The sequence below is a fragment of the Triticum aestivum genome, chromosome 2A, assembly GCF_018294505.1.
Source record: "Triticum aestivum cultivar Chinese Spring chromosome 2A, IWGSC CS RefSeq v2.1, whole genome shotgun sequence".
NCBI lineage: Eukaryota > Viridiplantae > Streptophyta > Magnoliopsida > Poales > Poaceae > Triticum > Triticum aestivum.
Window position 1 is genome coordinate 758,412,941 of NC_057797.1, and position 71,086 is coordinate 758,484,026.

Here is a 71,086-nt window from a genome sequence, read left to right on the forward strand (position 1 = left end):
TCATACTCCTCTCCGCGTGGGCATCCACTGCCGCGTCTTCACCGGCTCCGCGTCATCCCCTTCCTAGGCCTCGCCGTCGTCCACCGCCCTGGTGCTCTCGGCGCGGCATGGTCAACGTGGAAGGAACGACTTCCATCGGACGTGGACTGTACGTGGAGAGGCTGACAGCTGGGTCCACGGCGGCAGCAAGGAAGTGCCTCCTTATTACGTGGAAAATAATGATTCCTCCACCTGACAACAGGGACCCACCGGATGGGCCACCAGTATTTTGCGAAAGAAATCGTTCCCCCTGACTGCTGGGACCCACCGGACGGGCCACCGTATTTCGCAAAAAAAACGTTCCCCCCGCTGTCAGCTCGGACCCACCGGAAGTGCCTCCTTATTACGCACAAAAAAATGAATACTCCCCCGGCTAGCTGGGACCCACCTTGCTGGGAGGCTGACTTGTGGGCCTACTAAGTTGACGGGTACGAAGGGCTTTGTCAACTTAGTCAATATGAACGATTCTAGCTCCAGTGACCGTACGATGTCCATCCAACGGCCGTAGTGCTTCTTCAACCTCTGGTCTTCTTGCTCCAGCCGCCCAAAGCAGCGTCGGTCATGCCGCATGCTCCTGCCTCCCGTGGCCGGCTGTGCTGCCACAGAGGCCTCACCGCCCCCTACTATTCCCACCGCTGGCCAGGCCCTGCGGCGATGGCAGCCTCACACCGCAGTCGAACCAGTGAACCCTCGTAGTCCTCTCCGCGCGGGCTTCCACTGCCGCGTTGTCCCCTTCCTAGGCCTCGTCGTCGTCCACCGCCGTGGTGCTCTCCGCGCGGCGTGGTCAACATGGTCAAGGAACGACTTCCATCGGAAGAGTACTGTACGTGGAGAGGCTGACAGCTGGGTCCACGGCCACAGCCCAGTTTTTTTGTGATTTGCCAAGTAAGTCGCTTTGTCAGGCCTATTGGGCTGCAAATCTTTCAAGACGAGGAGAGCTTTCATTCGGCTGGCCGAGAAAATGGCCCATCAGTAATGAGAAATGAGTTGTACATTTCTAAAACACATCAAACCGGCAATTAGTTTCAAATATCTTTTTTTCATTCCAAGATTTTAAATTACATTAATTATTATGCATGGAGAATTTGTTGGATTTTATATTGATATACATTTATTTTTAAAATCAGTTTGAATGTGAGTCGAAATTTTGGGATTAAAAACAGTTTAGATCGCACCGAAATATGCAAAATTTCGTATAATTTTTTAACCGTTGCCACAATATGGGTTGTAATGCTAACAAAAAGAATATGGGCTCCAAAAAACCTTAAGAATTAGCAAATGGGCTGTAAATTATTAGAAATAATGGCAGATGGGATGTATGTTGTTTTCCACAGATTTGAGGCTTTCCTAAAAAAAGGTTGACGCACAAGCACTGACTGTTGGATGTCCATCCAACGGCCGTCGTGCTTCTTCAATCTCTGCTCTTCCTGCTCCAGCCGCTCAAACAAGCGCCGGCGGGACTGCCTGCTCCCTCCTCCACACGGCTGGCTGTGCTGCCGCGCAGGCCTCACCGCCCGACCGTACTCCCATCGCTGGCCTAGCCATCCCTCTACTCACCCACACCTGCTGTTATTCTCCGGCAACGGCAGACGAACCAGTAAACCCTCGTACTGTTGTACTCCCCTCCGTGTGCGAAACAACTGCCGAGTCTTCCCTGCCTCTGTATCGTCCCCTTCCTAGGCCTCGCTGTCGTCCACCGCCCTGGTGCTCTCGGCGCAGCGTGGTCAACGTGGTCAAGGAACGACTTCCATCGGACGTGGACTGTACGTGGAGAGGCTGACAGCTGGGTCCACGGCCGCAGCAAGGAAGTGCCTCCTTATTACGCGGAAAATAATGATTTCTCCACCTGACAGCTGGGACCCACCGGACAGGCCACTGTATTTCGCGAAAAAAACATTTCCCCCTGACTGCTGGGACCCACCAGCTACATCTTCGCACGCAAGGAAGTGCATCCGGGCAAAAAAATGATTCGCCCCCTGACTGCTGGGACCCACCAGCTACATCTTCGCAGTCAAGGAAGTGCCTGACAGTCAGGAGCCACCTGGTCGAAGCGTACGTAGCGTTGTCATTCTGGTCGCGAACATGTACGTACATACTAGTCGATGAAGAGGCGCGCACGTGTCGTAGTAGAGGCGTGCACGTGTCGTATAGTGGCGCGCATGTAGCATGTACACGTACATACAGCGGCCAGGGTGCAAGAAAGAAAATACGGCCACGTATGTGTACATACGGGCGGGGTCTCGAAAGCCTACTCGTGCATACGTACGGCCAGGGCTCGTGTACATGGCTGGGTCGGAACGGAGAAATAGCGTCGTCGTCGTGTTCATGCGGAGGCAACAGAATGCGGCGTGTTCATGGGGAGGCAACGGAATGCGTCGTGTTCATGGGGAGGCAACGGAACGCGTGGGAGCCAACCGGCTAGGTCGGAACAGAATGCATGGTCGTGTTCATCAGGGAGGGCTTGGACGGAACAGGCGATGGAAACGAGGCCTGGCGTACCGCACAACGGAGGAAACAGACCTCCTACATTCGGAACGGGGTCCTATTGATCGGGAGGGGTCTGGCGTACCGCAAAACGGAGGAAACGGACCTCCTACGGTCGAAACGGGGGTCCTGTTCATCAGGAGGGGTGTGGCGTACCGCAAAACGGACGAAACGGACTTGTGTTGGAGCGCTATGGTCGAAACGGGGGTCCTGTTCATCAGGAGGGGTGTGGCGTACCGCAAAATGGGACTCCACGGGATACTATTCATCTCCACCGTCGACCCCCTCCAGCCTCCACAAGCTACTGTTCATCCACCGTCGACCTCCTCCAGCCTCCACATGCGACTGTTCATCCACGGGCTCCTGTTCATCCAGCCTCCACCGCGCGCTACTCCACCGGCTACTGTTCAACCAGCCCTCTCCACGGGCTCATGTTCAACCACCCCTCCATGGGCTACTGTTCATCCTGCCCTCCACCATCTACTGTTCATCCTGCCCTCCACGGGGTGGTCCTGTTCATCCAGCCCTCCACGGGGTCCTGTTCATCCAGCCCCAACCGGCTCGATCGATCGGGGTCCTGTTCATCCAGAGGCAACACCACGGGGTCCTGTTCATCCACCCCCACCGGGAACTGTTCATCCAACCCCCCCCCCCCGCCCGCCCGCAACGCTCACTGTTCATCCAGAGGCAGCATCAATCGGCTACAGTTAGCAGCAGTAGCGAAGGAATCGCTCGATCGGGTTCAGTTAACAGCCATCGATCGATCGCTCGGGTTCAGTAATGCGTAGCCTGCAGTGCAATCACTCGGGTTCAGTTAGAGCCCAACGCCTCGCTCGGGTTCAGTTAGATCCAATGCCTCGCCCACACGCGCGTACGTGTACGAGAGAAACGCGCATCGCTCGGCCCCCGACCTCCCACCGTAACCGGGAACTCCCCAAAATTTTCCTCGCCCTCGCTTCTACCACGGTTTTTTCTGTCATGGACGGCCCAAAGAATGTCATGCAGCTGCGTCTCCGGCCCACCCAGGACGAAAAGCCCATTTTCTGTCATGATTTTTTGTCATGGAAGTAGGAGCCCATCACATCTATGATGATACCGGGTTTTGTCACAATTATCGTCATAGAAGTGTCATATGTATGACAGAAAAAAATTCCTTCAGCCCAAAATGTCACGGATGTGTCTTTTTTTATATTGGGAGAATTCAAAAAGATAATAGGACTATCATGCATGGGTGCAATAGCAACAATTTCATGTTTAACATAAGGAACTATAGCAAGTTCATCTCCATAAGCATAATTCATATTGGCATCTTGGCCACAAGCATCATCAAAAAGGGATATTTCAAGAGAATCAACGGGATCATAACAATCATCATAGCAATCATCCTCCGGTAAGCACAAAGGGAAATTAAACAATGTATGAGTTGAAGAGTTACTCTCATTAGATGGTGGGCACGGGTAGCTAATCCGCTCTTCCTCCTTTTGTTCTTCGCTCTCCTCCTCATCTTTTTCATCCAATGAGCTCACAGTTTCTTCAATTTCTTCTTCCATAGACTCCTGAAAAATATTAGTCTCTTCTTGGACAGCGGAGTACTCCTCAATATATGGTTCAACATAGGCATTAGAAGCATAATTATCATAGCAATATTTAAGTATGTCAAAATTTCCAGATTTGTAAAGAGTAGCATCATACTTTTCAATCAAAGAAGAAATTTCATAAGCACCCTTAAAAGCAACAAATTCTTCAATTTTTTGAACATCATAGTAACTATAAACACCCTTAGCATAAGAGGATACGATTCCATTATCACTAAACAAACATTGGTAGGGAAGATGTTTCTTAGGGTCTTCAGAACAACAAGTATAATCATATGTTTCACATAAATTCCAAGCATAGCATTGCAAACGATGAATTTGATCCAGTAAAAGTTTCCCTTTTTCAGATATTCGGTGTCGCACATAACAAGCATGCTCATCTAAGGATTTGCCCTCAACTAAGCTAGTTGGGGTTTCAGCACGAGCACATATGGATCGAAGATGATCCAAGTAATAGGCTTCAGCAGTGTGATAGATTTTGAGTGGTTCTTCAACCATTGGTTCAGTAGGTACAACTAATTTTTTCGGTATTTTGCATTTCCTACCCATAACTAAAGATAGAAAACAACTAAGAACATCAAATAAAAATTACTTAGTGATAAAGCAAACAAGCACACACGAGAATATTCACCCCACACTATTGCTCCCCGGCAACGGCGCCAGAAAAAGGTCTTGATAACCCACAAGTATAGGGGTTCGCAACAGTTTTCGATAAGTAAGAGTGTCAAACCCAACGAGGAGCTAAAGGTAGAACAAATATTCCCTCAAGTTCTATCGACCACCGATACAACTCTACGCACACTTGACGTTCACTTTACCTAGAACAAGTATGAAACTAGAAGTACTTTGTAGGTGTTTTTGGATAGGTTTGCAAGATAATAAAGATTACGTAAATAAAAAGTAGGGGCTGTTGTAAGTAAAGAAGCAATAAAGTAAATATAGCGAGTGTGGAAAAGTGGTGGTAGGAATTGCGAAATTGTCCCTAAGCAATTGACTGCTTTACTAGACCTATAGCAAGTATTATGTGGGAGAGGCCACTGCTAGCATGTCATCCCTGACTTGGAATTCTATGCACTTATGATTGGAACTATTAGCAAGCATCCGAACTACTAACGTTCATTAAGGTAAAACCCAACCACAGCATTAAGATATATTGGTCCCCCTTCAATCCCGTATGCATCAATTTCTATGCTAGGTTGAAGCTTCTGTCACTCTTGCCCTCCAATACATAGTCCTATCAACATACACCTAACCCTAGGGTGTGATCCACGCACGCAATCATATGATGGGCACCAAAGGACAGCAACATAACCACAAGCAGATTAAATCAATCATAGCAATTCATCAACCACCGATAGGACAACGAAAATCTACTCAGACATCATAGGACGGCAACACATCATTGGATAATAATATGAAGCATAAAGCACCATGTTCAAGTATAGGGTACAGCGGGTTGAGGGAGAGTGGACCGCTGTAGATAGAGGGGGGAAGGTGATGGAGATGTTGGTGAAGATGGCGGAGGTGTTGGTGTAGATCGCGGTGATGATGATGGCCCCCGGTGGCACTCCGGTGCCACCGGAAGTGAGAGGGAGAGAGCCCCCCTCCTTATTCTTCTTCCTTGACCTCCTCCCTAGATGGGAGAAGGGTTTCCACTCTGGTCCATGGCCTCCATGGCAAGGGAGGGGCGAGAGCCCCTCCGAGATTGGATCTGTCTCTCTTTCTCTCTCTCTGTTTCTGCGTTCCCAGATTCTACCCTTTCACCGTTTCTTATATTCCGGAGATCCGTAACTCCGATTGGGATGAAATTTTAACACGATCTCTATCCGGATATTAGCTTTCTTGCGGCGAAAGAAGGGCATCAACCGCCTTACGGGTGGCCCACGAGGGTCAGGGGCACGCCCATGGGGGCAGGCGCGCCCCCTGCCTCGTGGCCACCTCGGGCACCGTCTCGCGTGGATTTTTCTTCACAAAAATCATATATATTGCAAAAAAATCTCCGTCAGTTTTTATCCCATTTGGACTCCGTTTGATATGGATATTCTATGAAACAAAAAACATGCAACAAACAGGAACTGGCACTGGGTACTGCATCAATATATTAGTCCCAAAAATAGTATAAAAAGTTGCCAAAAGTATATGAAAGTTGTAGAATATTGGCATGGAACAATCAAAAATTATAGATACGACGGAGATGTATCAACTACCCACACATCGTCGGAGAGGCTATGGTGTTGATGTAGAAGCCCTCCGTGATCGATTCCCCCTCCGGCGAAGCTCCGGAAAAGGCCCCAAGATGGGATATCTTGGGTACAAAAGGTTGCGGTGGTGGAAATGGGGTTTCGTGGTGCTCCTGGATGTTTTCGGGGTATATGGATATATATATAGGAGGAAGAAGTAGGCCGGTGGAGCTGCGAGGGGCCCATGAGGGTAGGGGGCGTGCCCAGGAGGGCAGGCGCGTCTCCCTACCTCGTGGCCTCCCCGCTTCTTTCCTGACGTCCACTCCAAGTCCCCTGGATCAAGTTTGTTCCAAAAAAACTCTCCCGAAGGTTTCATTCCGTTTGGATTCCGTTTGATATTCCTTTTCTGCGAAACACTGAAATAGGCAAAAAAAACAGCAATTTGCACTAGGCCTTGGGTTAGTAGGTTAGTCACAAAAATAATATAAAAGTGTATAATAAAGCCCATTAAACATCCAAAACAGATAATATAATAGCATGGAACAATAAAAAATTATAGATACGTTGGAGACGTATCAAGCATCCCCAAGCTTAATTCCTGCTCGTCCTCGAGTAGGTAAATGATAAAAACAGAATTTTTGATGTGGAATGCTACCTAGCATAATTCTCAATGTAATTTTTCTTTATTGTGGCATGAATGTTCAGATCCGAAAGATTCAAGACAAAAGTTTAATATTGACATAAAAATAATAATACTTCAAGCATACTAACTAAGCAATCATGTCTTCTCAAAATAACATGGCCAAAGAAAGTTCATCCCTACAAAATCATATAGTTTGGTCATGCTCCATTTTCCTCACACAAGAATGCTCTCATCATGCACAACCCCGATGACAAGCCAAGCAATTGTTTCATACTTTAGTAATCTCAAACTTTTTTCAACTTTCACGCAATACATGAGCGTTAGCCATGGATATAGCACTATGGGTGGAATAGAATATAATGATGGGGGTTATGTGGAGAAGACAAAAAGGGAGAAAGTCTCACATTGATGTGGCTAATCAATGGGCTAGGGAGATGCCCATCAATCGATGTCAATGCAAGGAGTAGGGATTGCCATGCAACGGATGCACCAGAGCTATAAATGTATGAAAGCTCAACAAAAGAAACTAAGTGGGTGTGCATCCAACTTGCTTGCTCACGAAGACCTAGGGCATTTGAGGAAGCCCATTGTTGGAATATACAAGCCAAGTTCTATAATGAAAAATTCCCGCTAGTATATGAAAGTGACAAAACAAGAGACTCTCTATCATAAAGTTCATGGTGCTACTTTGAAGCACAAGTGTGGAAAAAGGATAGTGGCATTGTCCCCTTTTTATTTATTTATTTTCTTTTTTGGGGCCTTCCTTTTTTGGCCTTTTTGGGACAATGCTCTATTAATGATGATCATCACACTTCTATTTATTTACAACTCAATGATTACAACTCGATATTAGAACACAATATGACTCTATATGAATGCCTCCGGCGGTGTACCGGGAAGGGCAATGAATCAAGAGTGACATGTATGATAAATTATGCTTGGTGGCTTTGCCACAAATACGATGTTAACTACATGATCATGCAAGGCAATATGACAATGATGAAACGTGTCATAAATGAAACGGTGGAAAGTTGCATGGTAATATATCTCGGAATGGCTATGGAAATGCCATAATAGGTAGGTATGGTGGCTGTTTTGAGGAAGATATAAGGAGGTTTATGTGTGACAGAGCGTATCATATCATGGGGTTTGGATGCACCGGCGAAGTTCGCACCAACTCTCAAGGTGAGAAAGGGCAATGCGCGGTACCGAAAAGGCTAGCAATGGTGGAAAGGTGAGAGTGCGTATAATCCATGGACTCAACATTAGTCATAAAGAACTCACATACTTATTGCAAAAATCTACAAGTCATCAAAAACCAAGCATTACGTGCATGCTCCTAGGGGGATAGATTGGTAGGAAAATACCATCGCTCGTCCCCGACCGCCACTCATAAGGAAGACAATCAAAGAACACCTCATGTTTCAAATTTGTTACACAACAGTTACCATACGTGCATGCTACGGGACTTGCAATCTTCAACACAAGTATTTCTCAAATTCACAACTACTCAACTAGCACAACTCTACTATCACCATCTTTATATCTCAAAACAATTATCAAGCATCAAACTTCTCCTGGTATTCAATGCACTTTTTATGAAAGTTTTTATTATACCGATTTTGGATGCCTATCATATTAGGAATAGTTTCATAACCAAAGCAAATTACCATGCTATTCTAAAGGACTCTCAAAATAATATAAGTGAAGCATGAGAGATCAATAATTTCTATAAAATAAAATCACCATCGTGCTCTAAAAAGATATAAGTGAAGCACTAGAGCAAAATTATCTAGCTCAAAAGATATAAGTGAAGCACATAGAGTATTCTAATAAACTCCGATTCATGTGTGTCTCTCCCAAAAGGTGTTTACAGCAAGGATGATTGTAGCAAACTAAAAATCAAAGGCTCAAATCATACAAGACGCTCCAGGCAAAACACATATCATGTGGTGAATAAAAATATAGCCTCAAGTAAAGTTACCGATAGACAAAGACGGAAGAGGGGATGCCTTCCGGGGCATCCCCAAGCTTTGGATTTTGGTTGTCCTTGAATTTTACCTTAGGGTGCCTTGGTCATCCCCAAGCTTAGGCTCTTGCCACTCCTTATTCCATAATCCATCAAATCTTTACACAAAACTTGAAACTTCACAACACAAAACTCAACAGAAAATCTCATGAGCTCCGTTAGTATAAGAAAACAAACCAACACAAAACTCATTCTTTATTTATATTGGTGTTAAACCTACTGTGTTCCAACTTCTCTATGGTTCATACCCTCCGATACTAGGCATAGATTCATCAAAATAAGCAACACATGAAAAACAGAATCTGTCAAAAACAGAATAGTCTGTAGTAATCTGTAGGTTTCGAATACTTCTGTAACCCCAAAAATTCTAAAATAAATTGCTGGACATGAGGAATTTATCTATTAATCATGTTCAAAAAGAATCAACCTAATCGCACTCTCCAGTAAAAAAGGCAGCAAATCTCGTGAGCGCTAAACTTTCTGTTTTTACAGCAAGATCGCAAAGACTTCTCCCAAGTCTTTCCAAAGGTTCTACTTGGCACAAACACTAATTAAAAGCATAAAACCACATCTAAACAGAGGCTAGATGAATTATTTATTAATAAACAGAACCAAAAAGCAAGAAACAAAAATAAAATTGGGTTGCCTCCCAACAAGCGCTATCGTTTAACGCCCCTAGCTAGGCATAAAAGCAAGAATAGATCTAGGTATTATCATCTTTGGCATGCAATCCATAAGTGGCTCTATAATAGATTCATAAGGTAATTTAATTTTCTTTCTAGGAAAATGTTACATGCCTTTCCTTAACGGAAATTGGAATCTAATATTCCCTTCTTTCATATCAATAATTGCATCAATCGTTCTAAGGAAAGGTCTACCAAGAATAATGGGACATGTAGGATTGCAATCAATATCAAGAACAATGAAATCTACGGGCACATAATTCCTATTTGCAACAATAAGAACATCATTAATTCTCCCCATAGGTTTCTTAATAGTGGAATCCGCGAGGTGCAAATTTAAAGAACAATCATCAAATTCACGGAAACCTAACTCATCACACAAAGTTTTTGGAATCATGGAACACTAGCACCCAAATCACATAAAGCATAGAATTCATGATCTTTAATTTTAATAGTAGGCTCCCATTCATCATGAAGTTTTCTAGGGATAGAAACTTCTAATTCAAGCTTTTCCTCATAAGATTGCATTAAAGCATCAACGATAAGTTTGGTAAAAGCTTTATTTTGATTATAAGCATGCGGAGAATTTAGCACGAATTGCAACAAGGAAATACAATCTATCAAAGAGAAATTATCATAATTAAATTCCTTGAAAGCCAAAATAGTGGGTTCATTGCTATGTAAAGTTTTGACCTCTCCAATCCCACTTTTATTAATTTTTGCATCAAGATCTCAAAACTCCGAATCATTGGGACGCATTTTAACTAAAGTTGATCATCTCCAGTCCCATCATTATCAAGATTCATATTGCAAAACAAAGATTTAATAGGAGACACATCAATCACTTTTAGATCTTCATCCTTATTGTCATCAAAACTAGAAGAACATGCTTTTATAAAGCAATCTTTTTTTGCACGCATCCTAGTGGTACTTTCCTTGCACTCATCAATGGAAATTCTCATGGCTTTGAGAGACTCATTGATATCATGCTTAGGTGGAATAGATCTAAGTTTCAAACAATCAACATCAAGATAAATTATATCCACATTCCTAGCCAACTCATCAATCTTAGACATTTTTTTCTTCAATCAAAGCATTGAAACTCTTTTGCAAACTAATAAATTAATACTAGATTCAAAATCAGAGGGCATCTTATTATAATTTCCATAGGAATTGATGTAGGAATTACAATAATTATTAGAGGAATTACTAGGAAAAGGCCTAGGACTAAAATTACCTCTCTATATGCGTTGTTACCAAAATTGTTCCTACCAACAAAATTCACATCCATAGATTCATTATTATTCTCAATCAAGGTAGACAAAGGCATATCATTAGGATCAGAAGAAACACTCTTATTAGCAAACAATTTCATAAGTTCATCCATCTTTCCACTCAAAACATTAATTTCTTCTATAGCATGAACCTTTTTACTAGTAGATCTTTCGGTGTGCCATTGAGAATAATTAACCATAATATTATCTAGGAGTTTGGTAGCTTCTCCTAAAGTGATTTCCATAAAAGTGCCTCCCGCGGCTGAATCTAAAAGATGTCTAGAAGCAAAATTCAATCTAGCATAAAAAAATTGTATGATCATCCATAAATTCAAACCATGAGTAGGGCAATTGTGAATCATTAATTTCATCCTCTCCCAAGATTGCGCAACATGCTCATGATCTAGTTGCTTAAAGTTCATAATATCGTTTCTAAGAGAAATGATCTTAGCGGGAGGAAAATAGTTAGAGATAAAAGCATCTTTGCACTTATTCCGAGAATCAATACTATTTTTAGGCAAAGAAGAAAACCAAGTTTTAGCATGATCTCTAAGCGAAAACGGGAATAGATTCGATTTAACAATATCATTATCCACATCTTTCTTCTTTTGCATATCACACAAATCAACAAAGATGTTTAGATGGGTAGCGGCATCTTCACTAGGAAGGCCAGAAAACGGATCTTTCATGACAAGATTCAGCAAAGCAGTATTAATTTCACAAGATTCAGCATCAGTAAGGGGAGCAATCGGAGTGCTAACAAAATCATTATTGTTGGTATTGGAAAAGTCACACAATTTAGTATTATCTTGAGCCATCATGACAAACAATCCAACACACAAGCACACAAGAAGCAAGCAAAAAAGAGGAGAACGGAAAAGAGGGCGAATAAAACGGCAAGGGTGAAGTAGGGGAGAGGAAAACGAGAGGCAAATGGCAAATAATGTAATGCGAGGGATAAGAGTTTGTGATAGGTACTTGGTATGTCTTGACTTGTGCGTAGATCTCCCTGGCAACGGTGCCGGAAATCTTTCTTGCTACCTCTTGAGCATTGCATTGGTTTTCCCTTGAAGAGGAGAAAGGGTGATGCAGCAAAGTAGTGTAAGTATTTCCCTCAGTTTTTGAGAACCAAGGTATCAATCCAGTAGGAGACTACTGATACGTCTCCGTCGTATCTACTTTTCCAAACACTTTTGCCCTTGTTTTGGACTCTAACTTGCATGATTTGAATGGAACTAACCCGGACTGATGTTGTTTTCAGCAGAATTGTCATGGTGTTATTTATGTGTAGAAACAAAAGTTCTCGGAATGACCTAAAACTTCAGGGAACGTCTTTTTGGAAATAATAAAAAATACTTGCAAAAGATGAAGACCAGGGGGCCCACACCCTAGCCACGAGGGTGGGGGCGCGCCTGCACCCCTGGGTGCGCCCCCCTACCTCGTGGGCCCCTGGAGCTCCTCCGACCTCAACTCCAACTCTATATATTTGCTTTCGGGGAGAAAAAATAGAGGAGAAGGATTCATCGCGTTTTACGATACAGAGCCGCGCCAAGCCCTAAAACCTCTCGGGGGGCTGATCTGGAGTCTGTTCGGGGCTCTGGAGAGGGGAATCCGTCCCCATCGTCATCATCAACCTTTCTCCATCACCAATTTCATGATGCTCACCGTCGTGCGTGAGTAATTCCATCTTAGGCTTGCTGGATGGTGATGGGTTGGATGAGATTTATCATGTAATCGAGTTAGTTTTGTTAGGGTTTGATCCCTGGTATCCACTATGTTCTGAGATTGATGTTGCTATGACTTTGTTATGCTTAATGCTTGTCACTAGGGCCTGAGTGCCATGATTTCAGATCTGAACCTATTATGTTTTCATCAATATATGAGAGTTCTTGATCCTATCTTGCAAGTCTATAGTCACTTACTATGTGTTATGATCCGGAAACCCCGAAGTGACAATAATCGGGACTACTCCGGTGATGACCGTAGTTTGAGGAGTTCATGTATTCACTATGTGTTAATGATTTGGTCCGGTACTCTATTAAAAGTAGGCCTTAATATCCCTTAGTTTCCGCTAGGACCCCGCTGCCACGGGAGGGTAGGATAAAAGATATCATGCAAGTTCTTTTCCATAAGCATGTATGACTATATTCAGAATACATGCCTACATTACATTGATGAATTGGAGCTAGTTCTGTGTCACCCTAGGTTATGACTGTTAAAAGAAAGATACCGGAAGCTGAAATTTCCACCATGCTTGCTAATTATACTTTTAAAGGTGGAATACCAAAGAAACATGGATATCCAGGAGTACCCACTATACCATGCTCCATTAAAAGAAACTATGTTAAAACTGCTTTATGTGATCTTGGAGTCGGTGTTAGTGTTACGCCTCTCTCTTTATATCGTAGACTTGATTTGAATAAGTTGACACCTACTAAAATATCTTTGCAAATGGCTGATAAATCAAGTGCTATACCTGTCGGTATTTGTGAGGATGTGCCTGTTGTGGTTGCAAACGTTACTATTTTAACGGACTTTGTTATTCTTGATATTCCCGAGGACGATAGTATGTCTATTATTCTTGGAAGACCCTTTTTGAATACTGCAGGGGCTGTTATTGATTGCAACAAAGGCAATGTCACTTTTCATGTTAATGGTAATGAGCATACGGTACACTTTCTGAGGAAACAACCTCAAGTCCACAGTATTAACTCCATTGGAAAATTTTCATCGATTATTTTTGGAGGTTTTGAATTTCCTCTTCCTACTGTCAAGAAGAAATATGATATTCTTATTGTTGGGGATGTGCATATCCCCATTGAGATAACCTAGTGTTATTCGAAGATTCTCCTGTTCCATGTTATTCGGAATGAGTTTGTTAACAAGACTTGATCAACCTTGTTAATGGATTCCTTTTGATGATCATGAGATGGATGAATTTAGAAAACACAACTATCTATACCCTCCTTTTACTTTCTGTTATTTATATTAAATAAAATAAAAATAGTATTTTCTGTCTGTTATCTGAATTATCCGTGCAATATAAAAATACCCCGAAAATAAAAGTTCTCCAAATGCCCTGAAATGTAAATATGGTTTTTTCTGGAATATTTGAGAATATTTGGCACTGAGAACACAGCAGGGGGGCATCCACCTGGCCATGAGGGTGGAGGGCGCACTCCCTGCCTCGTGGGCCCACGGTGGCCCTCCTCCACTTATTCCTGCACCCACACACTCCTTCTTCCTCCCACAAACACCATTATCCAGCTCAAGCACGAGTTCTAGCTCATTTTTCTACGATTTTCGATCTCCTTGCTCAAAGCACCTCGCACAAAACTGCTTTGGGGGATTGTTCCTTGGTATGTGACTCCTCCAATGGTCCAATTAGTTTTTGTTCTAGTGCTTTATTCACTGCATATTTTTGCTGCTTAGGTGACTGCTACCTCTTGAGCACTGCGTTGGTTTTCCTCGAAGAGGAAGGGATGATGCAGCAAAGTAGCGTAAGTATTTCCCTCAGTTTTTGAGAACCAAGGTATCAATCCAGTAGGAGGCTACGCGCGAATCCCTCGTACCTGCACAAAACAAATAAATCCTCGCAACCAACGCGAATAGGGGTTGTCAATCCCTACACAGCCACTTATGAGAGTGAGATCTGATAGATATGATAAGATAATATTTTTGGTATTTTTGTGATAAAGATGCAAAGTAAAATAAAGGCAAAGTAAAAAACAAAGGAAATAACTAAGTAGTAGGAGATTAATATGATAAAGATAGACCCGGGGGCCATAGGTTTCACTAGTGGCTTCTCTCGAGAGCATAAGTATTCTACGGTGGCTGAACAAATTATTCTTGAGCAATTGACAGAATTGAGCATAGTTATGAGAATATCTAGGTATGATCATGTATATAGGCATCATGTCCGAGACAAGTAGACGGACTCCTGCCTGCATCTACTACTATTACTCCACTCATCGACCGCTATCCAGCATGCATCTAGAGTATTAAGTTAAAAATAGAGTAATGCCTTAAGCAAGATGACATGATGTAGAGGGATAGACTCATGCAATATGATGAAAACCCCATCTTGTTATCCTCGATGGTAACAATACAATACGTGCCTATCTGCCCCTACTGTCACTGGGAAAGGACACCGCAAGATTGAACCCAAAGCTAAGCACTTCTCCCATTGCAAGAAAGATCAATCTAGTAGGCCAAACCAAACTGATAATTCGAAGAGACTTGCAAAGATAACCAATCATACATAAAAGAATTCAGAGAAGATTCAAATATTGTTCATAGATAGACTTGACCATAAACCCACAATTCATCGGTCTCAACAAACACACCGCAAAAAGAAGATTACATCGAATAGTTCTCCACAAGAGAGGGGGAGAACATTGTATTGAGATCCAAAAAGAGAGAAGAAGCCATCTAGCTACTAACTATGGACCCGTAGGTCTAAGGTAAACTACTCACACTTAATCGGAGAGGCTATGGTGTTGGTGTAGAAGCCCTCTGTGATCGATGCCCCCTACGGCGGAGCTCCGGAATAGGCCCCAAGATGGGATCTCGTGGATACAGAAAGTTGCGGCGGTGGAATTAGGGTTTTGGCTCCGTATCTGATCGTTTGGGGTGCGTAGGTATATATAGGAGGAAGGAGTACGTCGGTGGAGAAACAGGGGGCCCACAAGGGTGGAGGGCGCGCCTGGTGGGGGTAGGCACGCCCCCCTACCTCATGGCCTCCTCTTTTGTGTCTTGACGTAGGGTCCAAGTCTCTCGGGTCTTGTTTGTTGAGAAAATCATGTTCCCGAAGGTTTCATTCCGTTTGGACTCCGTTTGATATTCCTTTTCTTCGAAACCCTAAAACAGGCAAAAAACAGCAATTCTGGGCTGGGCCTTTAGTTAATAGGTTAGTCCCAAAAATAATATAAAAGTGGATAATAAAGCCCAATAATGTCCAAAACAGTAGATAATATAGCATGGAGCAATCAAAAATTATATATATGTTGGAGACGTAGCAGTGACCCTGTTCTTGAGCTTGCATGTCAAATTTATGTGGTTCCAAGTAGTTTTGATGCATGATATAGGCTCTAGGCACTTGTAGGAGTAGTTGCTATCAATTTTGTTGAGTTTGGTTCACTTTTATTTCAAGTTACTAAAAATTTCAGAATTTTTCAGAAAATAATGAAGAGATTTTTGAGGGGCTCATCGAGCCGAAGCTCGAAGGAAAAGCAAAATGAAAAAGTAGAGAGGCCCAAATATAATCTGCCTCACACCACAGAGGTTCGGCCGTGTGAATGGCCTTCCGGTGATTTCTTGAGAGCAGCCGGGATTTATGATGATTTTTATGAATTGGCTGAGAATGCAGGCCTCACCGCCTTCCTCCACGACCAACGCGAACAGTATCTCTTACTCACCAATATCTTTGTGCAAAACTTTCATTTCCATGCTAGGAGCTCACCACCTACGGTGGAGTTTTATTTATATGATGAGCATAAGGAGATGTCACTTTATGATTTTTGTCGGGTTTGTTTGATCCCTTTCGAGGGCACAATAGAGGAACCACATCGCGGCGATGTGGATGCGTTTATTGATACCATCACTGTAGGGGAAACGAGGAAGGTTTCCGATGCACGAATCACTAGCATACATTTTCCTGTTTTACGCTACTTTGCAATATTTGCTAGTTGTTGCTTAATTGGTCGCGGAAACTGTGGAAACCTTAGTGTTCCTGATATTATTATTTTGTTCCACGGTTTATTCTGTGATAACTCTGTTAGTATGGGTGGTATTATTGCTAAACGGTTAAGTCTGAACCGTACAAAGGGCTCCACCTTTGGAGGCATCTATGCTTCACGCCTAGCTGTACATTTTAACATACCTATTAGGCATTATGAGAAGGAAGAGAAATTGCTGCCTCCTATTTATTTAGATTATAAGAGTATGGTGGCACACGATTTTATTGTTAAGAATAGGGAAGGGAGCTTAAATACAAATTGTTCTTTGATAAACATCATCCTGAGACTATTACCCTGCCTGCTGCTTCCTTGTTTGATTTATCTGCAGGCAAGACCTTGTTCCGTTAGAGGCTATTCACGCCTACCAGAACCCTACATCAGCCACAGAGCCAGAGTCAGAACCACAAGTTGATCCTCCACGACAGTCTAATTACCAGTGGGATCCGGAGATGATTGCCAACCAGTGGCAATCGGAGTCTTCTTCTTCACAGTACGACCCCAACTATTATTATGGATATCCACCAGGCCAGCCGTGGCCATAGACCAACTTAGGCCAAAAGCCTAAGCTTGGGGGAGTATGTATTTCTCACCAACATTACATTTATGTTCACACACTCATTGTTAGATGTCGGTGCTCATAATTTTTCATTGTATCATCCATGCTAGTTTATTTCCTTTTATGCTTTCTTCTTGTGTGTTTAATAAACCTTAAGAAAAACCAAAAAACTAGTTGTAGCTTTTAGCTAGTTTTAATTTCCATGCTTGTAGTAGTAATTAAAAAGAAAACCCAGAAAGATTTCATGTTCTTCTTTTTGCTTGTTGGGAGCTTTCCCGTGTAAATAGTTTTATTTCTTTTCTTTGGGGTCGATAGGAGAAGACCATAATTAAATTGTTGAAGCGGCTCTTATATGCATTGTTGTTGATCTGACAAAAGAGCCCATATTGCCTTGTCTTCTCTTGTTTATTGAATGCTTGCAGATTCCAGCTTAGTCCAATGCACATGCACTATTATTATTATCCACATCGTTCGGTCGTGCAAGTGAAAGGCAATTATGACGATATATGATGGACTGACTGAGATGAGAAAAGCTGGTATGAACTCGACCTCTCTTGTTTTTGTAAATATGATTAGTTCATCGTTCCTGATTCAGCCTATTATGAATAAACATGTTTGCAATGACAACTAGAGATCATAGTTTCTTGTGCCATGCTTGATTAGTTAGGAGCTTATAATGGTTTACCTTGCTTGCCAACATGCTATTAAAATGGTTGTGATGTGGTATGATAGGGTGGTATCCTCCTCTGAATGATTTAAGTGACCTGACTTGGCACATGTTCACGCATGTAGTTGAAACAAATCAACATAGCCTTCACGATATTTATATTCCTGGTGGATTATATCCTACTCATGCTTGCATTCGGTGTTGATTAATTTTAATGCATGTTCATGACTGTTGTCGCTCTCTAGCTGGTCGCTTCCTAGTCTTTTTCTAGCCTTCACCTGTACTAAGCGGGAATACTGCTTGTGCATCCAATCCCATAAACCCCAAAGTTATGCCATATGAGTCCACCATACCTACCAATTTACGGTATCTACCTGACGTTCCAAGTAAATTTGTATGTGCCAAACTCTAAACCTTCAAATAAATATCATGTTTTGTATGCTCGAACAGCTCATGTATCAACTAGGGTTGTCCGTATCTTCCATGTTAGGCGGGTTATTCTCAAGAGGAGTGGACTCCGCTCCTCACTCACGAGAAAAGTGGCTGGTCACCAGGATGCCCAGTCCCATGCTTTATGCAAACTAAATCAAAATAATTGCAAACAAAACTCCCCCTGAGACTCTTGTTAGTTGGAGGCACTCGTTGTTTCGAGCAAGCCATGGATTGATGCTTGTTGGTGGAGGGGGAGTATAAACTTTACCATTCTGTTTGGGAGCCGCATATAATGTGTGTAGCATGGAAGATGTCGCCATCTCTTGGTTGTTATGTTGACAATGAAAGTATACCGCTCAAAATATTATTCACCTCTATTTCAAAACCGAGCTCTAGCACCTCTACAAATCCCTGCTTCCCTCTGTGAAGGGCCTATCTATTTACTTTCATGTTGAGTCATCGTCCTCTTATTAAAAAGCACCAGTTGGAGAGAACCACTGTCATTTGCATTCATTACTGTTAGTTTACATTGAGTATGACTTGACTAGATCTCTTTTACCATGAATTACAATGTCTAGTCAGTTCTTGATCTTTAAAGGTGCTCTGCATTTATGTTTTGCGGTCTCAGAAAGGGCTAGCGAGATACCATCTTGTTATATCATATTATGATTGTTTTGAGAAAGTGTTGTCATCCAAGATTTATTATTATTGCTCGCTAGTTGATTATGCCATTGATATGAGTAAACATGAGACCTAAGCGTTATTGTGAATATGGTTAGTTTATAATCTTTGCTGAAAACTTGAATGTTGGCTTTACATATTTACAACAACAAGAGCAAACAGAGTTTGTAAAAGTTTTTCTTTATCACTTTCAGTTTGTCAACTGAATTTCTTGAGGACAAGCAAAGATTTAAGCTTGGGGGAGTTGATACATCTCCGTCGTATCTACTTTTCCAAACACTTTTGCCCTTGTTTTGGACTCTAACTTGCATGATTTGAATGGAACTAACCCGTACTGACGTTGTTTTCAGCAGAATTGCCAATTGCCATGGTGTTATTTATGTGCAGAAACAAAAGTTCTCGGAATGACCTGAAACTTCACGGAACGCCTTTTTGGAAATAATAAAAAATACTTGCAAAAGATGAAGACCAGGGGGCCCACACCCAAGCCACAAGGGTGGGGGCGCGCCTGCCCCCCTGGGCGCGCCCCCTACCTCGTGGGCCCCCTGGAGCTCCTCCGACCTCAATTCCAACTCTATATATTTGCTTTCAGGGAGAGAAAAATAGAGGAGAAGGATTCATCACGTTTTACGATACGGAGCCGCCGCCAAGCCCTAAAACCTCTCGGGAGGGCTGATCTGGAGTCCGTTTGGGGCTCCAGAGAGGGGAATCCGTCGCCATCATCATCATCAACCTTCCTCCATCATCAATTTCATGATGCTCACCCACTACTAGGGAAAACCTTATACACAGAACTTTAGCAGTAGCGCGGGTCAAAGAAGCACGCTGGTGCTAAGTAGCAGTAGCGCGCCTGTGCAAACCGTGTTGTAGATAAAGTTTTAGCAGTAGCACGTCTTGTTCTAAACACGTTACTACTAAAATTCCCATGGCTTAGCCGATAGGCTACACATAGTAGTAGCGACCTATATCGAACCGTGCTACCGCTACTTTATTTGTAGCAGCGCGTTTTAATCTAAACTCACTACTGCTAAAGGATATAAAATTAAATGGAAAGCAAATAGAAAGGTAATTGAAAATCAAAGAAATAGAATAAGGTGAAAGGAAAAAATAAAATGTGAAGAAAACTAAATGAAAAAGGGGGAAAAGGAGAAAGGAGTAGCAGTAGCGTGTATCCCAGAACGGGTTGTAGCTAACGTAGTAGTAGCGCGCTTTCTGGAACGCGCTACCAATACTTCTGACTTAACCACGGGGTTCATCCTTCCCCACGGTCACTTCCCCCAAATCCAGCTCTCCACTCTCGCCGCCGCTGTCGCCCGTCGGCCGCCGCTCGCTCTCCGCACACCCTCTACGCCGCCCCCGACCCCAGATTCAACGCCGCCCCCACCCCCGACCTCAACGCCGCCCCGGACGCCGCCCCCGACCCTGACCTCGACGCCGCCATCCGCCGCGCGCCCGAGCCCCGACCCCGACCTTGACGTCGCCTGCCCCTCCCTCGTCGCAGGCACCCGAGGTGAGCACGCCTGCTCCTCCCTCTCCCCTACCTCTGCCTAGGGTTTCTTTATATTTTAGTTGCATCAAATTAGTTAGGGTTCATGTAAGGGTGGAAACGAATCGGATGCGGATGCGGCTCAAATGAGTTAGGGTTCATGTAAGGGTGGAAACAAATCAAATTTCTAAGATGAATCATAAAACGAGTAAAATTTGACCACTTATTTCACTTTATAGTTGGATAATTGGAATATCCGCTACCACTTTCCACCCCTAGCTTCATCAAATTAGATGGTAATTAGGGCAGTAGTTCCTAGGTACTAATTAGTTAGTAAGAACTAGGTACTAATTAGGTACTAGTTTATTTTTATTTATAGTAAGTTTATTTTTAATAAGAACTAGTTGAATTAATAGAACTAGTTAGTAAGAACGTGTTGCTATTTTTTTAGTTAAAGCATATTTTTCCCGCATCGACGTGGACGATGCCTATCCCGCATCCTCGTCGTCGAGTCGGCGGAGGACGACACCTGCTTGACCAGATGGGCCATGTCCGGAACTGGGCTCCACCGGGGTGGTACTGGGAGGCGCTACCTACCGGGGGGCGCAGGTTGGTGAGGAGCCAGCCTGTCATTGACCCGAACCTTCTTTGGTGGCGGTCGCGTGGGCCAGTGACGGTCCAGAGGCTCGAGGACCCCACGGAGGTGGTGCGTCACCGTGTCAGTGAGGAGGACACGCACGTCCGTCGCTACTTGTTTGCGTTGGAGCACAGGTTCTCCAATACCTGGCAGGTTCTCCAGGGATCTCACTGGAGCTATGATCCCGTGATGGTTCCTTCTCTGTGGGTATCCACCGCCCGCACCGATACCTGACGGGTGCTAGGGTTTTAGTTGTATTAGTGATGTTATATGTATGACACTATTCGGGATGTATTAGTGATAATATTCGACGATTTACGGACACATGAGATTATTTACTTTTGCTTATTGAATGCATGCTAATTTGAGTCCTATAAGATATTTTGAAATGTATATCTTGTGTTGCTCAAATAGGATATGTGCTTGCCCAACTGGCCGGTCATGTTTGCAGGTTACACCTCCGAGTGGCCTATGTTTTTCCGGAGTGTTGATTCATTTCCGTTCCGGCAAATTTCAGGCGCTCGATATGTCCTATTTTAGCAAAGGTCATGCCGGATTTTTCCGTGAATTTTGGCATGACTTGTGCTAGAATATGTAGGAAATATCGAGTGCCCCGGATTTGTGTGTTGAGTATCCTGGTAGTTGTCTTCGATCGATTTTCAATTAATGTTTTAACTATGAACATAGGAAATGTCTGACAACGAAAAGGATTTCGGTATTTGCAAATACTGCGAAGATGAGCGCGGCCTGTGCGACGGAATCTTCCTAGATGATGATAGGCGCTTCAGCATCAAGCTGGACGAGAACTTCGAAGTGGATACAGTAAGTCACAATGACAAGTCTTTTTTCTAATTAAGCATGACATTTTCTTCATTTGCTTCAACTTATAATTTAAGCATGACATTAAACATAGTGAAGGTAATACCGACATCTGGGTCAATGTGCAGACGCCTCCAGTTATACCATTATGTAAGTTTCTCAACCATATTTATGTCTCTGATATTGTTTATTCAAAAATAGTTGACAACTAATTTGTATTGTCAGCTTATTTCGGTGCAAGCAAACATGTCCAGCGCTTGGTAGACAGGACCTACTACTGTCCCGAGGCTGAACTAAACTGCGAGGAGCTAAGTCATTATGTTTCATGGCTTGAGGACCTTGATACTGTCAAGACAAATTTTCTTCCTGCACTTAGAAATGTTAGTACTGAAAACGTGCGACCAATAGTGTTCGTAATGAACTACGGTCACATCTATTTAGGAAGGATGGTAAGATTTTTACTATTTGTCCTCAGTGCATCTTTTCCATACATTATTTTTGAAGCTAAACTTCATTGCTAAGTATGTTACCATACGATGTTCTTCAACAGGGACTCCCGATGAATGTAGTGCCTCATGGGATCGAGATTAAAGGTACCATGAGTATTATTAGCTTACGGCCAAGATATCCTACAGATTACTTTAGTGCATTCAAGATTAGCGACGGATGCTTAATAGTGCAAGACTGGACCAAATGTGTGATGGAGAAGTACTAGGGGGCAGCAAACAGATGCGCTACCCACGATTAGGAGACAGGTTCATCTGCATGCTCCAACTTGATCAAGGAGGAGAGCTACACATGTTTTATGTTATTTTACCTAAGAGAGAGCAGCAGGAGTGATTAGCTGCTAGAAATGAGTTTGAGGATGATGATGTGCTACACTATTACTATGATGATAAAATAGCTAGTGTTGATGGTAATGACTATGATGATTATTATTAGCTAGTGTTAGTGGTGATTAAATAAATACTATTGGTGGTAATGACTATGATGACGATTAAATAGCTTGTGCTGGCGGATTAGATTCAAGTGGAGGCAACATGTGGTGCACATCGAAAGTACTACTAGTCCAAACTAGATCAAGTTTGGATTAGTAGTATACTTTTGACATGCACCACATATTGCCTCCGCTTGAACCTAATCCACATTCATTTGACACACTGTTATGGACATAATGATGTAAACCTCATAACTTGTATTGTACCAATATTTGTACGATGGCGCATAAATACACTAAAAAAATAAAAATAAAAAGAATACTAGTAGCGATGGAGAGAAAACACGCTGCCGGTAGTTACATTAGCAGTAGCGTGGGAGTGAACAAACGCTGCAGCTATTTGTCCTAGCAGTAGCGCGTGCGGGCACGCATTACTGCTAAGCAATAGCTGTAGCGCCTTATTAGTAGCGCGCCTACCCGCGCTACTAGTGAGCACAAAACCAACACTACTGCTAGGGTTTTCCCTAGTAGTGACCGCCGTGCGTGAGTAATTCCATCGTAGGCTTGCTGGACGGTGATGGGTTGGATGAGATTTATCATGTAATCGAGTTAGTTTTGTTAGGGTTTGATCCCTAGTATCCACTTTGTTCTGAGATTGATGTTGCTATGACTTTGCTATGCTTAATGCTTGTCACTAGGGCCCGAGTGCCATGATTTCAGATCTGAATCTATTATGTTTTCATCAATATATGAGAGTTCTTGATCCTATCTTGCAAGTCTATAGTCACTTACTATGTGTTATGATCCGGCAACCCCGAAGTGACAATAATTGGGACCACTCCCGGTGATGACCGTAGTTTGACGAGTTCATGTATTCACTATTTGTTAATGCTTTGGTCCGGTACTCTATTAAAAGGAGGCCTTAATATCCCTTAGTTTCCGCTAGGACCCCGCTGCCACGGGAGGGTAGGACAAAAGATGTCATGCAAGTTCTTTTCCATAAGCACGTATGACTATATTCGGAATACATGCCTACATTACATTGATGAATTGGAGCTAGTTCTGTGTCACCCTAGATTATGACTGTTACATGATGAACCTCATCCGGCATAATTCTCTATCACCGATCCATTGCCTATGAGCTTTCCATATATTGTTCTCCGCTTATTTACTTTTCCGTTGCTATTGTTACAATCACTACAAAATACCAAAAACATTACTTTTGCTATCGTTACCTTTCGCTACCATTACCACTACTATCATATTACTTTGCTACTAAATACTTTGCTGCAGATATTAAGTTATCCAGGTGTGGTTGAATTGACAACTCAGTTGCTAATACTTGAGAATATTCTTTGGCTCCCCTTGTGTCGAATCAATAAATTTGGGTCCTATACTTGTGGGTTATCAACTACACGCAAGTCCCTCGTACCTACACAAATAAGAACCTCGCAACCAACGCGATAAAGGGGTTGTCAATCCCTTCACGGTCACTTACGAGAGTGAGATCTGATAAAGATAATAAGATAAATAAATATTTTTGGTATTTTTATGATATAGATTGAAAGTAAAGATTGCAAAGTAAAATAGATTGGAAACTTATATGATAGAAGATAGACCTGGGGGCCATAGGTTTCACTAGTGGCTTCTCTCAAGATAGCATAAGTATTACGGTGGGTGAACGAATTACTGTCGAGCAATTGATAGAAAAGTGCATAACTATGAGAATATCTAGGCATGATCATGTATATAGGCATCACCTCCGCGACAAGTAGACCAAAACGATTCTGCATCTACTACTATTACTCCACACATCGACCGCTATCCAGCATGCATCTAGAGTATTAAGTTCATAAGAACAGAGTAACGCATTAGGCAAGATGACATGATGTAGAGGGATAAACTCAAGCACTATGATATAAACCCCATCTTTTTATCCTCGATGGCAACAATACAATACGTGCCTTGCTGCCCCTGCTGTCACTGGGAAAAGACACCGCAAGATTGAACCCAAAGCTAAGCACTTCTCCCATTGCAAGAAAGATCAATCTAGTAGGCCAAACCAAACTGATAATTCGAAGAGACTTGCAAAGATAACAAATCATACATAAAAGATTTCAGATAAGAATCAAATATTATTCATAGATAAACTTGATCATAAACCCACAATTCATCGGATCTCGACAAACACACCGCAAAAAGAGTTACATCGAATAGATCTCCAAGAAGATCGAGGAGAACTTTGTATTGAGATCCAAAGAGAGAGAAGAAGCCATCTAGCTAATAACTATGGATCCGAAGGTCTGTGGTAAACTATTCACACATCATCGGAGAGGCTATGGTGTTGATGTAGAAGCCCTCCGTGATCGATTCCCCCTCCGGCGGAGCTCCAGAAAAGGCCCCAAGATGGGATCTCTTGGGTACAAAAGGTTGCGGCGGTGGAAATAGGGTTTCGTTGGTGCTCCTGGATGTTTTCGGGTATATGGATATATATAGGAGGAAGAAGTAGGTCGGTGGAGCTGCAAGGGGCCCACGAGGGTGGGGGCGCGCCCTGGGGGGGGGGCAGTCGCGCCTCCCTGCCTCGTGGCCTCCCCGCTTCTTTCTTAACGTCCACTCCAAGTCCCCTGGATCACATTTGTTCCAAAAATAACTCTCCCGAAGGTTTCATTCCGTTTGGATTCCGTTTGATATTTCTTTTTTGCGAAACACTGAAATAGGCAAAAAAACAGCAATTTACACTGGGCCTTGGGTTAGTAGGTTAGTCCCAAAAATAATATAAAAGTGTATAATAAAGCCCATTAAACATCCAAAATAGATAATATAATAGCACGGAACAATCAAAAATTATAGATACGTTGGAGACGTATCACTTCTCCTGCTCCTTTCATCACCCGCGCACTCCAGCACACCAGACATGCCCGCCGTTGTACTCTGGCACACCGACCGATGCCCGCCATTTCTCATCCCGATGATCCTACCGTGTTAGCATGGAGAGGGGGATGAGAAACGGTGACGGCATGCGAGAGAGAGAAAGAAGAGGAGGAGAGGCGGTGGCAGCAGAAGAGGAGGAAGAGCGGGGAGGGTCGTGTGCGGGCTAGGTTTTTTACCGTACGACCGCTGCAGTCCACCCATTTTAACCCGAACTCACGCACGCAAGACACACTTCGACGCCGGTGCCGCCCATATGCCTGGCCCAGCCACCATCTGCTCAAAACTGAAATGCATGGCGTGAGTTTAAACCAATGGATGGATGTTTGACAGAGAGGTAAAACGTACAAAAAAATTTACAGTGCAGTGGAACGGGCGACTGATGAAGCTATGGACCTAGGGTAGGGTCATGGACCTGTCCTGACTGCCCTATCCAAGGACATCTCTAGAAGAAATCGCCTTTCAATCGACTTGAAGGTGCCCCACTCGACAGACTCGAAGACACTCGACCAAGAAGCAATCACTCGACCAAGACCCAACCACTTGACGGTCAAGAGACCTAAAGGCACCCCGCACACTAACGGTCGGTCATTAAGTAGCTTTTATGGTCATCATAGCACTTTATTACTAGCGTTACCAGTAACGCCCTGCCTTAATGTACATTGAACCCTTCGTAACGTGGGCTGGCCGGGGTCCTGGCGCACTCTATATAAGCCACCCCCCTCCTCCGAGACAAGGGTTCGGACCTCTGTAACTCATACACACATAATCCAGTCGACCGCCTCCGGGCTCCGAGACGTAGGGCTTTTACTTCCTCCGAGAAGGGCCTAAACTCGTAAACCTTGCGTCCTTACAACCTCTCCATAGCTAAGACCTCACCTCTCCATACTTACCCCCCTACATTACTGTCAGAGTTAGAACCACGACAGTTGGCGCCAACCGTGGGGAAGGTGTTTTAGCGTTTTGTTGGAGGAGTTGCGATCTTTTCCGACCCGAATCATCATGGTTTTCGACGGAGTTTTGGTGGAGGGCCGCGAGATCCGTCTCGGCGCGCTCACGTTCATCGCCGACGACTCCACCTGGCTTCAGGAGGCTCCGCTCGACGTGGACGCACTCCCTGTCCGCGGGGCAACGCACTTTCGCGCGTGCGTCCGCGGCGTTCTCCTGCGGCAACCGTCGACCCCTTACCGGTCGGCTCCTGTGCTGTCCTCCCTCCCTGTTTCCCGCCGGTGCAAGCGCTCCGGTCGGTCGAGACTTCAGCGGTGGGTGAGACACGCGGTGGCCCGTCAGTCGGCCATCCCTCAAGTCACGGCAATCGAGCCCGACGGATCCCTCTACGACCTGTTCGACCTGTCGACTGGCTCCGAAGAGACCGCATCTGAGTGCGACAGTAGAGATCCGGCGGCAGAGGTTCTGATGGTCGATGGACCGCCCAGTCCCCCCGGTTTTACCCGCACCGACGGAGGCGCAGGAGGAGGCGACCCGTCACGTCCCCATGAGGAGTATCTTCCCGAGCCTCTCACATCGATGCAGAGAGAAGAACTTCGCCGCCGGAACATGGATTCGCTGCACACTCCTATCGTTGGAGAAACCCCCGAGGCTCGCGCCTTGGAGGATGCGCGCCTAGCAAACTTGGCTGAGCGCACTCGACTGGAGAACCTCCAGTGAGCACTCGACGAGCAGGCGCAACAACGGGTTCCTGAATCTAGTCGACGTCAGCTCTTCCCGCCCCCGCAGGTATATCGGACTCTGATTCAGAATTTAACAGCTGCGGCCCGTATAGCGGAGTCGATTCAGCCTTCCCAGACGGAGGCTGGCAGAGGCTTGCTGCAGATCAGAGCATTACTCCGGGCAGCAGGAGATCAGAATTCCGTTGTTTCTCAGTCGCGGAACAGAATTCACAACAGATCCGTTGCTGCGGACACGGTCCAGTCGGCTCACAGCCCGAGATCGCCCCCGAGGCGTGAGGGACGTGGAGACCGGCGTGACCAGTATGGGAACCATGAGCCGTATGATCACCGAGTCGATCGTGACGGTCGACGTCGAGTGCCCACGCCTACCCCGAGGAGCGGGTTGTATGTGCCTCGCCAGCAGGATGACAGGCGCCCTCATAGTGGTGGGTGAAGGATTCCAGTCGACCCCAGAGGGCCAGGCTTTGACGCGAGATCCATCCTCGTCCAAGGTCTGGTCGATAGGAATAGGGCTCACCGAGAAGGCCACGACAGAGATGCGCCTGCCAGCAGCAGAGTACATGTTTCGGGGCCAGAGTGCTTTAGTAGAGCCATCAGGGCTGTTGTGATTCCTCCCAATTTCAGGTTGGCGACTGGAGTCAGTAAGTTCACTGGCGAGTCCAAGCCTAATACTTGGCTTGAGGACTACCGAGTGGCCATCCAGATTGGCGGCGGCAATGATGAAGTGGCCATGAAGCACCTGCCTCTCATGTTGGAGGGCTCGGCCAGAGCGTGGCTAAACCAGTTAGCGCCTAGCAGCATTTACACTTGGGAAGATCTTTCCCGAGTGTTCATCACCACATTTGAGGGCACATGCAAGCGACCCGTAGGACTGACAGAACTAGGGTCTTGTGTGCAGAAGCCGAATGAAACTTTGAGGGATTACATCTAGAGATGGATCACATTACATCACTCGGTGGAAAATGTGCCTGACCACCAAGCGGTCTGTGCCTTCAAGGAAGGTGTCAAGTACAGAGAGCTAAATTTGAAATTCGGTCGAACCGGAGATATGTCCCTGAATCGGATGATGGAGATTGCCACCAAGTACGCATATGGTGAAGATGAGGATCGACTCAGAAGTGGCAAGCTCAAGTCAGTCGCCCAAGAAACCGGAGGCAATTCCACTCGGAAGCAGAAGCGGAAGGCCGAGCCAGCGGCTCCCGGGGAAGCTTTAGCTTTGGCCCAAGGAAAGTCTAAAGGGAAACCTAAAGGGCCTTGGAACCCCAAAAAGGTTATAGACCAGGAGAGAAATGATGTGTTGGACTTACCGTGTCTCGTCCACACAAAGAAAGATGGAGAGGGTAATTTTATTTACCCGAAACATACCACTCCGCAATGTCGACTTTTGATCCAGCAGTTCCAGGGCAAGCAACCCAAGGGTAAGGAAAAGGAGTCAGACAAGGTCGAGGACAAAGAGGACAGTGATGACAGATACCCTCAAGTCAATTCCACCCTGATGATTTTTGCTGATGTTGAGAGCAAAAGTCGACTGAAAGTTATTAACCGAGAAGTGAATATGGTCGCTCCCGCGACACCTAGTTACCTGAAATGGTCTCATACTGCCATAACATTCGACCAGTCCGACCACCCAATGCACATCGCCACCCCTGGGAGGCAAGTTTTGGTAGTCGACCCAGTTGTTGAAGGCACTCGACTGACCAAAGTCCTGATGGATGGTGGCAGTGGTTTGAACATATTATACGCTGAGACGTTGAAGGGGATGGGCATTCCGATGTCCAGACTCAGTGCCAGCAACATGAGTTTCCATGGAGTCATTCCTGGGAAGAAGGCTGAATCACTCGGCCAGATTGCTCTTGATGTGGTTTTCGGTGATTCCAAGAATTACCGCAAAGAAAAGTTGACATTTGAAGTTGTAGACTTCCAGAGTGCCTATCACGCTATTTTGGGCAGGCCGGCTTATGCACGCTTCATGGCCCGACCATGTTACGTGTATCTCAAATTGAAGATGCCTGGCCCCAAAGGTGTGATCACCATTACGGGCAATCGGAAGAAAGCGGAAGAATGTTTTCAGAAGGGTTCGAAGATCGCCGACGCACAGATGGCAGTGGTGGAGTTGCAGGAATACCAAAAGACTGCAGACCCGAGTGATCTGTTGCGAGCCAAGAAGCCCGCTACAGAGTCAGCTTTCCAGTCGACTGGCGACACGAAGACAGCTCACATCCACCCGACCGACCCCAGCGCCGCCCCGACTCATATCTCGACAACACTCGACTCCAAATAGGAAGAAGCGCTCGTCCAGTTCCTCCGTGAGAACTGGGACATCTTCGCATGGAAGCCTTCTGACATGCCTGGTGTTCCCAGGGAGCTGGCTGAGCATCGCCTGAGAGTCGACTCAAAAGTAAAACCTGTCAAGGAACATCTTCGACGGTCCGCCGTCCAAAAGAGAAAAGCTATTGGCGAAGAGGTGGCTCGGCTCTTAGCAGCGGAGTTCATCCGAGAGATCTACCACTCCGAGTGGCTCGCCAACGTTGTCATGGTCCCCAAGAAGGACAAGTCACTTCGCATGTGCATTGACTTTAAACATATCAATCGGGCCTGCCCGAAAGATCATTTTCCTCTCCCCCGCATCGACCAGATAGTCGACTCGACTGCGGGATGTGAGCGACTGTCTTTCTTAGACGCCTATTCCGGGTACCATCAGATCCGTCTGTATGGACCTGACGAGATCAAGACAGCTTTCATCACTCCATTCGGGTGCTTCTGTTATGTTACCATGCCGTTCGGCCTCAAGAATGCCGGAGCCACATTCATGAGGATGATTCAGAAGTGTTTACTCACTCAAATCAGTCGGAACGTGGAAGCATACATGGATGATATTGTGGTCAAGTCACGGAAGGGTTCCGACCTGCTGACTGACCTTGCTGAAACCTTTGCCAACCTCAGGAGGTATGATATCAAGCTTAATCCATCAAAGTGTACATTCGGAGTCCCTGGCGGAAAGTTACTCGGTTTTCTCGTTTCCGAACGGGGAATCGACGCCAATCCAGAAAAAGTTGGCACTATACTCCGAATGAAAAGCCCTGTGCGAGTGCACGACGTCCAGAAGCTTACTGGTTGTTTGGCCGCCCTAAGTCGATTCATATCTCGTCTCGGTGAAAAGGCATTACCTCTTTACCGATTGATGAAGAAGTCTGACAAGTTCGAGTGGACTCCGAAGCTGATGCAGCGTTTGCAGAGCTCAAAGCTCTGCTCTCCACCCAGCCGGTGCTTGCTGCCCCAATCAGCAAAGAGCCTTTGCTGCTTTACATTGCAGCCACAGGACAAGTCGTCAGTACGGTACTTACGGTCGAGCGGGAAGAAGAAGGGAAAACCTTCAAAGTTCAGCGCCCAGTATATTATATTTCTGAAGTCTTGACCCCATCGAAGCAAAGATATCCTCACTATCAGAAGCTTGTATATGGGATTTATATGACCACCAAGAAAGTTGCTCACTACTTCTCTGATCATTCCATTACAGTCGTCAGCGACGCTCCATTATCAGAGATCCTGCATAACAGGGATGCAACTGGTCGAGTGGCAAAATGGGCGATTGAACTCCTTCCCCTTGATATCAAGTTTGAGGCAAAGAAAGCTATCAAGTCCCAAGCAATCGCAGATTTCGTCGCCGAGTGGATTGAACAGCAGCTGCCGACTCAGATTCACTCGGAGCATTGGACTATGTTTTTCGACGGCTCCAAGATGCTGAGTGGTTCCGGTGCCGGAGTGGTGTTGGTCTCCCCCAGAGGAGATAAACTCAGATATGTTCTTCAAATCCATTTTGATTCCTCCAATAACGAGGCAGAATATGAAGCACTTTTATATGGGTTGCGCATGGCCATCTCACTCGGCGTCCGTCGCCTCATGGTCTATGGCGACTCAGATTTGGTGGTTAATCAGGTGATGAAGGAGTGGGATGTCAGAAGTCCAGCCATGACTGGTTATTGCAATGCAGTGAGAAAGCTGGAGAAGAAATTCGAGGGGTTAGAGCTTCATCACATACCCCGACTGAAAAATCAAGCAGCTGATGATTTGGCAAAAATAGGTTCCAAAAGAGAAGCCATTCCCAGCAATGTGTTTTTGGAACACATCCACACACCATCAGTCCAGGAGGATCCCTTCACGGAAGAGGCCCCGCAGCCAAAAAGCGCCACGGATCCGACTGAAGTTGAAGTTCCAGCTGTGGTCGATCTGATAATGGAAGTGCTGGTTATCACTCCCGTCTGGACAGAACCGTACATCGCGTACATCCTAAGGAAAGAACTCCCAGAAGACGAGGAAGAGGCTCGACAGATCGTCCGTCGATCCAAGGCCTTTACAGTCATAAAGGGACAGTTATATAGGGAAAGCGCGACTGGGGTCGGCCAGAAGTGTATCACACCAGAAGAAGGTCAGATGATCCTTAACGATATCCACTCGGGGACCTGTGGTCATCATGCGTCCTCTCGGACCATTGTGGCTAAAGCATACCGAGCGGGGTTCTACTGGCCAAGGGCCAATGAGATGGCTAAAGAGATAGTCGACAAATGTGAAGGGTGTCAGTATTACTCCAATATGCCGCACAAGCCCGCGTCAGCCTTGAAAACCATTCCACTCGTCTGGCCCTTCGCTGTTTGGGGGCTGGACATGGTTGGGCCACTGAGAACAGGCAGGAGCGGCTTCACTCATGTGCTGGTAGCAGTCGACAAGTTCACCAAATGGATTGAAGCCAAGCCTATCAAGAATCTCGATGCTTGCACCGCTATCAGTTTCATCAGAGAGTTGATATTCAGATATGGAGTTCCGCACAGTATCATAACGGACAATGGGTCAAACTTCGATTCCGACGAGTTCAGGGCCTTTTGCGCCTCTCAGGGCACTCGGGTCGACTATGCTTCGGTCGCTCACCCCCAGTCGAATGGACAAGCAGAAAGGGCAAATGGCCTAATTCTCAAAGGACTGAAACCCCGATTGATGCGCGATCTCAAGCACGCAGCAGGTGCATGGGTCGACGAGCTCCCATCAGTCCTTTGGGGATTGAGGACAACCCGAATCGATCGACCGGAAGAACCCCATTCTTTCTGGTCTACGGAGCCGAGGCAGTCTTACCGAGTGACCTGCTTCACAACGCTCCCAGAGTCGAGCTCTACTCAGAAGATGAAGCAGAACAAGCCCGGCAGGACGCAGTCGACATCCTAGAAGAAGAAAGAGAAATGGCCCTGATCTGATCAACCATCTATCAGCAAGACTTGCGTCGATTCCATGCCAGAAACGTGAAGAACCGAGCCTTCCAAGAAGGAGACTTAGTCCTTCGAGTGGATCAGCAGAAACCACACAAGCTTGCTCCTACTTGGGAAGGCCCCTTCATAGTCACCAGAGTCCTCCACAACGGAGCATACCACCTCTACAATGTCGATCGCCAGATTGATGAGCCACGAGCCTGGAATGCGGAGCTGCTCCGCCCCTTTTATACTTGAATTCTCACTCGGACGAGATGTAATAAGAAAAACTCATGTAGTTTATCAAAGACAAGAGCGTTATAATTTTCCCAGTGATTATTATTGTTTTTGTTTGCGTAAGAAATCCCCCAGTGGGTGGCTTAGCTGCGAATCCGCTTCGCCTAAGTTTGAAAAATCCTACCGAGTGGAGAGCAATCCTCCCACTCGGGGGCTTAGCTGCAGTCCAGTACTCGCCTAAGTTCTCCCACTCAGAGACTTAGCTGCAGTCAGGCACTCGCCTAAGTTTGAAAAAATCCTACTGAGTGGAGAGCAATCCTCCCACTCGGGGGCTTAGCTGCAGTCCAGTACTCGCCTAAGTTCTCCCACTCAGAGACTTAGATGCAGTCAGGCACTCGCCTAAGTTTGAAAAATCCTACCGAGTGGAGAGCAATCCTCCCACTCGGGGGCTTAGCTGCAGTCCAGTACTCGCCTAAGTTCTCCCACTCAGAGACTTAGCTGCAGTCAGGCACTCGCCTAAGTTTGAAAAATCCTACCGAGTGGAGAGCAACCCTCCCACTCGGGGGCTTAGCTGCAGTCCAGTACTCGCCTAAGTTCTCCACTCAGAGACTTAGCTGCAGTCAGGCACTCGCCTAAGTTTGAAAAATCCTACCGAGTGGAGAGCAATCCTCCCACTCGGGGGCTTAGCTGCAGTCCAGTACTCGCCTAAGTTCTCCCACTCAGAGACTTAGCTGCAGTCAGGCACTCGCCTAAGTTTGAAAAAATCCTACCGAGTGGAGAGCAATCCTCCCACTCGGGGGCTTAGCTGCAGTCCAGTACTCGCCTAAGTTCTCCCACTCAGAGACTTAGCTGCAGTCAGGCACTCGCCTAAGTTTGAAAAATCCTACCGAGTGGAGAGCAACCCTCCCACTCGGGGGCTTAGCTGCAGTCCAGTACTCGCCTAAGTTCTTCCACTAGAGACTTAGCTGCAGTCAGGCACTCGCCTAAGTTTGAAAAAATCCTACCGAGTGGAGAGCAACCCTCCCACTCGGGGGCTTAGCTGCAGTCCAGTACTCGCCTAAGTTCTCCCACCTAGAGACTTAGCTGCAGTCAGGCACTCGCCTAAGTTTGAAAAATCCTACCGAGTGGAGAGCAACCCTCCCACTCGGGGGGCTTAGCTGCAGTCCAGTACTCGCCTAAGTTCTCCCACCTAGAGACTTAGCTGCAGTCAGGCACTCGCCTAAGTTTTAAAAAACCCTAGCAAGTGGAGAGCAATCCTCCCACTCGGGGGCTTAGCTGCAGTCCAGTACTCGCCTAAGTTCTCCCAAAAACATCTCAATCCTCAAGGACGACGAGGGGCAGGTCGACTGCCACCTTCTCCTGGAGAGCTTCGCCACAAATACAATGCGCGATTCATCCCGCTCTACAGTAACGAAGTACGAGTCGACTGCCACCTTCTCCTAGAGAGCTTCACCACAAATACAATGCGCGATTCATCCTGCTCTACAATAACGAAGTACGGGTCGACTGCCCCCCCACCCTTCTCCTGGAGAGCTTCGCCACAAATACAATGTGCGCTCCGTCCCACTCTGCAGTAACAGGGTGTGGGTCGACCGCCGCCCGCCCCTGGGAGCTTCGCCACAAATACAAGGCATGGGTCGACTACTTCCCCCTCCTTCGGAGCTGTGCTGCGAATACAGAAAGTTGTCTCGAATAAAGGTTGGGTTCACTTAGCAGGAGATTCATAAAGATATTCAACGGTAAACCAAGTTCAGATAAAATCCTAAAGGTTCTGGATCACGGATCGAGGTACTCGGGCATGCGACCCGAAAAAGTTTAACGGTTACAAAAACCACTCGGCATTCCGAGGCAAATTTAAGGTGGGACATAAGAGTTTGTTCACTCCGCGGGAGGAGGGCTGGCAGGCTCGACGAACTCATCCAGGTCGACGCCATTGGCTATCCGAGTGGCTGCAGCGATGAAAGTCTCCATAAAGGTTCAGAAGTCATGCTTCTGGGTGTTGGTGACCTTGATTGCTGCCAGCTTGTCTTGTCGCACCTCCTTGCAGTGGACACGAACCAAGGACAGAGCCACATCAGCGCCGCACCGAGCAGAAGACTTCTTCCACTCCTGCACTCGGTCAGGGATTCCGTTAAGACGAGTCATCAGAGACTCGAGATCGTTTTGGAGCGTAGCCTCTGGCCAAAGTGCCGGGTCGATCCGTGACATGGCGACCTTCAGTCGAGCCAAGTAGTCCACGGCACCGTCAATGCGAGATTCCAGTCGGAGCAAATTCATGGCAGCTTCATCTTTCACGGGAGAGTTGATTGGATCCAAACCTGGTTCGATCCGCCCAGTCTCCTCTTCAAAGTTCTGGCAAAACTCTGCATTCACGATCCAAGGATAAGTCAATTTTCATACACTGAGTCGACACAAAAAAAATCAGTCGGAACTAAATGTGCACCTTCAAGCTTGATATACAACTTCTTGGCAAGGCTCCTCAGGTAGCTCTCCAGATCGTCCCTCCTACGAGCAACGCCTTCCATCTTTTCGGTCAGGTTGAGGTTCTCCTTCTTCCAACGTGTGCACTCCCTGTTGGCTTCATTCAGAGCAGTCTTCAGCCTGGTATTCTCTTCTTCCAACTGGCCGACTGAAGCCAGCTTCTGTTCGGCCAGAGCGGTCCTGTCGTCAGCCTCCTTCTGGGCAGCAGACAAATCCTGATCCTTTTTCGCCAAAGCCTCTCTCAATTTTTCTGCAAAGAAATGATGATTGATTCAGAAATAGCAGAAGGGGGCTCGGGCCTAAAACTGACCAGTCGACAGACTTGTCTTACCGGCGGCGCCGTCTCTGACCGTCTGCAGTTCTGTCCTGGCCAGCTCCAAGTCAAGTTTCAGTTGAATCTGCTGACTTTCCAAATCAGCGAAGCGAGCTCCAAGATCACAAGATTTCTGAAATCAAAGGGGAGAAATTATTCCACAGCAAAAAACGACAAATACTAAGACTATAGTCGACTGCCCGCAGTCCACCATAGTCTCGGGGACTACACCCAGTGGGTGCACTTTGCGTGCCCCCACCAGTTCTGATCCCACTCGACCGGCCCGCCAGAGTCGAGTTCAAAAAAAAGGAGAGACAAAGTAGAACTCAGACCACAATCGACTGCTAGCAGTCGACCGCGGTCTCGGGGACTACACCCAGTGGGTGCACTTTGCGTGCCCCCACCGGTTCTGATCCCACTCGACCGGATCGAGCGGAAGAAACAAACTACCAGTTCGGTTTTACTCGACAAAATACAAAGACTATGGTCGACTGCCAGCAGTCCGCCGTAGCCTCGGGGACTACACCCAGTGGGTGCACTCAGCGTGCCCCCACTAGTCCAAAAAATTCAATCGACACACCCAGTGGGTGTACAGATGAAAAGATTTTCAGAAAGAATCTTTAGATAGCATATCCTAACAGAACAAGCGGTGACCAACTAACCTGAACATTGCTCTGGAGAGCCGAGCTGGCATCATAGGCGGCTTGGCTGGCGTCCCGCACCGTCTTCATCTTCTCCATCATAATGCCCGCCTGGCATATGGCTTCCCTAGCAGCATTCACCTCGTCCTCCGGGACATGATGAGTTGCAAAAAGTGAAGGCGGGTCGACAGGGGCCTGAGCAGTCGAAGAAGAAGGCAAGGCGCTCGACAGGGGCTCCGCAAAGGTAACAGAACCCCGATTGACGTCACCAGTGTCCTGAACGACTGGTTCCGTCCTCGGCGTCGACTGCAGCGCCTCACTTACAGGAGCTCACCTACTCTTCCTCGTCAAAGACCTCTCGGGCTCTTCATCATCATCAGGGAGGTCAATAATGTTGGGAGCTGTACAAAGTTCAAATTGCCAAAATCATGTCACCCAATGATGCACGATGCAGTTGAATCGACCAAAGAAAGATAGTATGGCAAAAATCATACCTGGATTAGAAGTGACCGCATCCTCCATCACCTCATCATCATCCCTGTAAGCTGAGGTCCCGGAAGTGGCAGCGCTACCAATTCCAAAGCTCGTCCAGTTAAAACAAGAAAAATAAACAGCGCGGAGCATCGAGTGAATACAAGGAGAAACACTCACGCGGAGGCGACAGGGATATCGATCTTGATCTTCGGCAGCGCCTTCCGAGTCTTCGGTTCTGCAACTTTGGGGTGCTTTGGCTCCTTCTCAGTCGTGGTTGGTGAAGAGATCCGAGGACGCTTCGAAGACTGACCAGCCTGAGCAGTCGCCTTGTCGCGGGCACTCGGCCGATCCTGGTCAAGCTTGGATCGCCTCTCTATGCGAGGAGGCGGCTCGACTTCTTCCTCATCACTCGAGTCGTCGCTTCCTCCATCCCCTTCACCATCAGAAGTCCACTCGCCACTTTTGCCACCACTCGCCTCGCCTTCCAGAGCTTGCTCTTGCTCCCCATTGGGCATCGAATACATTTCAACAATGGCCTGAAAGAAAGCAGGGAGAACAAAGTCAGTCGACGCAATACAGACAGCTGCACGAGTGAATTCGGATTACAAGCAAAAACTCAGAATCGGACCTTCTCTGGTGCATGAGACTGGTCGAATGGAGGGACTCTCCTGGCTCCCCTGGGTTCATCCTTGTTCCCGGTAATGCTCGACAGCCACTTCTCCAGCGTGTCGTCATCGACCTCCTCCGGGTGGATCCGAGTGGAGTCTTCTAGACCCGAATACATCCACATCGGGTGGTCTCGGGCTTGGAGAGGCTGGATGCGCCGCTGAAGGAAGACCTCCAAGAGATCCATACCAGTGACCCCGTCACGAATGAGCTGAACCACTCGGTTGACCAACACCTTCACGTGCACCTTCTCCTCCGGGAGCACCTTCAAAGGGGAGGGTTTTTCCACTCGGTCCATGGTAAAGGGAGGGAGGCCAGTCGATTGCCCTGGCGTCGACTGGTCTTTGCAGTAGAACCAGGTTGACTGCCATCTGCGAACTGAATCGGGAAGAATCATGGCTGGAAAGGAGCTTTTTCCCCTCGTCTGGATGCCAAGACCCCCACACATCTGGATCACTTGGATCCTCTCGTCACTCAGATTAGCCTTTTTCACTATTTGGGAGCGACAAGTGAAAATATGCTTGAAAAGACCCCAGTGAGGTTGAAAGTGCAACTATCCCTAGGTGGTTTTGGTAATTCATAACAACATATAGCTCATTGAGCTAATGCTATTCCAAGATGACTATTTCAGGAAAGCTCAATGATTGGCATGGCATGGATGTGAAAGTGGAACCCTCAAAATGCTAAGGACAAAGGATTGGCTCAAGCTCAAAAGCTCAAGACTCTTCATTTTATATTTTAGTGATCCAAGATCACATTGAGTCTTTAGGAAAAGCCAATACTATCAAGGAGGGATGAGGTGTTGCTTAATGAGCCTCTTGCTTCATGTGCTTAGTGATATGCTCCAAAACCCTCAACTACTTTCCCATATCCACATATGACCTAAACCCAAAGCCAAACTCGGTCCTACCGATTCTTCCTATCCGGCGCCACCGAGTTTCACTTGTCATAAGCCACTGCCAAACCCTAGCAATTCGGTTCTACCAATAGGGATCTCGGTCTCACCGAGATGGGATTGCAAACTCTCTGTTTCCCTTTCGTAACTTTTTGGTCTCACCGAAAGAGCGGATTGGTCCCACCGAGATTGCAATGTAAATTCAGTGTTCCCTTTTTGTAACTTTTCGGTCTCGCCGAAAGAGCAAATCGGTCCCACCGAGTTTGCCTGACCAACTCTCTGGTTAGCTAATTACCAAATTCGGTCTCACCGAGTTTGTGTAATCGGTCTCACCGAGATTACGTTATGCCCAAACCCTAACCATATCGGTCCTACCGAGTTGCATGCCAGTCCCACCGAAAATCCCTAACGGTCACTAGGTTTACATTTTCGGTCCGACCGAGTTTGTTGATTCGGTCCCACCGAGATTGGAAAATTGTGTGTAATGGTTGGATTTTGTGTGGAGGCTATATATACCCCTCCACCACCTCTTCATTCGAAGAGAGAGCCATCAGAACACATACACAATTTCAACTCATATGTTCTGAGAGAGAACCACGTACTCATGTGTTGAGACCAAGATATTCCATTCCTACCATATGAATCTTGATCTCTAGCCTTCCCAAGTTGCTTTCCACTCAAATCTTCTTTCCACCAAATCCAAATCCTATGAGGGAGAGTTGAGTGTTGGGGAGACTATCATTTGAAGCACAAGAGCAAGGAGTTCATTACCTACACACCATTTGTTACTTCTTGGAGAGTGGTGTCTCCTAGATTGGCTAGGTGTCACTTGGGAGCCTCCGACAAGATTGTGGAGTTGAACCAAGGAGTTTGTAAGGGCAAGGAGATCGCCTACTTCATGAAGATCTACCGCTAGTGAGGCAAGTCCTGTGTGGGCGATGGCCATGGTGGGATAGACAAGGTTGCTTCTTCGTGGACCCTTTGTGGGTGGTTGCTTCTTCGTGGACCCTTTGTGGGTGGAGCCCTTTGTGGACTCGCGCAACCGCTACCCTTTGTAGGTGGAGCCCTTTGTGGACTCGCGCAACCGTTACCCTTTGTGGGTTGAAGTCTCCATCAACGTGGATGTAGGATAGCACCACCTATCCGAACCACGGGAAAAACATCCATGTCTCCAATTGCGTTTGAATTATCCAAACCCTTCCCTTTACATTCTTGCAAGTTGCATGTTTTACTTTCCGCTGCCAATATACTCTTTGCATGCTTGCTTGAATTGTGTGATGATTGCTTGACTTGTCCTATAATAGCTAAAATCTGCCAAGAACTAAAATTGGGAAAAGGTTAAGTTTTTATTTGGTCAAGTAGTCTAATCACCCCCCCTCTAGACATACTTTCGATCCTACAAGTGGTATCAAAGCTTTGGTCTCCATTTGCTTTGATCTCCATAGCTTTTGGTGGTCATAGCCTTGGTTTCACAACCTAGGAGAGTATGGCATCTAGCGAGGGAAATTATCACCGTAGAGGTCCTTACTTTGATGGTACTAATTTTGCTAGTTGGAAGCATAAAATTAAAATGCATATTCTTGGACATAACCCCGCCGTTTGGGCTATTGTGTGTGTTGGTTTGCAAGGTGACTTCTTTGATGGGAAAGAACCAAACCGTGAAGCTACCGCGGATGAGTTGAAGATGTTGCAATACAATGCTCAAGCTTGTGATATTCTCTTCAACGGATTGTGCCCCGAAGAATTCAACAAAATCAGCCGTCTTGAGAATGCAAAGGAAATTTGGGACACTTTGATTGATATGCACGAAGGTACCGACTCCGTCAAGGAATCCAAGTTGGATGTGCTTCAAAGTCAACTTGACAAGTTCAAAATGAAGGATGGTGAAGGTGTCGCTGAAATGTACTCTAGGCTTGCTCTCATCACAAACGAGATTGCCGGCTTAGGAAGTGAAGAGATGACTGATTTCATCATCAAGAAGATTCTAAGATCCTTGGATGGAAAATATGATACCGTGTGCACATTGATCCAAATGATGCCCAATTACAAAGATCTCAAGCCAACGGAGGTGATTGGAAGAATTGTTGCTCATGAGATGTCACTTAAGGATAAAGAGGAACTTCACAACAAATCAAGTGGTGCCTATAAAGCCTCATGTGAAGCCCCTACATCATCAAGTGAGAAACAAAACTTCAATGAAGAATTGAGCTTAATGGTGAAGAACTTCAACAAGTTCTACAAGAGTAGAAGCAAAGATAGAAGCTTCAAGTCAAGGTCCTACAATGACAAAAGATCTTCTAGTTGAGAGCGAAACTGCTACAGTTGTGGAAGACCCGGACACTATTCCAATGAGTGTACGGCTCCCTACAAGAGAAGAGAAGATTCTCCAAAAAGAAGAAGCAAAGAATCACCACCAAGAGAGAGAAGGAGTAGAGATGATTGTTATGAACGAAGATACTCACGGAGAAGCAAGGATTCGGAAAGGAAGGAAAAATCATCAAGGAGCTACACAAAACGAAGACATCAAGCTCATGTTGGTGAATGGGTATCCGGCTCCGACTCCGACAGCCACTCTGAGAGAAGTTATTACTCCGACTCCGAAGATACTCAAGATGAAGGTGTTGCCGGTCTAGCACTTGTGTCAACCAACTCCTATGACATATTTGACTCACCAAATGAAGGAATTGGAAGATGCTTCATGACCAAAGGTCCTAAGGTAACACACCCCGAGTATGTTGATTTCAATAGTGATGAAGATGACTTGTTAGGTGATGATTTGCTTGTTGACAACTCTAGTGATGAATACTATGATGAAACGTCAATTAATCATGCTAATCAAGATAAAACGAATGACAATGATAAGGAGAAGATTGAGTCTCTAACTAAAGAACTAAACACTCTTAAGTTAGCTCATGAAACTATCTTCGAAGATCATCGAGAACTTTTAAGAGCTCATGAGAAATTACGCTTTGAAAAGCTCAATCTTGAGCGAGAGCATGAGTTCTTAAAAGCAATCAATGATGATCTCCGCAAGAAAAGTTCTTCTTACATTGCCAAGCGTTTACTCTTATCCACTTACATGCCTCAAGTCAAGTCTAGTAACAAGAACAAGAAAGATTCTTCCTCTAGCAGTAACAATGATCATGCTAAATCCAATATTGTTGCTTCTAGTAGTTCTCTTGATTCCACTAATGATTCTCTTAGCCAAGTTACACTTGAGCAAGAAAATAGCTTATTGAAGGGAATTATAGAGAAAGGAGTGTACAAAAGCCTTGCCAGGAGTAAGAAATTCGAGGAAATTGTGCGCAAGCAAGGAATGCACCGGAAGAATCAAGGTGTTGGTTTTGAACGAAAGTTAAATGCCAATGGAGTTGAGTGGGAAGAAGATCAATACCCCAATACTAAGTTTGTTCCACAACAAGATAAGTATGATACTTCTTTCAAGGGGACACAAGCTCAAGATGATCTTCCACCACAAGACTACAAGCAAAAAGGCAAGGACAAGCTTCAAGAGGAAATTGATGCATTTGAAGAAGCTCCTAAGACCTTAGTCAAGTGGATTCCCAAGACTACTTCAAGTTCCACTTCATCAAGTACGACTACAACTCCAAGGATTCCCATCAAGATGGTGTGGATCCAAAAGAAGAAGAACTAGAGAGTTCTTGAGGGTGACTCCGCCAACATACTTCACTCTTATCATTTTGGCAAGAACAAGTGCAATCAACTTCCACATCTTGCACTAGTTAAAGGAGTCACAAACCCTCTTGTTGGTAAGACAAGGGACAAGGTAACCTAAAAGTGTTCATGGACATCATCTTGTGTGTGCATCACTCTATGTCTATGGATATCCTTGTTTGTTCCTTGTGGGACTAACCCATGTAGGTATTGAAAGTGCAATTCACTCAAATGGATAGCTCCAAGTGATCTACATCAACATTGAGCATCCACATCTTCAACATCTACATGAAGTCATCATCGACAAAACCCGAGGTTAGTTCATCCCTCTAAGGGGGGATATCACATCTAGGGGGAGCTTTACTCTAAGACTTGAGCTAAAGCAACTCTAAAGATGTGAACACAACAATGCTTTATGTAAAAGTGGTAACCCCACTTGAGCTTAAATGATGAGTATGACCTACGATCAAGTGTTCTCACTTGACTCCTAAGTCAATATACTCATATATAGATGACCTTGTCATCGCAAATTGCTTGATAGATGCTAGAATTGGTTGTGCATGCCTTGTCACATATTTCATTTGCCATCTTATTGTGTGAGCATGTTGGTTGCATATCTTACTCATTCGAGGACATCCACTTGTTGTTTTGATTGTTCGGTTTCATTTCCTTTTGCCAAGTGGATGGACAAGAATGCCTAAGAACCTCCTCTATCTATCTATGCTTTTCTCGTCTCAAACTCTATTCATGCTACATCACAAAATTTGATCAAGTCAGATTCGAACCACTCTGTGTGAGGAGCGCTCGGAGTCCCCGATTCGTCATAGACTTAAACTTCCAAAACCTCTTTATGATTCTCGGTCTGACCGATACCCCACTTTCGGTCCTACCGAGATCATTAAGTTGATCTAGGTTTTTGATCTCGGTGCAACCAATTTGAACCTTTCAGTCACACCGAGTTGCAACAACTGTATACAGTTTTGCATCTCGGTGCCACCGAGTCGTTCCACTCGGTCACACCGACAGGGTCGGGCTATATATAGTCACGGGCAAAATTTGGAAATTTCTCTAAACCCCTTCGCCCGCGCGATAGCCTGCTCTGCCAACGTGGTCTCCGGATCGTCTTCTCGCCGCCAGCCGCCTCCAGTCGCTGGTCTCCGTCGCCGTCAACGGGAATTCTACCCCGCCGTTGCCGCCGTAGCGAGTCTCTACCGAACTAGGGTATGGACTCGATCTTTGTGCTATTCCCCAATCCGATTCCTAGCACATTGTGATCATATGATTCTAGCCACGTTTGATAAACTCCTATCCAGTCAATGAACTCGTAGATTAGGTTTGATTCGAAAATTCTAGGTTTAGGTTTCCGCCGAAACCATCTCGGACCCACCGAGTTGAAAAACTCGGTCCCACCGATTTGGCTTATGCCATTGCACAAGTGAGACTCGGTTTGACCGAGAATTACTTACCGGTGTGACCGATTTTGGAACTTTGTGAAACCCTAGTAGTCTCGGTGCCACCGAACTGTGACTCGGTCCAACCGAGTTCACTAGTTTAGGTTCCAAAACTGCTTCGGTATCACCGAGTTTGAAAATCGGTAGATCCGAGATGCTTTCAGTGGGAAACTAAAACTAAGTTTTTGGATCATTCTTTTGCAAAAATCTCTGCATTTTGTGATGCTCATCTATTCTACCTCATCTATAAACTATTCACAGGGTCAGCAGTCAGAGTCTGCATCATGTCTGATCAGAGTGACAGCCAGAATGTGTCAGAACAGCAAGTGCACATGAGTGAGGGCACTAGTCCCTCCAGCTCTTCAGATGATGGCAGCAGGAGTACCCCAAGCAATCTGCCGAAAGCTGCCACCAGACAGAGGAAGAAGAGAACTTCAGATTCTGAGGATGAAGATTATGTGGCAGAAGAGGAAGCCACATCAAAGAGAGTTGAGCCAGCATAGGGCACAAAGCTAGGGTTAAAGATCAAAAGGCCAGCAGGCAGGCAGCCTATGTCAAAGGCCAGAGATTCAACTGAAAAGCCTGCACCCAAAGAGCCAGTTGCTGCTGAAGGAAAGAAAAGGAAGGAAAGGGTCAAGAAGACCGTAGCCAGAGTGCTTGGAAAGGCTTCCATCATGGAAGAAGAGGAAGAAGAAGAGGTAGCTGCACCAGCACCTAAGGCACCTAAGCTGATGGGTGATGCCATAAGATCAGGGGCAGCTGCTTCCAAGGCCAAGCCAGCTCCAAAGCCAAAACCAAAGAGAAATACAAGAAGCATCCCAGCTGCTGAAAAGAACAAGGCCCCAGTGCCTGAAGCTACAGAAGAAGAGGAAGAGAATGTTCTGAGAAAGCTCAAGCCCAAGATCCCAGACCACAACGATGCTCATCCTGTGGCTGAGGATATGAAGCTCAGGAGAGACTCAGGGCTCAGGAAGTGGAGAGAAGTAGATCTGTATGCTTCAAGGAGAAGAACTGCTGTGGATTACAAATTTCACACCAAGGAACAGCAGGACTTCTATGAGACAGTGCTGCTTGATAAGAAGCCAATAGTCTGTGATATGAGATGGGTTGACTGGCAATACATCAAGGACAACGAAGAGCACTACCCTGGAGTGCAAGACAGCTTTAGTGCTTGTGGAGTTGCAGACTTTGTTGGGCAGAAGCTCACAAAGTGGAACGAGGAGCTCATCATGCAGTTCTACTCCACAGCACACTTCTACCCAGATGGAAGGATCACATGGATGTCTGAAGGTACAAGGTACCAATCAACTGTTGAGGAATGGGCAAAGTTGATCAATGCCCCAGAGGAGCAAGCAGATGACTTGGACATTTATGCCAAGAAGAAGATGGGCCACAACTCAATGTCCAATATGTACAAGGAGATTCCAAATGAAGCACTTGACACTTTCAAATTTGGCTCAGTGCATTATCTTCTGTCAGGGCTGCCAACTATCAATTGGATCTTGAGGCACACCTTATTGCCCAAGTCTGGAGATCACAAGATGATCAGAGGCCATGCAATTAATTTGCTTCATGTATTTGATGTACCTCAGAAATTCAAGGTGATGAGCCTCATAGTAGAAACAATCAAGAGGACTGCAGCAGACCAGAAGAGGAGTTGTGGGTATGCCCCACAAATTCAGGAGCTCATTAACTCAAAGATGGGCACAGGCATATACTTATTGGACAAGGAACACCTGCCCATTCGTCCAGATTTTGAGGATAATCAAGTAGTCATGACTGAGAATGAGCCATCATCAGTTCAAGCACAAGCCAAGAAGGAGAAGGCGAGGAAGGAGAAAGCTGCCAAGATGCCTACTCAAGAGGAGGCATCTGAATATTTCTTGAAGACCAAACAAGAGCAGCTTGGTTACCTGATTGCATCCACCCTGCGGATTGAGAAAGGACTAGCCACCCTAACTCAGAACCAGGCAAGCCTAGAGAGAATCATGGAACAAAAGTTCTATGACTTGGATGTCAAGGTGACAGAGATTCAGACTGCAGTGGAGCAGCTCCAGGATGATATGCAGGAGAGGAAAGGGAAGACAACCACTGATGCCTTTGCCAGAGTGCCACGAGGTCCGAGGTCATCTGCAGTGCCAGTTCCTGACACAAGAGCAACTGCCCCAGCTCCAGCATCTACTTCAGCTCCAACTCCAGCGTCTACTTCAACGTCTACAGAAGCCTTCGTCCTTGGAGTGATCCGGACTCCACCACCACCTGAAGATCAAGCCTGAGCGTCGATCTAGCACTATGCATTTTCTAGGAACTTTTTGGTAACTTGTTGCCAAAGGGGGAGAAAAATGTATAGATCATAGGCTTCGAGAGAGAGTGTGTTGCTTTTTTCTCTCTTGCTTTATTTGGTGGTTTTTCAAACTTTGTTTGCTTTTGAGTGCTTGAGATACTACGTCATTATCTGTGAGACATTGATGATCATGTGTTTGATCATAAGCTACACTTAATGTTTGCTTAATGCTATTATCTTATCTATCTTATGTGATCATTCACTATTCTTGGTGATGAGTGCATGTATTTCATTCTTATCATTTTAAGCGCTCCACCAAGATGTATGTGACATGAAAGAGTAACCCATGACTCTAACTCCTTGTGCATTTGCAGTCCAAAGCAAATTTTAAATATGCACAAATTTAGGGGGAGCTCTTACTTATCACATACTTCTCAAAGCGACGATATATTACATGCTTATTATCATTTGTCGAAGCTTTGATCTATATGTTGTCATCAATTACCAAAAAGGGGGAGATTGAAAGTGCAACTATCCCTAGGTGGTTTTGGTAATTCATAACAACATATAGCTCATTGAGCTAATGCTTTTCCAAGATGACTATTTCAGGAAAGCTCAATGATTGGCATGGCATGGATGTGAAAGTGGAACCCTCAAAATGCTAAGGACAAAGGATTGGCTCAAGCTCAAAAGCTCAAGACTCTTCATTTTATATTTTAGTGATCCAAGATCACATTGAGTCTTTAGTAAAAGCCAATACTATCAAGGAGGGATGAGGTGTTGCTTAATGAGCCTCTTGCTTCATGTGCTTAGTGATATGCTCCAAAACCCTCAACTACTTTCCCATATCCACATATGACCTAAACCCAAAGCCAAACTTGGTCCTACCGATTCTTCCTATCCGGCGCCACCGAGTTTCACTTGTCATAAGCCACTGCCAAACCCTAGCAATTCGGTTCTACCGATAGGGATCTCGGTCTCACCGAGATGGGATTGCACACTCTCTGTTTCCCTTTCGTAACTTTTCGGTCTCACCGAAAGAGCGGATCGGTCCCACCGAGATTGCAATGTAAATTCAGTGTTCCCTTTTTGTAACTTTTCGGTCTCACCGAAAGAGCAAATCGGTCCCACCGAGTTTGCCTGACCAACTCTCTGGTTAGCTAATTACCAAATTCGGTCTCACCGAGATTACGTTATGCCCAAACCCTAACCATATCGGTCCTACCAAGTTGCATGTCAGTCCCACCGAAAATCCCTAACGGTCACTAGGTTTACATTTTCGGTCCGACCGAGTTTGTTGATTCGGTCCCACCGAGATTGGAAAACTGTGTGTAACGGTTGGATTTTGTGTGGAGGCTATATATACCCCTCCACCTCCTCTTCATTCGAAGAGAGAGCCATCAGAACACATACACAATTCCAACTCATATGTTCTGAGAGAGAACCACCTACTCATGTGTTGAGACCAAGATATTCCATTCCTACCATATGAATCTTGATCTCTAGCCTTCCCAAGTTGCTTTCCACTCAAATCTTCTTTCCACCAAATCCAAATCCTATGAGAGAGAGTTGAGTGTTGGGGAGACTATCATTTGAAGCACAAGAGCAAGGAGTTCATTACCTACACACCATTTGTTACTTCTTGGAGAGTGGTGTCTCCTAGATTGGCTAGGTGTCACTTGGGAGCCTCCGACAAGATTGTGGAGTTGAACCAAGGAGTTTGTAAGGGCAAGGAGATCGCCTACTTCGTGAAGATCTACCGCTAGTGAGGCAAGTCCTATGTGGGCGATGGCGATGGTGGGATAGACAAGGTTGCTTCTTCGTGGACCCTTTGTGGGTGGTTGCTTCTTCGTGGACCCTTTGTGGGTGGAGCCCTTTGTGGACTCGCGCAACCGTTACCCTTTGTGGGTGGAGCCCTTTGTGGACTCGCGCAACCGTTACCCTTTGTGGGTTGAAGTCTCCATCAACGTGGATGTAGGATAGCACCACCTATCCGAACCACGGGAAAAACATCTGTGTCTCCAATTGCGTTTGAATTCTCCAAACCCTTCCCTTTACATTCTTGCAAGTTGCATGTTTTACTTTCCGCTGCCAATATACTCTTTGCATGCTTGCTTGAATTGTGTGATGATTGCTTGACTTGTCCTATAATAGCTAAAATCTGCCAAGAACTAAAATTGGGAAAAGGTTAAGTTTTTATTTGGTCAAGTAGTCTAATCACCCCCCCTCTAGACATACTTTCGATCCTACAGAGGTCGACAACCCAAGAAGTTCTCACACAAGGAAATGAACGCGGCAAGATAAACGATTGAGTTGGGGGTAAAATGGTGGAGTTGAGCCCCAAAGAAGTTCAGAAACCCTCGGAAGAAAGGATGAGGGGGCAAGGAAAACCCACGGTCGACGTGGGTGGCAAGAAGAACGCGCTCACCCTCCCTGGGTTGCGGCTCGGATTCCTTCCCCGGAAGCCGCGCCGAGTCGTAGGGGATCAGCCCTCCCTCGGCCAGGTCGTCGAGGTCCTCTTAGGAGATCCTCGAGTGGATCCAGTCGCCCTGGATCCAACCCCTCGGCAGGCCAGTCCGCGAAGAAGATCCGCCCCGGCTCGTCGCCTTCCCCTTCAATTTCGCCGTCGCCTTCTTCGCCCGCTCCAGAGCCGCTGTCCTCTCCTTCACCATTGTCGCCGATGAGACGCGTGTGGTGCGGTGGCGCTGGGGCGAGAGAAGGGTAACGGTTCGAGAGCCGCTGTGAAGGGTAACGGTTCAGCAGAGAGGCGTGAGGAGGAGAAGAAGTAATGGGGCGCGCTGTTCGGGGGACTCCGGTCCAATGCCTTATATGAGGCCGCTTCCGAGTGGCTGACAGGTAGGCCCAGATGGCTCCGTCAAATCTCGTAATGACCGCGCGAGAGATACGTGGCAAAAAAGGTGGCGCGGGGATCGAGGCGGCTCCGCTCTATCCCATCCGATTACTGCGGCCTCCCCCGTCCCACGCGCTTCCCGAAATTCGAATCCCACTAAATCCGCGGGCAGCAAACAAACTTGTCAGACTAAAAGATTTCCTCCGCACCGTCACTCGGAGCCTTACAGATAAAGAAACTCACTCGACGAAGAATTAAGAATGGATCAAGGCGATTGAAAAGGAAGTTGTTGTCATCACTCGGGTCCATTGATCCGGAGCAAGATATGCTCACGGCATGAAAAACGAGTTGGAGAGGTCCTCAACTCCTTCCCCACTCAAACCTCGATCCATTCGGGGGCTAATGATGAAGCTATCAAGCTAGGGTAGGGTCATGGACCTGTCCTGGCTGCCCTATCCAAGGACATCTCTAGAAGAAATCGCCTTTCAATCGACTTGAAGGTGCCCCACTCGACAGACTCGAAGACACTCGACCAAGAAGCAATCACTCGACCAAGACCCAACCACTCGACGGTCAGGAGACCTAAAGGTGCCCCGCACACTAACGGTCGGTCATTAAGTAGCTTTTATGGTCATCATAGCACTTTATTACTAGTGTTACCAGTAACGCCCTGCCTTAATGTACATTGAACCCTTCGTAACGTGGGCTGGCCGGGGTCCTGGCGCACTCTATATAAGCCACCCCCTCCTCCGAGACAAGGGTTCAGACCTCTGTAACTCATACGCACATAATCCAGTCGACCGCCTCCGGGCTCCGAGACGTAGGGCTTTTACTTCCTCCGAGAAGGGTCTGAACTCGTAAACCTTGCGCCCTTACAACCTCTCCATAGCTAAGACCTCACCTCTCCATACTTACCCCCCTACATTACTGTCAGAGTTAGAACCACGACAGCGACCGATACCGTGAGCGCGCGACGAACGCCCCAGGTGGGCGGGTAGTCTAGCGTCCTTTATATGTTCGATTGGTGAGATGATTTTGTGTATGTTTAGGTCTTGTAAAGACATTGATGATGAGGTCATCGATATACACTGAAGACATGTAAGAAAATAAAGTTTAGAATTCATTTATTAAACACATAAAAATCGTAATCCTTTTGAAAAAGGAACTCACTTAGTCGGTAGTACCATGGAATTCTCAACTATTCCAAGTCATGGAGTGACTTCTGAAATATTGCACAAAACATGTTGTGATTTATTTTTGGATTCAGAATTGGAAGCCCTTTTTTAGGGACCTCGATATAGATTTGTAAAACAAGTAACCATATGAGTATGTAGTCATTGCATCCATTATATGCATGGATAATATTATTTGTATTGTCAATGATATTTTGTATCGAAACATAATTCCACTCATACCAAGAGGGTATGTCACATCGTAATCGATGTTGGGTATCTGTGTGAAACATTTTGCTACAAGCCTCGCTTTCTCGTCATCTCATTGACTTTTTTTTATAAATGAGAAGTTTTTTATTCCATATGGAAAATACTTATAAGGAGTAGGTATTACTACGGTAAATATCACTCTACCATGGATGTTGGTTCAGGACCCAAAAGGCTTTAGAAATTTTGAGAAGAAATATATGTCGACAAATGTAGTCTTTATGTTATATAATCCTGCTGGAATCGATGCAATTTGTGAAAATGTATTTATTCCTTTTATTAATTCCTTGTGATTTCCTATAACAACGGAGTCAAGGTGTTTTGATGTCCCAACACTAAAAATATTGTGCATACTTATGTCGGGCTTTGGATGATGAGCATCCTATGAGGTTTCTTTCAACTTGATGTTGAATTACATTTACTTGTTGAGAATTTAATTTCTTCTGCTTCCGCGGAAGCATATGAGAAGTTACATCTCGTGTGGTCAGATTTCTCCCCCTCTTGTTCTCATTTGGGGAGAAGAATGGTCTATTAGGTACCTCCACTCTTTCTGGTACTTCACTGCAGATATATAGAATTTAGTGACATAGTTTTCACCAGTAAATGTATGCAGCATTTTGCAATGTGTTATATGAACTTCTAATTCAGATTCTTAAGTACGTGTCAATGACTTTTTTTTCTGCATTCTTTGTGGTACCATTCTCCATCTAACGTAAGTTCAAAAAAAAAATCTCCCTCTAACGTCAAAAAATGTCACATTGCTAATGCCATTAGTATGCGGGCTATGATGTTTTTATAATTGGCAGATAAACTTTTATTTCTCACATAGATTCCTAATTTTCTATTTCTATTTCTGAAAAGAAAAGGATTCATAATTATCTACGAGGGCTCATTGTTGTACGCTGGAGGCAAAGAAAAAAGCTATTCAGCTCTGCCAAGCAGGCCATCCATGGGCCCTTAGCCCGAGAACGGACGGGCCGCTTCCGTAACCAAAGCGCGGTCGTCGTCTTCTTCCTCGCCTCCGCCCCCCAAGCGGAACGGCGGCCCCATGCCCCTCCGTCCCCCAAGCAGCCCCCGGCTCAAGGATCTCCCGACTCCACACGGCGGTGCAGCGCGGTTGGTCCATGGAGCATCCCGTGCCCACGAGCTCCCCCGGAGCCGGAGCCGGAGACCCCGCGACCCGCCGTCCCCTCCCCCGTATGGCCCCCGTCCCCCGCTCGCTCCATCATCCCCAGTTCTTTTACACTTCAGGGCAATCTATTCGAAATCGGTCCGTCGTATTTGCCGACAGGTCGACCGGCGGGGATTGTAGCGAGGGAGTGTTCATGTAGAAATTCCTCTGCTTTTTTCTTTTTTGAGGAGGAAATTCCTCTGTATTTTAGTTGGGTTCATTCATTCATACCGCGAGTTACCGGAACCTTTTTACTTAGCCTCTTGGAACTAGTACAGGTTTAGGAAGTTCCTCTGTATGTTAGTCGGATGGATTCATTCATGTCGCGAGTTGCCGGAATATTTTTACCTAGCCTCTGGGAACTACAGGTTTGGGAGGGAGTGTTCTGCATTTTACTATCCATTCATTTGCTGAGACAAGTTGTTTTTTTGAATTCAGGCACGAGGAGGAGGAGCATCTTGCTGAACCTGGATCATCATCTGCACAAACTCTGCAAGCACCGTCCTTGAATGAGTCGCCCAGCGCTTCGTCGGTGTGGGAGGAATTGCGTGTCGCTGTCGCTTCCTCCGCCTTTTCGCAGTCGGAGGCAGTAGCTCCTGACTCGCCTATTTTTTCCCGGCTACCGCGTGACTGGGGGCTCCAATTTTACATCAGGGTGGATCTTTCAGGATCTTTCCACACATATCCTCGTTTGGGTGGGCCATTCAAGAGCTTAGAGGAAGCCGACAGTGCTATTGATCGCCATCTGCACGACCGCCGGGTCACCAAAATGTAAGTTTTTCAACTTCGTTCTAGATTTTCACTGAGTTGGGATAGGGATGCCTTTTTTTAGGCACAACTAAGTTTATTGATTCAGAGCTTATAGGCATGTAAACAATCCATTTGTGCTTTTTTGGGGGGGTACCATGAGTTATGTTAAAGGTAACATGGGAGCTGTTTGATCCCCTATTCAAGAAAGTTCCATGGAAACTAGTTTTATTGATAACATTGGCAGAGTATTTACACACATAGTAGACTTGTTTTTTTATTCAGTACTGAGAAAGTGCAACATACCAACCAATGCTCTGATCTAAACTAGGTGCCCGGAGCAAGGCAGCGTTTCTCGACTGGATAAGGTCGTACAACAATGTCTTTACTGGCCCGATGGCAGAAGGAAGAAGCGTTCAAAATCTCATGTGATTGAGCAAAGTCATAATCGAATGTGCCTATTGGCTCAAGCTCTAGTAGACAAGTATAACGAGAATCACAATCTTTTGGGGGTCTGCTCACTATCCCTCTCTACTTCCTTTTTTCTGTCCTTCTACCAGGATTGCACTATGTCTTTTTGCTCATGTGAGAATTGCTGATCTGAGATATGCTTCTTCTTTTAGGATCTTGCACATGAGTTCAAAGACGTTGTGCAATATCAATCAATTTGCGAGAACCGTGTGTGGTACTATCATCTCAATATCACTACAAGGGCTAAAGGAGCTGATGGTTTCTCCCATGGCATCGATGATCTATTCTTCACGGAAGTCAAACGTGTGCGACAGGGACAACATGAGGAATTGGTGGTCAGCTGTTTCTGCATGCTCAAACCGACTGATAACGGTATTGTATATATACTCATATCTGAAACTAAGAATTGCTTAGTGCAGTTTGTGGGTGGTTAAACTTGGATTTGCGTTTATAACATCTCAAACTGGTTCATGCGCCCTTGCTTGTACTTGTTTGTTACTTGCCAATTAACTCTCTCCTTGTGTTCATAAATAAAGGTTGCTGCTATGGCTGTACCAACAATGGATCTCCTGATATGAAGCACCCCAGCAGCACTGATAAATACATTGCTGGTCACTTGAACGGATATTTGCCATTTGGATGCCGTAGGGAGTTTAGTGACTCTGATGATGAGGTATGATATGGTTTATTTCCTGGCGAGCCTAGCATTATTTTTCTTGCTCCATTGCTAACTACATGTCCCCTTTTACAGGAGGAAGCTGAGGCTAAGCTAAGAGATATGTATGAGGTACGGCATGTCTTGTGCTGCATTCTACCATTTGTAGCATCAACTCTGGTTCTATATACTTATCACAATTTGCCTGCTCGTGTATCTTCAGGGCCTTGATGAGCCAGACTTTCTGGAGAAACTCTTCACATTTCCCACTTATGTAACTCTGAGGAAAGACACGAAGGGAACCTGAGTTCAGAAGACTGGACTCAAGGGGCGTCGGAGTGAAACAGCATTGCCTGTTTTACCTTGTGGTTCAGTTATAGTAATGTTGTAAGGGCCCCTTCAATGTTTTAGAGTTTGAGGATGACCTAATTACAGCATGCTACAGTTAAATAAGCAATTTGTACAAGTAGCTTGTGCTTGTCTTTTGTTTTACACAAATCTGTTTGCAAGGAGTTGTGAAACAGCTGTCAAATTTGAAACACTCCTCAGATTCAGATGATCAGTCCTAGCTTTTACTACACTGGTGCATGCTCAAATCGAGATAATTTCTGCCGCATTACACCTGTTTTACCCTACTGAACTAACCTAGCAACTTGTTTTAGAGATCCATCTCAAGCTTAGAGATCATTCCAAGAATATCTAATCCTCGGTGTACATCCATCTTCAAGGTGTATATAAATAGGAACTTCTAGGGATCACAAAACAACAAAATAACGTGATTTAAGCATTTAGAGATCGCAGAAAATAGGTTATGATGCCATGAATGATGAATGTATGTACTGAATGTAGAAGAACACAAGGAATATAATGTGGAGACTAAGTACATATCTTGTCTGGTTTGTCAACAGCTGTTTACATTACAGTTCAGAGAACAGAGATTATTGGCAAATACCAATGTTTTAAATAGTGGGCTATGAAAAATAGCAGCAGACCTCCAAATCAGCTATAGCGGGCTATTTGTGAAGACGACCATTTAGCAGCACCCTGCTGAAAAGGCTATAGCGGGCTATAGCCGCTATTTAAAACTATGGCAAGTACTCCCTCCACGGAGGGAGTAGAAATGACCAAAGCGGAGATGTCTGTTTCATTCCACGGAACTAACAGCTAGATACAAGTAAGCAGATAGAAATCTCAAACTATGTGCTCAGCCGGTGCCAGGATCTTGAGATGCTTCTTCTTTCTGAGCTCGTGGGGGACGGGACCAAAGACGCGGGTGCCAATCAGCTCACCCTTGTTGTTCACGATGACAATCGCATTATCGTCGAATTGGACCTCACTACCGTTGCTGCGCCCCTTCATGGCAGCACGGGCAACCACCCCGTAGACCACGTCTCCTTTCTTGACCTTGCAGCGAGGCTGCGCTTCCTTGACAGAACCGATGATCATGTCCCCGAGCCTCGCTCCTTTCTTCTCCTAAGGGACTGTCTGCACATAACCCGCTTGGCTCCGGAGTTGTCCACCACCTTGAGGTTTGTTCTCATCTGGATGAATGCTCTGATTTGCTGAAACCAGAGCAGGAACACGTGTTACCACCACTCTCTACTTGGAGAACATCTGTGACTAGGTAAACAAGCACCTCAAGAAAATTATACATTCCTTAGACACTTTAAGAAATTACCCTGTCAATTCCCTGTCCGTTCACTCCATTGTTGGCACCATAAAGGATGAAGCCTGGCTTTGGGCCAGGGCAGGTGCCAATGGACTTAGAGTAGTTCTCCCAACAACCTGGGACGTGCACTAGTGACTGCTTCACGATTGTAAAAATCCCTCCTAGGAGGACTGTAACTTTAAGCCCCCTCTTTTCAATTAAATGAAACACAAAAGTCCTTTGTGTTTTCTCAAAAAAAAAAAAAAAACTACGGAGTACGCAGTTGCTGTCCTCGTGGCAGGGGTATCTCTTAATCGTAGTTATAACACAAAGTTTAATGAGTAGATGGTGTGCACGATAGCCTTATAGTGAATACTCTATATGAGATAGAGTTGATGTCATTAGATCATATTCCAAATTACTCACTTCTGTTATGATTTGGTATCACAAAAATTATATACTAATAGTGCAATTGTTGCACAACCGTTTGTCCTAGTGAAACCTAATACACTATGTAATTTGAAACGGAAGGAGTATCTTTGTATTATGGTCCAAATAAACCAGATTGGAGGCTGGTTTAAAACAAATGCAACTAGCTGATTTCCAATTATAGTGTCATCAAGTTGTGCTAATAAACTATGTAATTTGAAACTGAGGGAGTATCTTTGTATTATGAGTCCAAATAAACCAGATTGGGGGTGCTGATTTAAAACAAATGCAAGTAGCCAATTTTAAATTCTAGTGTCATCAACTTGTGCAGGCAAATGGTTTTTCTGCTACAACCACTCTGGTTGACTAGATTACACAGGCACACAGCATCCAGCATGCACCTCTAGATTGCTGATCTCTCCCCTCTTCTTCCTTACCTCCGGTATTGGCAAGATGGGAAGTCAATCGTGACTGCTTCCATCTCCTAGGTGACCAAAGCTTTACCACAAATCTGAAGGCACGGAGGAGGTAAAGAACCGACTCCCAGCTTCCTGAAATAGGTACTGAACTACTGATTCCAATCCTTCTTTTCTCGCTTACCGCATCCACATCTGCCAAAATTGTTCTATTTGACGTCTTCCAGGCCGGAGTGCAAAACTATAAATATTTTCCTCAAAGTTCATGGCTTCTATACAGTAGCAGATTTAGGATCTTTTACATGCATGATGTTCAAATTTTGTGAAAATTACATTGCAAACAGTATAAGTTCCCTTAAACATCATCACAATTCCAACAAATAGCTCTACAATAGGCTTTAAGTTGTAGACATCACCCCTGTCCCTATATCAATACTATATGGAGCATATTTATTTTGAGACTTTGAGTAGTGCGAATGGCCCTCCTCTATAGTTCTATATGTAGGCGAAAGAAAGACACACTTGCTTTGTTCCTGAAGCAGACAACAAATTTTATGAGATAGATATTGCATGTATATTTGGCCAATGCCTATTTTTCTAAGAAAGCAACCAGAGATAATATACAAATTTAGATGATTTTACCAGTTCTCCGTGCTTCAAATCAAGCTTACTTAAATCTGGTACAATTTACCTAAATAAATCTAGTCCCAACTCTGTTATTAATTACACCTTCATTTAATTGTTACAGCCACATGGCTCAGATTGGCATACTCACCCCGGTTATCACCCTCTTGGTAAAAGAGTTATGGGAGCCAATCAAGAAGCATATTGGCTACTGTCTGAAGCCTGAAACCAATGTCTGCAATCTAGCAAAAGCTGCTGATGAATTGAGGAACTCCATACATACCATTGACGAGGCCATCCAGTTAGGTGCCAAGGCAAGAGACCAAAGTTACAAGTAACAAGGTGGACAGAGAGTGCTCGATCCACTGAAGCAGAAGCTTGCAACATCAGCAATGAGTATGAGGCAAGGACCATACATATCTTTGGCTGCTCCTGGAGTTGTTGGTCCAACTACAAAATTAGCAAATCTGCTGCAAAGGTTAACACTGATATTGAAGATATTAACAAGAGATCACTTCAAAAGGATGATATATCAAGTTTGCTCCCACCAGTTGGTTTGGAGTTGCCTTTACCAGCAAACATCGTAGGCCAAGAACACTACAGAAACAAGGTTTTCGGTTGCATTGAGGAAGGCCCTACGGACATCATTGGCATATGTGGCATGGGAGGGTCAGGAAAAACTACTCTCCTTAAACAAATCAACAACTACTATAGCTCTGAAAGGCCTATATTTGATCATGTCGTTTTTATTGAAGTTGGCAAGCAGCTAAACTTGATGGCAGTTCAGCAGAGCATTGCATCTGGACTAGGACTGTTGCAAACAGATGGAGGAGATGCAACACACAGAGCTAGAGCTATTTTCAACTTTTTACAGGAGAAGAAATTCCTGTTGTTGATTGATGATCTTTGGGACATGCTGGACCTAGTGAAAGTTGGTATACCGCACGGTTCGAAGAAGTGTTGCCTTCCAAATAGCCAGATTGTACTGATCACAACACGATCTTTGGATGTGTGTGGTAGAATGCATATTTTTGAAAATGTTATACACTTGAAATGCTTGGATTCTGATCATTCATGGCAGCTGTTTAAAGAAATTGTTGGTGGAAGAAAGATGGAAGATGCTCAAATCAGGGGATGCGCCGAGAAGATTGCGGCAAAATGTGGAGGCCTTCCACTAGCAATTAAGATAACTGGGCAAGCTATGGCTTCCAAGGTAGCTTCAGAAGAATGGGAATACAATTTGATGTTAGTAGAAGATTCAGTTTTCCATGAGGTTTCTGGTTCGGATAACAAACTCTTTCCTATACTGAAAATTAGTTATGATAGCTTGCAAAGTGATGTGATCAGAATGTGCTTTCTACTATTTGCGGGGATTGCCGCACAAGACCCAGATGATGATTGGGAGGCTGATAGTTTAGTTCATTGTTGGATGAGCCATGGACTGCTAGGCGAGGATGATGATATTGAAAGAACTTACTTGAGAGGATATTCTATTGTTGAAATTTTGAAAGATCATTCTTGATTGGATCCTCTGACAGAGGGGAGAAACATGTGAAAATGCACCATGTTGTTCAAGATCTTGCCTTGTGGATTGTAGCGACAAAACAGACCAGGGCGCGTAAAGAGAAGTGGCTAGTGGACCAAAGAGAATATACCCGAGCAGACGTTTGGAGCACCGCTGATAGAATTTTCCTCTGTGGTGGTGATATTAAGGCAATTCCTAGTTCTTGCAGCTGTGCTCACCTGTTAACATTAATACTAACAAACAATGAGCATATTTCTGAGTTCCCAGCTGGTTTTTTCTCTGCCATGAAATCACTCATTTATTTGGACCTTTCTGGAATACAGATCCAAGAAATACCATCAGAAATCGGAGCACTAACGAGCTTGCAGTTCCTTGATCTTTCTCGGACACCAATACATTCACTGCCAGTGGAGCTGGGACTGTTGGAAGATCTAAGGTACTTATATTTGGACTACGCTTTCCGTCTCAGAAATATACCAAATGGTTTGCTATCCAGACTGAAGATGCTGAGGCTGTTAGGTTTATACGGATGTCATGATTTGAGAATCGATTGTTCAGCAGGATACATCGAAGAACTCAAAAGTCTAACTAGGCTGCGGGACATTAGCTTTACAGTACAAGATTCAGACTCCATGTTGATGGTCTGTAACTTGCCCAGAGCCTTTGTAAGCGGCCTCTGCATTACAGATCTTGAAGGCTTGCAATCTCTTCAGATATCACCACTGCTCCTTACAAGTAGCAAGGCTAGACACATGGAAGCTCTGTCACTGGAAAACATCAATCTTCTGGAGGAGCTAGTGATAGGCCAGACCAATATAGACCCTGGTTGGTGCTTGCCAAGGCTAGAAACACTACTTCTATATAGTCTACTAGCACTTCAGAGGGTTGAGTTTAAAGGTATTGAACCCAACACTTGCCTTTCAGGCCTCAGGAGAATATCCATCTCACATTGCGACAAGTTGATGTCGATCACATGGATCACATGGCTGCCTTTCCTCGAAGATGTATATTTGGGTAACTGTGACTTGATAGTTGAGTTAGTGGCTAAAGATGAAGAAGCTGAGTTGTCTGCCACAGGCTCCTTCCCTCGACTCAAGTTTCTGGAGTTACTTAATCTGAAGAACCTACATAGCATCTGTGATAGCAGAATCACCTTCCCATCGTTGATGCGCTTGCTCGTTTATGGTTGCCCCATGCTAATGAAGCTGCCACGGAACTTCGCGGGCATCGAGAGCTCACCACTGATATTTAGCGAACAAAAATGGTGGGAAAGTTTAGAATGGGAGGATGCTAGCTCACAGTCCTCTCTCCTTCCTTTCTTCAGAGAAGTGCCTGAAGGCTTCAGAGGAAGTCGACAAGAAGTGCCCAGGGCTTTACGCACTTTGTTCTTTCAGTCAAAAGCGAGACGTCAATCATGAGCCCTTCATCTTTTTTTTTATTGAGATGTTCTGCAGATCAATTTGACATTGACATGCCTTTTGTTGCTTGCATATATTCGGTGTACCATGTTCCGTTCCATACTTGTATGTCTGTTACATGTCATGTTTTTCTTTTTCTTTACAACGAAAATAGAGGTTTGGTTTTAGCTCAGATCAAGATTGCAAAGTTAAGTGACACCTTAACAAAAAATAGTGGCATAAATTACAAACTAGAAAAATATGAAGAGGAAAAGAACTATTTATGTGGTTGGTCCAACGTGAACACTGAACTATAATCTTTTACATCAAGTGTGAAACTTCCTAAAATTATTTAACCTGAGCCTTATCCCGGTTAAGTTATGTTTAGGTGGACCTAGGTCCACGGGGTCCGATGACCTTTGGCATTGGTTTGCCTTGAATTATTTTTGGGAAAAAAAGGCCTTAGCCTGGTGTTAAACTGATGACAGCCTGAAACATCGGAAGATACAGTGTTGAGCCAGATTACAGTTCAGAGCCACATAAGAAAAATTACAGATGGTATATGCAGCCATGACCCCATTATCTACTTCTCATCTATGTTCCCTTATGGTATACAAAGATATCAATGAGAAAATTGACAAATAAAGAAGGCAATGTTTATGGAGAGGGGTATATTACAAAGCATAACCCTCCCTTGGCATTCGCAGCATGGAGTATGGTGTGCAAACCTAAGGATTCTTGATGCCTAGGAGTTATTCACCTCCATATCCAAAATGAGTGCCAAATTGACCAACCTTTGATGAAACTCACACGGGAACTATATTATCAAAATCACCTGCCTGTGCAAAGCAGAATGGTGTAGGACTGTCTTAAATTGCTTCCTAAGTATAAGGACAGGGCATCTTGCAATCTCCGTAGAGCAAAAAACATTAAGCTCTGGAATGGCTCGTGGTCTCAGGCAGACCTCGAGACAAACATTTGCTAAATCTGCAGGTATGTCAGTTTAGTGATGCAGAGCAGAGAGGTAGGCATACCTCTGTCAGTCAGTGGAAGCCTCTGTGAAGAATTTCGGCAGTCTGCTCATGGTGAGGCGTTCGAGATGGATCTCCTCCTCTCCTCTGTGTGCTCTACGAGGCGCTGCAACGCCGCCTGCCGCACTCCCCCCGCCGGATGAACGCCCGCTCGATGCTTTCCCGGCCCTCACGCTCAAGCAGCACGCCGATGTGCGCCGTCGCTGACATGTCAAGGTCACCGCGTCTGTGGCCCGCGAGCAATGGCGTGCTGGGGGGGTGTCTCTGGTGGCAGTGGCATCTATTGGGACGGCGACGAGCAAGCCGGCAAGGAGTGGTTGCGGGCTTGCGGCGGCGCTTGCTGCGGTCGGCAGGCGACCCCGGGTGCTCCTATGTGGCTATGTGGCCGCTTGTAGCGAACAATAGGCCCGCCTCACCTGCGGCACTTCTCATGTGCTGCCACTTGGTGTGGCTTTATTTGCCTCAAAAAAAAAAACTTGGTGTGGCTTTACCTCAAAAAAAATTGGTGTGGCTTATTAAGTGATACAATTTCCTCTCTCTCAAAAAAAAAACTATTGTCTCAAAAAAAATTAAAATCCCCTAAAAAAGATTATCTATCTCAAAAAAAAAAACTTTTAAAAGGTGATACAATTCCCCCAAAAAAATAACAGGCACAATTTTTATTTACATATCTCGAAATATATGTTCTTACTAATTTTATGGGCGCTGCTACGCGTCCACCGGCCGATCCGCGTGATACGTCCGCCACCTCGATGGTCGTTCGATCTACGCATGTGCAGCCGTCTGATCGATCTCCCGGCACGCGGCTCAGTCGCCTCCCCACTCATTAATTCCTGAAACAATGGGCGTGTTGCAGAAACAAGCGCTTTGTCCCGGCCCTGATAGACCTATGCCCAGCGTGGCGCCGCCCCCAACCACCGCAAAATCAGCCGCCGCCGGCGTGGGGGACCTCCATGGCGCACCACATCGCATGCCAAATGGTGGGATCGAACCCAATCTAGCTCACCGATGACCCCTGCTCGTAGAACGGGCGCGACCATCTTTCTCAGCTCCAAGCGTCGCCGGGGGGCTTCCGCTGCGAGCTGGATCTTCCACTTGGTTCACAAGTCCTCCGGTGGTGTTTGCTGAAGCTCCATCGAGCGGATCCCATCAACAATCTTCGGTGAGATCCCGTTTCTGAAACACTAGCTCTGTTCCACTCTGAAACATGAACACCTGTGTGAAAAACAGAGCAATGAGCCTTCCAAATTTTAGTTGCACATGAGCCTCCACATTTCTTGAAACATTAATAATGGCTCTGCAACAATTACTTTGTTGCAAAACCACCGAAGTGTTGTTTTCGCCAGAATTTTTAATTTTGCCTTCAACATTTTTTGCAACATAGATGATGTTGCGGGAGGACTTCTGCAAAGATGGTGGTGTTGCGGATTTTTTTTTCTGTCCTCACCTTTTTTTGCAACATAGATGTTGTTGCGGGAGGATTTTTGCAACATGAATAATGTTGCAGAAATTTTTCCACTGAAAAGATGATGTCATTTGCTATGTGAATCAAGAAATTTATGCAACAAAGTCATTGTTGCGGGAGGACTTTTGAAACAAAGCCGTTGTTGTGAAAAGTATAAAAAAAAGCATCCTTATTGGAGCAACGACGGAGGGCGAGAGCGGAGTCTAGAACGGCGCAACAAGGCTGATGGTGACTGGAGCGGAGCTCGGGCGTGCATGCTCAAGCAGCAGCCATGGCTGAGAGCGGGCGTAAGGAGATGGAGAATACATAAGGAAAGGATAAGGGGACAAGGACACGTGTTGGACATAGGAGGCGGCGGACGCGGTGCGTGTTATCCGCCGGCTGAACAATAGCATTTTCCTAATTTTATGGTAAAAATATTTATGTGATGGGAGGAACAATTTGTGTCTCCACAAAAAAGAACATTCATGTATATTAAAATAAATATTCATGTATTTCAGAAAAAACATCCACGTATTTGTACAAAAAATATTCATGTGTTGCAAAAAGAAAAGTTCATATATGACAAAAATAAGATGTTCATGCATTCTTAAAAAAATGCTCGTGTATTTTATATAAATGTTCTTCTATGTTAAAAGAAAATATTGGTATGTCTCAAGCGAGGTGTTCATGTTTTTTTTAAATGTGTCAGTGTTCCAAAAAAAAATTACATTTCATAAAGAAATATTCATGTGTTTACCCCCAAATAATGATTTTACAAAAGATAGAATTGAAAAAAAAATTGAAGTGAAAAGAAGACAAATGTATGTACTCGTACAAAATTTGTCAAAGTATTTACAAAAAAATAAGGTGGATATAATCCAAACGTTTTTACATCGTAACAGAAGAACATGGAAATATTACGATCACAAAATAATGTTAAGATGCCATGCAATGTACTCCCTCTGTAAACAAATATAAGAACGTTTAGATCACTAAAGTAGTGATCTAAATGCTCTTATTTTTTTTACGGAGGGAGTAACTAGTAATTAATGGGTTTCACCTCTAGCCTACCCCAACTTGCTTGGGACTAAAGGCTTTGTTGTTGTTGTTGTTGTTGTTGGAGTAACTAGTAATTACTGAACATAAAAGAACAGACTGAGCAGTCACTACAGCTTCACCAGGGCATATTCTCTTTTGGAATAGACATTTTTGAAAACACAAATGACCAAAGCAAAGATGGAATCACCAACAGCAAGAGACAACCAAAACAGCAAGAGACAGCCAAAACATCCGATGAACCTTGGAGATGCCCATTTCATTATGCGGAACTAACAGGGAGATAAAACGACGCCGATAGATATCTCAAACTACGTTAGAATATAAGGATATAATGTGGAGATTAAGTATATTTTGTGGGGTAAAAAAAACTCCACTCTTCGTGTCGTGTGAAGTTTGGTCAAGTCCTATAATGAGCGAAGTACACATATCCTTGTCTGGTTTGTCAACAACACACTTCGGTTCCATCAGAGAGCAGAGATTATTGGCAAACAGAAATAACCAAAGCAAAGGTGGAATAGAGTAGTAATAGAGAACCAAAACATCCCAGGTAAAATCCTGGAGATGTCCATTTCATTCTGCGGAATACCTAGATACAGGTCAGCAGATAGGCATCTCATACTATGTGCTCAGCCAGAGCCAGGATCTTGAGATGCTTCTTCTTCCTGAGCTCATGGGGGACAGGACCAAAGACACGGGTGCCAATCAGCTCACCCTTGTTGTTCACGATCGCGTTGTCGTCGAACTGGACCTCGCTGCCATCACTGCGCCCCTTCTTCATGGCAGCACGGACAACCACCCCATAGACCACGTCTCCTTTCTTGACCTTACCACGAGGCTGCGCTTCCTTGACAGAGCCGATGATCATGTCCCCGAGCCTCGCTCCTTTCTTCCCCCTAAGGGACTGTATGCACATAACCCGCTTGGCTCCCGAGTTGTCCACCACCTTGAGGTTTGTTCTCATCTGGATGAATGTTCTAATTTGCTGAAACCAGAACAGGAACACGTGTTACCAAACTCTCTACTTGGAAAACATCTGTGATTAGATAAGCAATTAGTCCCTCTGTATTATATTTCTTTACAGAGGGAGCACCTCAAGAAAATTATGCATTACTCACTTTGAGCAATTACCCTGTTAGTTTTGAATCATTCCAAACTCTTACATTATGGCCCTCTTCCAGTTTACAGAAAACAGAGCAAAAAAAAAGCTTAGAGAATGCCTCATGAAGAGAACCCCAAAGAATGGAGTTCGGCAAGTCACAGATATCTAGCTTGCAACCCCATTGTAGACAATTAAGAAGCCAACCAAAGAAAAATCTCAGATCTTGGCAGCAATAATAACACAAGCTATTCAACAATTTAACAAACTGCCTAGTTAATACCGGAACATCGATATCGTCGGAGCAATAGAAGATATACACATTGCATGGAACTTTTGAGTGCTCACGACAAAAATTTACCACATGACTTAAAAAAGGTCATGTTGGTTGCAGGGGCGGAGCCCATTGGGCTGACCCGTATGCACAGGAATACGGGTGAAAAAATTCGCTAGCAGTGCCTATTAGTTAAAAAGGCCGAGTGCATCAGGGTGGCCCAAGAGCTGTGCATCAGGGTTAGCCCGTTCCAGCCACTCCGACGCCTCCGGACTGGCCCAACACAGCAGTACACGCACGCACGACGGTTCGCTTGCGCATCCACCATTTCCTCACGTAGTTTTTGTCTATGAAAAAAAAAAGAGAATCTCCTCACGTAGTCACGTACGCAAACCTAATCGATCCACCTTTTTTTTCACTAGAAAAAAACTAATCGATCCATTGATCGATTTGTGCATTACGCGTACGAACCCAGCCTACCATACTCCATACGCCCCCTGCGCGTCGCCGTCCCACACAGCCGCCGGAGGCGGCAGCGGCAGCGCGCCGGCCGCCGGCCTCCATGCAGCCTGGGTCCTCACACGGTGACGAAGCGACGCGTACGAGCAACGTTGCACGCCGTCCGGTGCTCGGTAATTTCGCATCCTTTTCAAATTCCAATCTTGAATGTTCGTCTCTGTGTCCGCCATAGATGATAAATTACAAAAGGCCACAATTGTGGTAGGGCCTTTGTCTTGCTTTTCCTAGTTTTGTTGAACTTCAACAATCATGTATAGACTTGTAGTGAATATAATAAATCACTATGTTTTGGTAAAAGTGTGGAGTATTTTCTAGGGTTATAACTTCTAATTAGGTTATATTTTATTTTCCTATACAATTCTCCATGTCTCATTTATAATTTATATTTGTCAAATACAGATACTATGGACAAGTTTCTTCTCAAAAGAAATGCACCATCACAGCCAGAAGACATAAATTGGGAAGAGGAGATTCAGTATGATCAGGGCAATCGCCTCAATGATGAAAGTTTGAGTGATGATATTATTTGTTATGTGGAGAAGGAAGAAATGAAAAGGGCCACCAATGCTCAAGTGGTTGAGTATTTCATGGCGGTTGAGTATTTCATGGCCTGGAGGAATAGAAACATACTAAGGTAATTTTCAATTTTTAGCAATCTAAGTACTTTCATTTGGGCTACATTTCAAGTAGTTATATCCCTTGTTTTATCATTATAGTAAGCAATTTGATGGCTACATTTCGTTTTTACAAATCGCTTCTATTATATCCAATAATGTGTGTTAAACCTATAAAACACACATTTATTCAATACATCCACGCTTGAAAAAATTTATGCCTTGTTAAAGTGGTGCATCGGGTAAGATTTGCTCCAGCTCCGCCCCTGGTTGGTTGGTTCTTATGACTGAAAAAACAAGCATTTGTGGTTTGAAGGAAGCATCAATACCTGGCAGACAGCATCAGAACGAGATGGTCTTGCCACTGTTTCAATAGACGAGCTAGCGCCCCCGTACAGATTGTTTCCAAGGCTTCCCATCATAGCACGTCCAACTACATAGAACAAGAGAAGTGTTTGCATCATGTTATTTTGCTATAAGCATCACTGGCCAAAAGAATATGCAACTGGTCACATTTCAAAGGAATCCAGAGAGAAAATTTGACTAGAGCTTCCAAGATACTCCACCTGATCATTTTCTTATGGTGAGAAAACCAGCCATATCTTTCACAATCAGTGATGTGAGTTCTTTAAGCATTTAAGTCATAGGAGTTAACCATAAACACCACATGATCACATCCCTAATAGATAGTCATTTACTCAATTTTTGAGGCAAACACATAATCTGAAGTTTGGAGTGACCAAGGTTCAAGTAGCAGACCATTCAGACAGAGGTGTAACCAGTACTCCCTCCGTCCCACAATATAAAATAGCTTGAAAAATGATCTTATATTGTCGGACGGAGGGAGTAGCCATGATTTTTCTCCAAGGTTTTAACACACCATGTTCTTCTCGCACCAATGCCACCAATCACAGATTGTATGTGAGCAATTTTGATCTTTGCAAAGAGTAATAAAACTGACAACACAAAAACATGACATGGCGTGAAGATGCATGTTTGATCAAATTCCATATTAACCAACTCTTGCCTGCTACAATATCAAGTAACCGCTACGAGTATCAAGACTGACTAAGGTGGTTCAGGTAGCAAGACTTTGAGAAGGCCCAGAAGTTAGCTACAGTACCTGACGAACACTTGGACCTGAGGAATGCTGCCATTTCACCCTGCTCTCTGCCTACGCTTTCCTGCACAAGAAAATGGCTCAAATTTTACAGCAACGACACCGCGGATTCATGCGCGTAGCATCAGGGCCGGCGGAACCAAATCTGGCGCGGAAATCTTGGCGCGTAGAAAGGAACCGAAACGAACGGCGAGCCAGGCAGAGCTAGGGCTTCCTTACAACAAAAGGGCTCAGGCAACCGGATGGATCTCCGCTCCGCGCTGCTCCAGTAGAAGGGAGCGGGGGAGGAGGACGGCGCCGACGAGGAAGGAGAGCTCGAGCTGGCCGCTCCGGTGGGAGGAGGAGAGGAGAGGAGGAGGGTGGGGTTTCTGCCGGCGGCGCGCGACCTAATCCCACAGCCCATGGCAGACATGATCTGGGTGAAATGGTAGCCCGGCCCAGCCCAACACGTCAGGCCTCTGTAAACACTTCGGGTCTTCCTCGGCCAATATTTAAGCCCATGAGCCGGCCCGGGCTGATCTTTTCCTCCTCCGATCCCTCTCTCTCTCTGCCCCGTCTCCGGCGGACTTCAGTAGCCCCCACCCCCCGCCGGCCGCCGCAGCCCCCGGTTCCTCGAGGATACTCCACGGAAGCAGGGCTCCATGGCCCAGGGCAAGAAGAAGGCGGCGGCGGCGTCCAAGCCCCGCAAGCCGAAGCAGCGGGACGCAGCGGTAACGAACCACGCCCCCGATCGACCGATGCGTCGCTTCCGACCACTTGATCGATCTCCCGGCGCCGGAGGACTCAGGCCGCCTTTGGTTCTTTTTGCTCCGCAGGAGAAGAAGATGGGGAAGAAGGCCGACATGTCGGAGTTCAGGGCGCAGCTGGGCTCCTTCGGGCTCAAGATAGTCGAGGTCACCGCAGACGGCAACTGCTTCTTCAGGTTTTCTTCAGATTCTCTTTCATCTTGAGGAAAGATGGCTTCAGGTTTAGGCCTGCTGTCCTTTGAGTTATATGACTACTCATCGTAGTCTGCAGGGCGATGGGCGACCAGCTGGAGGGCGACGAGGGGCAGCACATGAAGTACCGGGAGATGGTTGTGCACTACATCGTGGTATATATGCAGTCAGACGACTCTTTGTGTGTACTGTAGCAAGTTACTACTTCCAAATTGCAATGTCAGTTAGGATTTCATGGTGGGGTAATTAGGCATGATGCTGAATACTGTGCACAGGGCTATGACACTTTGTGATGATCCTTGTTGTGTCCAACTTGTAGGAACACCGCGAGGAGTTTGAGCCCTTCATCGAGGACGATGTGCCGTTCGATGACTACTGTGACTCCATGATGAAGGATGGGACTTGGGCCGGCAATATGGAGTTGCAGGCGGGATCTCTTGTCACGGGAAGAAACATCTGCATCCACATGGTAATTTTCAGTGCAAGATTGCCTTTCTGATCCCTATGATTTATACAATATAAGATTTTACAGTTTGTATAAGATTGGTGTGCTACCTTTATGCCCTTTGATACTCTTCAATGGATGATAGTTTTATATCCGTAATATAACTTTTGATTAACACCTGTATCATTACTGTTTGTTTTACAGCTTAACTCACCACGGTGGTACATAAACAACTTTTCTGGTCGTGAAGCTAGCAATATGGTTCACTTGTAAGTTAAGATGTTATGTGATTATGTAACTAAACTGTTATTATTGCTCGTAGTGGGCATAGTTCTCATGTACCATCTAATTTGTTTGAATGCAGATCTTATCATCACGGTGAGCACTACAATAGTGTCAGGCTTACTGAAGATCCATGCCAAGGTCCTGCAATGCCAGTTGTTATCAAGGTCTTCTACTGCAAAAATTGTTAACAGTTCTGTTCTATTCTGCTCTGTTCTGGGAGAACAATGGACTACTGTTGTCTTTGGGGACCACTGACTATGCGTTTACTTACTGTGGTCGATTTATGTTTTTTATTATTCAATTGCAGACAGATTCCAATGTAGCCAGCACGAGCAACAATGCTCAAACGAAAGCTAAAGACTCGAAGAAATCTTCAAACAGATCAGCCTATGATGATACATCAGTTAAAATGGTCATGGCCGGAACTGGCTGTTCTAATGTTGCTGCTGTTCAACATGTATGGATTGCATGATTAACTTTGAATATTGCACTGCATGTGTGCACTTGATTTACGTTGATTGTTAACAGTCATTATCTTTGGATGGCATTAATAATTCTTTTGCAGGTTTTGGGTGAAATGGATGGCGACATCGATTCTGCTATTGAGTACATGATAGCCGAGCGACATGCGGCGGCCTATGATGATACATCGGTTAAACTGGTCATGGCTGGCACTGGATGTTCTAGTGTTGCTGCAGTTGAACATGTATGAATTTTATGATTAATTGCCATTATTGCATTGCATTTCTGCACTTGCTTTCTGTGATTGTTAGCAATCATTATCTTTGGACGTCATTAGTAATTGTCTTGCAGGTTTTGGGTCAATTGGATGGCGATGTTGATTCTGCTATTGCGTACATGATAGCCGAGCGATTTGCAATGAGTTCTGATAATGTGGACGGAGATCCTTATATGGACTATGCGGGAAATGGTAAGCCTTGAACTACTCTGAAGTGACTAATAAATATGGCCTCTGTCTTCACAACAGTTTTACATCGTAATGCCACTATCTAACCCATTTGGGATCTTGATCTGGATCACCATATTGGACTTGGGGTGGCTTCTAGTGATTGATATCCCCATCTTTTCCAAAGACTTAGAACTCATAAATTTTCCTATAAAAAATCACTATTTTGGTTACAAATGCAGTTTTTAGAGTGAAGTCCTGTTCCAGTGTTCTTAGCTTTTTGCTGAAAAAAAAATCCAGTGTTCTTAGTCCAGTTCACTTAATGTTGTGTCAGCATTTCTTATTCACACCTGAAATTTCCAAAGGTTTTAATACTGTGGATGATTTGTAAGTACTAGGTAGTAAGCTGATTGGTGCTATCACAATCTAGATGTTCTGGGTGTGTGCTTCACGTAACCATCTGCTGCTTATTATGAAGAAAACACTCCTTTTCTAGAATAATTGTGAACACAATACTGTCAAAAGATAGTTGGGAATGCTCAATCATTCATGGGTTTTTGCCAAAGTATAGGCTACTTTGCTGTTCTGCATGCCTTTTTCATATGTTAGTTAACATTCATATAATTGGTAGATCTGTACTAAGAGTTGTATGTGATAACCAGAAATGTTGCACTATAGACTTGGGTAAAAATTGCTATTTTTTGGTGAATTGCTGGTTGTTGTGAAGACAACTTCTGGCAAGGTAATAGATGTTTAGGTGATATCTGAGAAGGGCTGTTGTTGTGTAGACCTTGAATAAATACTTACGAAAGTGAACGTCAACACTTTTAGCTTCTATCTGAGTTACCATCCTTGTTCAACTAAGGTTTGGTTCTCTAAATTGATTTCAAACTGTTAAGGAAAGAATATATTTTACCAAGTAAATAGTAAGATGAAGGAAAATTCAGTACACTAGGTACAATAGTATCAGGTCTCCAGAAATCTCGCATGTAGGAATTGTAGGATTTATTCTTTTATCGCATTGGGATGTTCTGAATTCCTGAATTGGTTAATTCAGGAACAGTTGGATACTGACTCGTTCGTTTACTGTGCATATTTCCTGGATGATCAGAGTTTGTATATTCCGTAGGAGATGAGCTTAAGCTTAGCACATCCCAGAACGAGGACCAAATGGTTGAACACAAGGAAGAAGAAAGTTGTTCTAGTAAAGATGAAGCGGTTCAGGAATCCAAAAATCCACATGCTAAGAAGGTAACTACCATGTGAACATCTCTTGACTAATGTTCCCAATGTTAAACTGCCTCACATTCTTCCACTATGTTTAATAATAATGAGAGTTACCCCTTGTGCTTTTATACAGGAAAACTCAAAAACGAAGGAGTGCTCTTGTGGATCTGCAAAGAAGCACAAGGCTTCTTGTAGTTTAGCCACGGCTGTACCGTCAAGAGAACCTCCAAAGTATGACTTCTGAATGTTCCCATTCTCTCTTGGTCTTTTTACTGCTTGTGAGCTTCTTTTCTGTTTCTTCCATGGCAAACATTCTCTTTTTTTTAGATAGGCAAACATTCTTCTGATAATTTCGTGTAGAAAAGAAAAACATCACCAGTTTCCTTGCACGCTGCATGTCTGCTTTTTCTTTGTACAATGTTGAATTGAGAGAGTAAATAAAGTATAAAAACACTGATAATGCTCGCCTCTGTTTGCTTGACGCCATCAGGAACAAAGGCGGTGGCCAAGGGAAGGGCCAGAAAGGGAAGGCGAAGCAAAAGAAGAAAGAACAAGTCCAGGCAGCACCCGTCAAGGAACGCAAGTCTGCATTACCTGTGCCAGACCTAGGGGCCCTGTGCATATGAACACTCATTGATGTCCAGCACACTCCATTGAGAGGTTTCGAAGAGGCGCATGTGCTCGCCTAGCCATGGCTGAACCGCGAGGCGTGGACCAACGGGGTTGCGATGATTCCTCTCGCTTGACCGGTATCATTGAGCGAATGCCAGCCATTGCTGACTGACAGTTTGCTCTTGTGATGCTAGATCCTAGCAGTAGGATGTATAGGGGCGACGATGATGTCTGCTAATGGGAGGCGCATTCACATGGGTACATTATATACGACACTGATTTCCATTGG

The 71,086-nt window shown here is 45.1% G+C and overlaps 3 protein-coding genes and 2 pseudogenes across 7 annotated transcripts in view; 3 read left to right on the plus strand and 2 right to left on the minus strand.

Annotated features, from left to right (window-relative positions):
- The first annotated feature begins 51,082 nt into the window (after positions 1 to 51,082).
- Positions 51,083 to 53,762, plus strand: LOC123190958 (uncharacterized). The gene is made up of 7 exons (XM_044603686.1): positions 51,083 to 51,337; positions 51,750 to 52,082; positions 52,390 to 52,570; positions 52,682 to 52,901; positions 53,066 to 53,202; positions 53,281 to 53,316; positions 53,408 to 53,762. The coding sequence occupies exons 1-7, from the start codon at positions 51,189 to 51,191 to the stop codon at positions 53,489 to 53,491; spliced, it is 1,140 nt and encodes a 379-aa protein (XP_044459621.1). The 5' UTR covers positions 51,083 to 51,188; the 3' UTR covers positions 53,492 to 53,762.
- Positions 53,763 to 54,098: 336 nt separating this feature from the next.
- Positions 54,099 to 55,742, minus strand: LOC123038222 (50S ribosomal protein HLP, mitochondrial-like; annotated as a pseudogene).
- A 687-nt stretch (positions 55,743 to 56,429) lies between these two features.
- LOC123038223 (probable disease resistance protein At1g61300) lies at positions 56,430 to 59,244 on the plus strand (annotated as a pseudogene).
- Positions 59,245 to 63,147: 3,903 nt separating this feature from the next.
- On the minus strand, positions 63,148 to 66,815 carry LOC123190961 (50S ribosomal protein HLP, mitochondrial). 2 transcript variants are annotated; one of them, XM_044603696.1, is made up of 4 exons: positions 66,603 to 66,815; positions 66,387 to 66,447; positions 65,593 to 65,696; positions 63,148 to 63,742 (listed from the first exon to the last, which is right to left on the minus strand). In XM_044603696.1, exons 2-4 carry the CDS (start codon positions 66,418 to 66,420, stop codon positions 63,374 to 63,376), a joined length of 507 nt encoding a protein of 168 aa, XP_044459631.1. In that variant the 5' UTR covers positions 66,421 to 66,447; positions 66,603 to 66,815; the 3' UTR covers positions 63,148 to 63,373. The 2 variants fall into 2 exon arrangements, with proteins under 2 accessions (XP_044459631.1, XP_044459632.1); XM_044603697.1 differs by having other exon boundaries at positions 66,387 to 66,442; positions 66,603 to 66,773.
- Positions 66,816 to 66,881: 66 nt separating this feature from the next.
- The window catches only part of LOC123190960 (OVARIAN TUMOR DOMAIN-containing deubiquitinating enzyme 7), a 4,306-nt gene continuing 101 nt past the window's right edge, over positions 66,882 to 71,086 (plus strand). Inside the window, exons 1-12 of one of the 4 annotated variants that reach the window (XM_044603691.1) lie at positions 66,882 to 67,093; positions 67,199 to 67,305; positions 67,401 to 67,476; positions 67,641 to 67,790; positions 67,971 to 68,035; positions 68,131 to 68,215; positions 68,359 to 68,508; positions 68,617 to 68,757; positions 68,865 to 68,982; positions 70,070 to 70,209; positions 70,319 to 70,416; positions 70,676 to 71,086. The exon at positions 70,676 to 71,086 is cut by the window's right edge and continues 101 nt beyond it. In XM_044603691.1, coding sequence (XP_044459626.1) covers positions 67,025 to 67,093; positions 67,199 to 67,305; positions 67,401 to 67,476; positions 67,641 to 67,790; positions 67,971 to 68,035; positions 68,131 to 68,215; positions 68,359 to 68,508; positions 68,617 to 68,757; positions 68,865 to 68,982; positions 70,070 to 70,209; positions 70,319 to 70,416; positions 70,676 to 70,811 — 1,335 coding nt within the window. In that variant the 5' untranslated portion in view covers positions 66,882 to 67,024 and the 3' untranslated portion in view covers positions 70,812 to 71,086. Of the gene's footprint in view, positions 67,094 to 67,198; positions 67,306 to 67,393; positions 67,477 to 67,640; positions 67,791 to 67,970; positions 68,036 to 68,130; positions 68,216 to 68,358; positions 68,509 to 68,616; positions 68,758 to 68,864; positions 68,983 to 70,069; positions 70,210 to 70,318; positions 70,417 to 70,675 lie in introns of all 4 variants that reach the window. The other 3 variants (XM_044603693.1, XM_044603695.1, XM_044603694.1) reach the window with 3 other exon arrangements.

Bases quoted from the DNA above. Each gene is read 5' to 3' on its own strand.
- LOC123190958 (XM_044603686.1), top strand. From the start codon at position 51,189: ATGCCCCTCCGTCCCCCAAGCAGCCCCCGGCTCAAGGATCTCCCGACT. The intron at 52,902-53,065 runs GTATTGTATATA...TCATAAATAAAG, and splicing joins GCTCAAACCGACTGATAACG to GTTGCTGCTATGGCTGTACC. The intron at 53,203-53,280 runs GTATGATATGGT...CCCCTTTTACAG, and splicing joins TTAGTGACTCTGATGATGAG to GAGGAAGCTGAGGCTAAGCT.
- LOC123190961 (XM_044603696.1), bottom strand. From the start codon at position 66,420: ATGGCAGCATTCCTCAGGTCCAAGTGTTCGTCAG. The intron at 65,697-66,386 runs GTACTGTAGCTA...TGTTCTATGTAG, and splicing joins CAGGTCCAAGTGTTCGTCAG to TTGGACGTGCTATGATGGGA. The intron at 63,743-65,592 runs GTATTGATGCTT...TTCTGGTTTCAG, and splicing joins GTTCTGATGCTGTCTGCCAG to CAAATTAGAACATTCATCCA.